This window comes from Mangifera indica, chromosome 18 (assembly GCF_011075055.1).
Source record: "Mangifera indica cultivar Alphonso chromosome 18, CATAS_Mindica_2.1, whole genome shotgun sequence".
Taxonomy (NCBI): domain Eukaryota; kingdom Viridiplantae; phylum Streptophyta; class Magnoliopsida; order Sapindales; family Anacardiaceae; genus Mangifera; species Mangifera indica.
Window position 1 is genome coordinate 10,918,524 of NC_058154.1, and position 69,594 is coordinate 10,988,117.

Below are 69,594 nucleotides of genomic sequence, written 5' to 3' on the forward strand. Positions count from 1 at the left end.
AGGACGAGGAATCCACTCAAGTTGCCTGCTTCCATTAGGGTCGTTCCACAATTGTTAAACTGGGTAATTCCTAGTCTTTGTTTGTTTTTCGGGAAAAGGAACTCACTCAAATTGATCTGTTTATATTAGGGGTCATTCCACAATCATTGAACAAGGTAATTCAGGAGTTTCATTTTGCTTTTGCGTTAGTAAATCTTAAACCTTCATCATCTTTTGAACCTAAATGAGAATTTTATAGGTTTTACCAGTCAAGCTATCCTTTGGAGAAATTTTTTTTTCCTGACGAAGAACCCACTCAAGTTATTCTACAGGTATTAGGGACTGTTCTATAATCATTAAATCAGATAATTTAAAAGTTTATTTTATTTTTGAGCTATTAAGTCTTAAACTTATGCTCTTTTTTGAACTTAAACGAGAATTCTATAACTCTTGTTAGTCAAACTATCTCTTAGAGCCCGTGGGTGACATTATTGAGGGTTACATATTTCGTTTTCAAGCACGTAGAAACGCTGGCCTTATAAAATGGGGGACGGTCAAGTTTAGCCAGCCAATTGTAATTTAATTTCATAGAATAATTGATGATCGATGAAAGTAAGTAGGCAAGTAATTTAGATTTATTCAGCTTTCACTTTCGTTAACTAATTTGGACATTGAATTTCAAAAGCACTATTTCCAGATTAAGATTATATAAATAGATCCAATATCAATCTGATCAAGACTATTAATTTGGATCAGACCATTGTCATTGATGTATATCATCATATGATTGAGTAATTTTGGATCAGACAAAGCACCCAGTGATGATTTGTCTCACACTACACCATTCCCACGTTTGATCCATAGATTAATTGCTCCTTCAAGTAGGGTTGGATATGATCCGAGCCAGCTCAGTCTTGAAAGTTATCTCTGTTTGGTTTAATTATATTCGAATTTGAATGAATCCATTGGCCAGATTCAACTTGTTTTTAAAATTAAGTCAAACTCAAGTTAAGAGGTATTTAATTCGGTTAGATTTGAATTTATATTTCAAATCCATGGCTTGATTCGGTTTGAATAAACTCAAATTAAATCGAATCATTTTTATTTGAATCAAATTTAAACCACCCTTCGTAAGCACTGATATTACTTTTAAACATAAAACAATGTTATGCGTACTAATTTTTTAGTATATACATGATGTGATATAATGTAATTAAGTGTTATTTGTCTTGATCAACTTAATAAAGCTTGTGTGAGTTTTGGTAATTCTAAGAATCAAGTGACAGTTGTCAAGTATTAACAAACAAAACTGTCTAGAGAGAGAAAATATAACAGTTTAGGGAGAGAAAACTTAGGCGTCTTGTAGGCCTATATAAGGCAAGCATTGACTGAAAATCTTTCTTTTAGTTTCTTTTCTTTGTTTTTCTCAGGAAACAAAATGGCTACGAAGATAGATTACGACCCTCTTAATCCTGTATCTGTTTCTGAAAGACAAAATGCTTTGGAGAGGTACTTAAATGTGGAAAACGAATTCATGGCGGCTGAGGGCTATGCGAAGAGTAAAGAAGCGACTCTCAGAAAGTTAGCTGTCAGAGTGATCGTTGAAGTAAGTGTGCTGATGAAGTTCTTCTCCTGGAAAATGTGTATGAGGAGAAAATAAGATAAAATTCAAAGACAAAGAAAGATATGCATGAGGTCTTGTTTGGTTGCTAAGAAAGAAAATATTAAAAGATTTCAATTCTTTGAAAATTTACAAACCCTTGTTGGACTGCTGAGAAAATGATAGAAAATAAGTCGAAGAAAATGAAAGGCCTGAACTACAGAACTATTTTTCATTTGTTTTGCTTTGCTGTGGATGTCATTTGCTTTACAAAACCAAATTTCCTGGGTTCTTAAACTTCTAAACACTTGTTTGCCTTCAGGGAAAATGATAGAATTGCGGAGAAAAAGAAAATAAATCAAAGAATTGTACAGTTGACTCCAATGTTCTATTCTCTGTTTTTGGGATTTCTTCCCTGTGAGTTAGGTTATTGATCCCATCGAGGTTTCTAGATTCTGTTAATCATTTTTTCCTGGATTCGTTAACATGTTAGCCCCGTTTGCTTTCAGAGAAAATGATAGAAACAAGGAGAGAAAATGAAAGAATTATATGCAGTTTGATCTTTTCTTTCATAGAATTATCTGTTTCTGATAAATTCCTGAGACCTTGAGATGATCTTCTCTTGTATGCAGAACTCTCGATGGGAAGATTATGATGCCTTCGTGCCATATCTTGCGTTGATTTACTTTGATCGCTTCATTTCACACAACCAACTTCCAGTAATATGATCTCAAAACCCTATAACTTTTAATTCAATGTCATAGGTACACACTTTTGAATACACAAATAAATATATAGCTGATGTGTTATCATGTGAATAGGTGTTACTTAGAAGTGTGTACTTTTGTTGTAACTTTTGACTTATATTTTCCATATACTTTCTTAATTAATGCCAATTTGTTCTATCAGAATATGATAAAAGACTTGCGAGCAGAGGTAGTTCTTATTGCAAACAGTTGCTTAAAGATTGCTTATGAAATGAGAGATAGCACCTTCAGCCCCCTCACTTTTCTGGTAAATCAGTATGCAATTTCAGTGTATTTCATTTTAATTAATATTCTTTGTTTCTTTAATCTGTTTTTGTCTTTGTTTGATCTTTTGAAAGAGACGAACAAGTATGATTGAGCATCAGAGTGTTATTCTCCCGATGGAATTCGCAATACTCAGAGGACTTGATTGGAAAACTCGTGCTGTAACAGCTGTTTGCTTTGTTAATATGTTTGTTCGAATGAGTCTGACCATTCGCCAGATCAGTCAGAAAACCTTGAATGAGATCGTAATCCAAGCACAAGGGGGTAAGTTTTGATTTTGATAGTTTTTTGTTAAGCTTCCGAACAATATCTTAACTTGTTATCGGATTTTTTATGACAGATATCGAGTTTACAAAGTTCAGGCCTTCGGTAATTGCAGCAGGAGCTATTCTCGCAGCTTGCAAAATTAAGAAAAAGGGGAAGGACATGTACAATAATTGCTACAAATTTCTTCTGGGATTAAGATTTGCTTATGAGGTAATTAAGTAGGCAAAACCAGGGCCAATTATATTGTTAATGTTTTTGATATGCTGTTTGAAAAACTAAATTGTTCAATGTTGTTTCAGGATGAACTAAAGGGCTGCATGATAAAGGCTACTAAAATGTGCATAAATAAGCGAATTTATGTTGAAGAAGATGAGCAGTGGGCTCATCCTGGCAGTTCTTCTCAAGCTGGAATTGATCAAGAAACTCAGCAGAGGCAGGATAAAGAGCCATTGATGGAAACTTCAGAGAGAACACAGACTGAAGTTGATGTAGAAACTCAACAGAAGCATGATGAAGAGCCATTGATGGAATCTTCAGAGAGAGCACATACTGAAGTTGATCCTGAAACTCAACAGAAGCGTGAAAAAGAGCCACTGATGGAAATTTCTGAGGCAACACATACTGAAGTTGATCCAGAAACTCAACAGAAGCTTGATAAAGAGTCATTGATGGGAACTTCAGAGAGAATACATACCGAAGTTGATCCTGAAACTCAACAGAAGCTTGATAAAGAGCCATTGATGGGAACTTCAGAGAGAATACATATTGAAGTTGATCCTGAAACTCAACAGAAGCTTGATAAAGAGCCAGTGCAAGTAACAGGGATTCAACACAAGCCAGGCCGGAAGCAACTCCCAGATATAGAGGATATTGAAGATGAAACTGAAATTCAACACAGACCAGGCAAAGAGCCAGTCTCGGAGGTGGGAAAGGCTGAAGCTGAAACATACATTCAACACAGACCAGGCAAAGAGCCAGTCCTGGAGATACAAAAAGCTAAAGCTGAAGCTGAAACAGAATTTCAACGCAGACCAGGCAAAGAGCCAGTCCAGGAGATGCAAAAATCTCAAGCTGAAACAGAAATTCCACACAGACAAGGCAAAGAGCCAGTCCCGGAGAAACCAAAGGCTGAAGCTGAAACAGAAATTCGACACAGACCAGGCAAAGAGTCAGTCCCAGAGATCTTGCCGGTTCGAAGATTTGAAGACTTAGATCGGATGAATTTTGAGCTTAAGTGGCTAATGTGGGAACCTGGTGCTGGAGAGGAGACAATTGATCCCTCTCTTTTCCATCCTAGGATTATAATAGGTGGACCAGAAGTTCATAGCCCTATCGGTACTGCTGGACCCGAAGATGATAATCCTCCCAGTCCTGCTAGTGCCACAAATGTTTTAGCTCGATGCTGTCCGTTTCTGTAGAATTACCAATCTTAGCATGAGAGAGGGAGACCCAAGTGCTACTGAGCCATGAAGTGCATGGCACATTTTACTTGTTTCAGACACTATACTGCACTGCTGCTGAGTTTACATTTTGTTGGCTAAAGTGCCCCTTGCAGTTCTAAACTGTGAAACTGAAATATATAAAACGATTGAATTTGCTTTAACTGTTTGCCCGCTTATTCGAAATTTTTAGCATATAGAGTTGCAGAATGAGATGTGTTTTGTTCGGCTACTATGCGATATATATTTGGTCTCAGTTTCTCATCTTTTCTTTTTCTCGAAATTATTATATCAAGATTCCAAGTTTTCTACTAATCTCTAACATATTCCTGAAACTTGCATATTTGTGCATAACTCTTAGTATCCTTGATGTGATAATTCTGATGTTTGTATACTGTATCGATATACAGTGCTCCCCTGCTCGCACAACAATACGACATCTTTTTGAGAAGCGACTAGTAATAGTTGAAGCGATTAAACATGTCTCTTATCTGTTAAGCATCTTACAACACGAATAAGCTTTCAACTCCAAAGCAGCAAGAAAGAATTTCACAAAGACAGAATGTTTACTCAACCTCTTACAATATGAATAAGATTTCTACTCCAAAGCAGCGAGAAAGACTTCCACAAGGACGGAATGTTTACTCAACCTTGACTAGATGGAGTTTTTTATTCTTTTCCAGGATTTCAAGAGAAAGCTATATTCTCCTCACCAAAAATTGAGATTATATTGTTAATGTTGATTTAGGAATATGATATGAACCTTGAGAGAACCACACTTTAAAAACTAGCTTTTGTATGATTGCGACTGAGAGACATGATGGTGGAGAGCCCAACATGCTTTCCAATGTTATGATTCCAAAGTGTAAGGTACCAATGTATGATTAAGGTTGAGAAACGTGATGGTGGTTTTAATACCAAATGATATGAACTTTGAAAGAACTACACCTCAAAAACTTGCTATTGAGGTTGAAGAGTCCAAAACTATATAAACCTCACATTAAAAACCTATATTTTCTAATGTGAGATCCAAATGTCATGTTTTGCATTTGAAATCCTAACAGAATACTCAAAGGAATAGGTAGAAAAAGAAGATGATAAAAAGATAATAGAAAAAGAATACAGAGCGAATGAAAGTTATCCTAAAGTAGAGTGGAGAGCCCACCTAGAAAATTAGCTACCTTAAAATAATCCTTATTCAAAGTCATGTCCTTCCTTAGATATACCTTATTATATTAATGACTATTAATAACATACTTTGGACAAATGTTTGAGATTATTGGGTAAAACCATATTAAAAATCCTTTGAATTCTATTTTCTTTTTCGTTATTATATCTCACACCATAATGAGTATTATAGTATATTATCGAATCCTTAACACGACTATCATAATCTATTTTAAGATATAGTTGATGACAATAAATCTCATCAACGCATTATCTTGCTATGAATTAACTTTACCGTATTAGTGAATGACTATCGTCAAGTGACTTCCAGTGAGACTCCTTTGAGGAAATAGTCATTCGAATCTATCCAATTCAATTTTTTCATAGATTTTGTATTAGATTTTATAAGTAACGAATTAGATTATGGGTTTTCAATCTCATAAAATTTTATATTTTTCCTAAGCCAATCATATGCAAAATTGCTTTTCCCGCCTAAAATTTAACTGTACAATTGGCAAGTCTTAACGAACAAAACTGTCAAGAGAGAGAAACTGATTGCTCTTGGACGCCTATATAAAGCAAGGATTTACTGAAACTCCCAGATTCAACTTTCTTGTATATTCTTTTCTTTAGATTTTCTCTGGAAACAAGATGGATTCGACATTAGATTTCAAACCAACTGATCCAATGGCTGGTTTTGAAGACAAGGCTTTTGAGAAGTACCTAATGGAGGAAAAAGAATTCATGCCTGCAGAGGGCTATACTCAGAGTAAAGAAGCGATTCTCAGAAAGCTAGCTGTAAGAGTGATCTATGAAGTAAGTGATCCTCAGTTTTGAACTTTGTGGTTTTGTTTGACTGATGAGAAAAAGAGGTAAAATAACAAGTAAAGAAAAGAAATGCAAGAGACCTTGTTTGGTTGCTAAGAAAAAAGATCAGTTAAAAGCTTTCGGTTCTTTGGAATTTCTTTCTGGTAAGTTAGGTTCTTTATTTCATCGAAGTTTCTAGATTCTGTTTTATTGTTTTTCTGTGAATTTTTACAAACCCTTCTTTTCCCACTGAGAAAATGATAGAAAGACCAAGAAAATATCAAAGAAAATGAACTTTCTGGCAACTTTTCTTTCCCTGAATTTTTACCTTTGTGACTTTTCCTTTTGCAGGACTCTCACTGTGATGATTTTGATGCATTCGTACCATATCTTGCTTTAATTTACTTTGATCGCTTCATTTCAAAGAACCCACTTCCGGTAATATAGACAAGATCAAATCAAAACCCCATAATATTCTGATTCAGATTTTTCACAAATTTTGTTCATTAATGTCAAAATGTTCAATCAGAATGTGCTAGAACATGTGCGAGATGAGGTAGTTCTTGTTGCCAACTGCTGCTTGATGATTGCTTGGAAAATGAGACACAGAAACTTCAAAGTCCTTGAATTTCTGGTAAAATTTCTCAGCATTTTACTGTTGGTTTCTTGAAAGATTGAACTTGTTCTTTTATAATTCTTTTTCTTCAATCAAATTGTTAAAAGGCAAAAGCAGGCATGATTGAGCATCAGAGGTTTATACTCCCAGTGGAACTTGCGATTCTCAAAGGACTTGGCTGGAAAACACGTGCTGTAACAGCTATCTGCTTTGTTAAAATGTTTGTTCAAAGGGTTCTAGTCGCTCGCCATATCAACAAGCGAATCTTGAACGAGATCGTAATCCAAAATCAAGGGAGTAAGTTCAGATTTTGATTGTGTGACACTCTCAAGCAAATCCCAATAAAATAAGAAAGAGATGTTGAACTTGCATATACATCTTTCATCTTTTAGGGATGATAAGATATGAGTGTCAACAAAACCATAATGGACCCTGTGTCCACTATTGGATAGTATCTTGTCCTCTTGGGCATTAATGCCACATTGCTATTTTTTTAAACAAAATATGATCTAAGTTTCCCAATTTTTGTTACTGGCATTATATTTACAAAGTTCAGGCCTTCAGTGATTGCATTATTTGCTACAATTTTATTTTGGCTTTTGATTTTGTGGAAGAGGTAAGAACAAAATATTGGTTTTGGGTTAGTCATGTTTAATATGTTGCTCAGATATAATTCAATGTTGTTTCGGGAGGAACTAGATGCTTGCACTGAAATAACTACAAAACTGTATACAGAAAATATAACTGCTGCTGAAAAAGATGAGCAGAAGCCTCATGCTGGAGAATCATCTCGAGCTGGTGGGTCATTTCAAACTGGAGAATTATCTCAAGTTGGAGAGTCATCTTAAACTAGAGGGTCGTCTCCAGCTGAAGAATCATCTCAAACCAGAAAATCATCTCGAACTGGAGGATCATCTCAAGTTGGAGTATCATTTCAAGCTGAAGGATTGACTCAAACTGGAGAATCATCTCAAACTGGAGGATCATCTCAAGCTGAAGGATTGTCTCAAACTGGAGGATCATTTCAAGCTAGTGAGTCATCTCAAACTGAAGGACCATCTCAAGTTGAAGGATCATTCCAAACTGGTGGGTCATCTCAAGCTGGAGGATCATCACGGTCCAAATCTGACATTGAGCCAAAGAATACTGAACTTGATCCAGAATCTATGCAGAGGCATGACATTGAGCCACAAAAGAAAACTTCAGAGACAAAAGATGTTAAAGTTGACTCAGAAAGTTGCCATAGTAATGGTGAAGAGCTGCTGCAAGAAACTTCAAAGACAAAGGATAACAAAGTTGATCCAGGCTCTCAACAGAGGCATGATGCTGAGCCATTACAAGAAACTTCAGATACAAATGATGCTGAAGTTGACCCAGAAACTCAACACAGGAATGACAAAATTACAGGGCAAGAAACTTCAGAGATAAAGGATACTGAAGTTGATCCAAAAACTCAACAGAGGCCAGAGACAAATGATGCCGAAGTTGGTCCTGGAACTCAATGGAAGTGCGATAAAAAGCCAATGCGAGAAAGAGGGATACAACACAGGCAAGGCAGGAAGCAGCTCCCGGAGATATTAGAGGAGTCGTCTGAGGATGAAACAGGATTTCAATACAGGCCAATTGAGGATTCAGTCTCAGAGATACAGTTTGCAGATGAAACAGAATTTCGACGCAGACCAGGCAAGGACACAGTCTCAGAGATTGAAGAGGTTTTGCCACTTGAAAGAATTGATGATTCAGATCCAATGTACTTTGAACTCAAGTGGCTATTGTTTGATCCTGATGCTACAGAGTTCACCATTTATTCTCCTCTTTTCCAACCAAGGGCCGAGAGAACTTCTGCTAGAAACAATAAACCTCGCAGGCTTATACCCAAAAAAATTTCATGCTCATGTTTATGCCCTCAACCACCAGATTGCAGTCGATGCTGCTGTCTGTAGAATTACCAATCTTACTTGTTTCAGATACTATATTGCATTGCCTTTAAGTTTTCATTTTGTTTGCTATGGGCCCCTTATTGTTCTAAACAATTTTCATTGAAGTTGAAACTGAAATAAATGATTGAATTTCATTAATTGTTTGCTTTCTTATTCAAAATTTTTTAAGCTTATAAGAGCTATTAATTTGGCAGATAAGTGACTTGTGATACTGCAAATTCCACAAGCTTTCTCTTCAGCTTTTTGGTGACAAAAATGACACAAAAGGTTAGTAAATCATTACTTATCATGTTTAATGTAGATATTAAGTATTGTAGATTTTAAACGTTTTAGGATTATGTATTGTAGTCCAAGATCATAATCCAAAATCAAGGGAGTAAGTTTTAATTTTGATTGTTTGACACATTTAGGCAAATCTCATATCAACAAAACACGGGAGAAATGTTACTTTTAAACAAGTCTGATCTAAGTTTCCCAATTTTTGTTACAGGCATTATATTTACAAAGTTCAGGCCTTCAGTGATTGCAGCAGCTGCTATTCTCTCAGCTTGCATGCTTCAGAATCATGGGGAGGAGATGTACTTTATTTGCAACAATTTAATTTTGGCTTTTGATTTGTTGAAGAGGTAAGAAGAAAATATTGGTGTTGGGTTAGTCATGTTTAATATGTTGCTCGGATATAATTCAATGTTGTTTCAGGAGGAACTAAATGCTTGCATTGAAATAACTTCAAAAATGTACACAGAAAATATAATTGCTAATGAAAAAGATGAGCAGAGGCCTCCTGCTGGTGAATCCTCCCAAGCGGAGGATCATTTCGAGCTGGTGGGTCATTTCAAACTGAAGAATTATCTCTAGCTGGAGAATCATCTCGACCTGGAGGTCATCCCAAACTGGAGAATCATCTCGACCTGGAGGATCATTTCAAGCTGATGGGTCATTTGAAGATGAAGAATCATCTCAAATGACCCACCAGCTTGAGATGATTCTCCAGTTTGAAATGACCCACCAGTCTGAGATGATTCTCCAGTTTGAAATGACTCACTAGCTTGAGATGATTCTCCAGTAGGAAGCCTCTGCTCATCTTTTTCATTAGCAATTATTTTTTCTGTGTACAGTTTTGTGGGTACACATAGTTTTATTGTTAAACATAACTCTTTGACAATCAAAGTTGTTCTAGCAGCTGCAGGACTTTGGTACTTCCATTGGTAAGTTACATTCTAAGATGGATGCACTAGAATGGAGAATATTGAGGCTTTCGGCTGAAAAAGAGTGTCCCATCAAAGGAAAAAGTGGCTGATTCCTTGGATGAATTGATGCATGACTTGTACTTGACCTTGAGTCAACATCCTCGGAGTCACCTTCCATTGTTCTTTTATTTTATTTTCTTCGCTTTTCCCTGGAAACAAACAAATCAGCCATGAAGATGGATTACAGCCCAGATGATCCAGTGGCTATTTGGCACTGCCCATCTGTTTTGGGAGGTTTATTTGTTTAAATCAACTCAATAAGCTTGTGTGAGTTTCGGCAATTCTAAGAATCATCTACTTTTATTTATTAATTTTCTTGGTATTTTAGAAAAAGATATTGAATTTATCCCTGAAAATCACGGCATTTGTCAAGTGTTAACAAACAAAACTGTCTAGAGAGAGAGAATATAACAGTTTAGAGAGATAAAACTGATGAGTCTTGTACGTCTATATAAAGCAAGCATTGACTGAAAATCTTTCATTCAATTTCTTTCCTTTGATTTTCCCTAGAAACGAAATGGCTACGAAGATTGGTTACGACCCACTTAATCCTGTGTCTGTTTCTGAAAAACAAAATGCTTTAGATAGGTACTTAAATGTGGAAAACGAATTCATGGCGGCTAAGGGCTATGCGAAGAGTAAAGAAGCGACTCTCAGAAAGACAGCTGTTAGAGTGATCGTTGAAGTAAGTGTGCCGATGAAGTTCTCACATTCTTGTTTCTATTTTTTCTCCTGGAAAATGGGGTAAAATATCCGAAGTCTGTGGTTTTGTTTGGTTGCTAAGAAGCAAAATGAAAGATTTTGTTTAATTGTTTTTCTTTGAAACTTTACAGACCCTTGTTGGACTGCTCAGTAAATGATAGAAATTAACTCCAAGAAAGTGAAAGGCCTGACCTATATAACTGTTTTTCATTTGTTTTGTTCTGCTGTGGATGTCAGTTGCTTTATAAAGTCAAATTTTCTGGATTCTTGATCTTCTAAACACTCATTTGCCTTCCCGGAAAATGATAGAATTGAGGAGAAAATAAACGAAAGAACTGTAAAATTAACTCCAATGCTCTGTTCTCGGGATTTCTTCCTTGTGAGTTAGGTTATTGATTCCATCAAGGTTTCTTGATTCTGTTTGATTGTTTTCCATGGTTTTCTTCATGGTTTTCTGGATTCTTGAGCTTATTACCCCTGTTTGCCTCTAGAGAAAACGATAGAAACAAGGAGAGAAAATGAAAGAATTATATACAGTTTGATCTTCTCTTCCATAGAAATATCTGTTTCTGATAAATTCCTGAGACTTAAGATGATCTTCTGTTGTATGCAGAACTCTTGATGGGAAGATTATGATGCGTTCGTGCCCTATCTCGCTTTGATTTACTTTGATCACTTCATTTCACACAACCAACTTCCAGTAATACAATCTCAAAACCCCATAACTTTTACATCAATGCTATGCACACACGCTTTTGAATACACAAGTAAATATATAGATGATATGTCATCATATGCTTGGATATTACTCAGAAGTGTGTACATTTATTGTAACTTTTCTGATTTGGATTTTCCATATACTTTCTTAATCAATGCCAATTTGTTCTATCAGAATGTGATCAGAGACTTGCGAGCAGAGGTAGTTCTTATTGCCAACAGTTGCTTAAAGATTGCCTATGAAATGATAGGTAGCACCTTCAGCCCTCTTACTTTTCTGGTAAATTAGTCTGCAATTTCAGGGTAGTTCATTTTAATTAGTACTCGTTGTTTCTCTAATCTGTTTTTGTCTACAATTGATCATTCCAAAGAGACGAACAGGTATGATTGAGCATCAAAGTGTTATACTATGTGTGGAACTTGCAATTCTCAGGGGATTTGATTGGAAAACTCGCGTTGTAACAATTGTTTGCTTTGTTAGTATGTTTGCTCGAATGAGTCCGGTCATACGCCATTTCAATCAAAAATCCTTGAACGAGATCGTAATCCAAGCACAAGGAGGTAAGTTTTGATTTTGATTGTTTTTTGTTAAGCTTACGAACAATATCTGAACTTGTTATCGAACTTTTTATGACAGATATAGAGTTTACAAAGTTCAGGCCTTCGGTAATTGCAGCAGGCGCTATTCTCGCAGCTTGCAAAATAAAGAATAAGGGGGAGGACATGTACGATAATTGCTACAATTTTCTTCTGGGGTTAAGATTTGCCCATGAGGTAATTAAGTAGGCAAAACCAGGGCCATTTATATTGTAATGTTTCTGATTTGTTGTTTGAAAAACAAAAACTGTTCAATGCTGTTTCAGGATGAACTAAAGGGCTGCATGATAATGGCGACTAAAATGTGCATAAATAAGCGAATTTATATTGAAGAAGATAAGCAGTGGGCTCATCCTGGAAGTTCATCTCAACCTGGAGGATCGTCAAGCTCCCGAGCTGGCGAAGAGCCACTGAAGGAAACTACTTTGGAAGATACTGAAATTGATCCAGAAACTCAACAGAGGCAAGATGAAGAGCCATTGAAGGAAGCTTCAGAGAGAACACATACTGAAGTTGATCCAGAAACTCAACAGAAGCATGAAAAGGAGCCATTGATGGAAACTTCAGAGAGACCACAGACTGTAGTTGATCCGGAAACTCAACTGAAGCATGATAAAGGGCCCATGGAGGAAACTTCTGAAAGAACACATACTGAAGTTGAACCAGAAACTCAACAGAAGCATGATAAGGACCCAGTGCAAGTAACCGGGATTCAACATAAGCCAGGCCAGAAGCAACCCCTAGATATAGAGGAGACTGAAGATGAAACAGAAATTCAACACAAACCAGGCAAAGAATCATTCCTAGAGAAACAAAAGGCTGAAGCTGAAACAGAAATTCGACACAGATCAGGCAAAAGGCCAGTCGTGGAGATAGGAAAGGCTGAAGCTGAAACAAAAATTCGACACAGACCAGGCAAAGAGCCAGTATTGGAGACAGGAAAAGCTGAAGCTGAAACAGAAATTCAACACAGACCAGGCAAGGAGCCAGTCCTGGAGATACGAAAAGCTGAAGCTGAAACTGTTAGAGCCAAAGTATTTGTGAGAAGGAGGGATAAAAGAAGGACACATGGCAGTGAATTAAGAAAGATACAGGTCAGCCAACAATTGAAGACATCTGGCAGCAAAGATTTCAACCAGCAAGGAAAAGGAAAAGACAAACTGGAGTGGGAAAATGTCAACTATCACAAGAAAGGAAAATCTCCCGACCACCTTAGCAGGTTCAGTAGGACTGTAGCAGAAGAACAGAAGCACCAGGCGACAAATGCAAAGACAGCCGACAGCCAATCAGAGGAGATAGAGGGAGAGAGATATAAACCTGGAGAGGAAACATTCCTGGAGTAGGGGAATTAAGTGGAAAAAGAAGGGAGGGCCAGCCCTTGAGTGCTGGATTAGTGGGGCTGGGATCTTAGTTATTTTGTATTTTGTATTCTGTTGATTTGTATCTGGATTCTCGTGGATTATCAACAGTGTTTGGGTAATAGCTACTCAGTGATTGTTTTGGCAGGATCAATATGTAATCAAACTCAATATTTATATCCACTAAAGTTTAATACAATTAGCGAGTTACAATTGTTCCAAATTATTCCTGTTTTATTTACAAATTGTATTGTTTGTGAGAGTGTGGCTGGAGACTTGGCTTGCACTGTCATTAGATTTCTTGGTCACTTGATTAGGCTAAGACACAGGGGAAGCACTGCAGTAGCATAATAGCTCCGACGAACCCAGGCCTGCATCAACTGGTATCAGAGCATGACACGGATGGATTCGAGGGTGGAAACGTTAGAAAAAGAGATGATATCCGTGAAAGAGGCGATGGGGGAGATGAAAACACATATGGGAGAGATGCATTCCAGAATGAATAACCTAGGTACTAACATGGAAGCCATTAAAGATTATTTAAGGGACCTGAGGGAAGCCACACTAGGCAGAGAGACAAATGACAAGGGTAAGGCTCCGGTTGAACCGGAACCTTCCCCCTCATATTCACCACCTATGGGAGAGCAGAACCCCCCTCCACCTGAGAGACCCAAAGAGATGGTAGACGAAAGAAGGGGCAATAACATGGGGCAGAGGGAGGAAGAGGTGAACGGAGAGAATCCGCATGACTACCAATATCGTCGTCTAGAACTACCTTTGTTTAATGGGGAGGAAACATTGGATTGGATGGCAAGAGTTGAGAGGTCAAGTGAACCGACTGACAGAACATGAACGGTTGATGGCGACAGGATTGTGTATAGAGGGAGACACCCTCCGCTGGCTACAATGACGGGAGAAAAGGCAAGCGTTTCACAGTTGGGACGAATTCAAGGAAGAGATATTGCAGAGATTCCCACCACTAGACGATCGAACCCCAGAGGAAGAGCTATTCTCCCTACGGTCGACCCATTCTGTTAAGGATTATCACTGCCATTTCGAGATGCTATCAGCAGCGGTCGACGGACTAACGGATGAGACCCTCAAAGTAGTTTTCTTGAATGGACTGTTGGAAGAAATTAGGACGGAAGTCAAGATGTTTCAGCCGCGCACCTTAGAAGAGACGATGAATCGCACACGACAGGTAGAGAAGAAGAACTCTATCATCAACGAGCGCTATGTAATACGCTCTAGACGGCTGAACCCAAGACCAGCACCTAACCCAACCCGTTATCCTTATCACCTCCAAACCAGCCCAGTCACCATAATGACCCAAACCAACTCATCTAGCCCAAACCACAGGCCCAATTATACCACACAAATCAGTACATTAAATAGCCCAGACACTAACACGGCCAGAAATCAATCCAGCCTAAGGAACTTTAGCTCACCTGGCATAAACCCAACACAACACCAATAGCTTATTAACACTTCTTCATCCCATAAAACTTAAACAATCCCTGTCCATATAAACACCAACCCAACAGCTAGGGCTCCAACGAGTTCTGGTGCATCGACTTCCGTGCAACGACGAGATGGAAATTTTCGACGAAGAGTTTCGTTCCAAGGTAGAAAAAGGTCTATGCTTCAGATGTGATGAAAGGTACGTTCCAAGACATTGGTGCCATTTCAGACAACTTCGTGTTATGATCGCTAGCGAAGACGACAAAGACGAAAGGGTGGAATCTGAAGAAAAAGAAGAAGTCATCGTCGAAGGCCAAGAAATGGAGGCAAGCTTGAATGTTAGCTCTGTAGTAGGTTTTAGTTTCCCAAAGACAATGAAGATGATGAGAGAGCTGGAAGGTCGAAAGGTGGTGGTTCTGATAGACAGCGGTGCCACACATAATTTTGTCTCAGATAGGTTAGTAAAAGAATTGAAGCTACCTGTGAAATCAGTCAAGTTTGCTATTGTGTTAGGAGATGATCGGAGGGTGTAAGGGCTAGGTAAGTGTGAAGGGTTGTCATTGGCCTTGCCAGGACTCACTATTAGGCAAGATTTTTTACCATTCAAACTAGGTGGGGTGGATGTAATATTAGGTGTGGATTGGTTGCATAGATTGGGTGACGTTAAGGTAAATTGGAAAAATCAGTCCATGAAGTTTTTGTGGGAAGGGGAGAAAAAGGAGTTGACAGGGGATTGGTCCTTGGCTAAATTAGAAACATCACTCAAATCTTTGATAAAAATAGTGGGAGATGGGGGTGAAGGATTTTTTGGTAGAAAGAGATATCCTTTCAGACAATGAAACCCCGGATGAGAGAGAGCAATATCCAGAAATTATAAAGTTATTAACAGAGTTCGAAGACATATTCGGAGAGCCTTTTGAGTTGCCACCTAAGAGGAATGACGACCATTCTATAAGACTTATACCTAGAGCCCAATCACCAAATATTAGGCTATATCGATACCCTTATTACCAGAAGAATGAAATCGAGAAGATAGTGCAAGAAATGCTTACTACTGGAGTGATTAGAACCAGTATCAATCCCTTTTCCAGCCCTGTTATTCTAGTTCGAAAAAAAGATAGAGGATGGAGGTTCTGCGTCGACTATCGTGTATTGAACCGTTTAACCATTCCAGACAAATTTCCTATGCCCACAATAGACGAATTACTTGATGAATTGGCTAGCTTCGAGATTTTTAGTAAGTTCGATCTAAAATCTGGATACCACCAAATACAAGTGAAGGAAGAAGATATTGAGAAGATGGCTTTTCGAACTCATGAAGGACACCACGAATTCTTAGTAATGCCCTTCGAATTGACGAACGCACCAACCACCTTCCAAGGGATCATGAACGAGATTTTCAGGCCTTATTTAAGACGATTTGTGCTCGTGTTTTTCGATGATATTCTAATATACAACAAGAGGTTTCAGGATCATTTATGGCATCTTCAAATTGTTCTAAATTTGCTCCGCGATCACAAGCTTAAGGTCAACAAAAAGAAGTGCAGTTTCGACAGAACTGAGATAGAATATTTGGGCCATGTGGTGTCCAAAAGTGGGGTTTAGGCAGACTCCAAGAAGATTAGAGACATGGAATTATGGCCGACACCAAAGATATCAGAGATCTTAGGGGCTTCCTAGGGCTCACAGGATATTATCGTCGATTTGTGAAGAACTATGGAAAAATAGCTGAACCACTAACCCGATTATTGAAGAAAAATGCCTTTAGTTGGGGCGAGGAAGCACAACAAGCCTTTGAAGCACTTAAAACAGCCATGACTACTGTGCCCGTTTTAGCCATGCCAGATTTCACACAAGAATTTGTGATTGAAACAGATGCTTCGGGGATTGGATTGGGTGTTGTTCTGATGCAAAACGGTCGGCCTATCGCTTTCCTTAGCAAGGCATTATCCCCTCGAAACCGCAGCAAATCAGTGTACGAGAGAGAACTCATGGCCATTGTCCTTGCCTTTCAGAAGTGGCAACATTATCTTTTAGGGAGACATTTCAAAGTGCGAACGGACCAACGGAGTTTAAAATTTCTCATGGAATAGTGAGTTATAGGCCATGAACAACAGCGTTGGTTGGTGAAGATGCTTGGCTATGACTTTGAGATTTTGTATAAGCCAAGATGTGAAAACAAGGCAGCAGATACACTCTTAAGAAATCTTATATTTTCAGGAGAATTACAAGCACTTTCAATAGCAAACTTAGTGGGTGGGGAAGAGCTACAAAAAGAGATTATTAAAGATGAGAAGCTTCAAAAATTGGTGCAAGAATTAAAGGAGAATCCAGCGGCACACAACCACTACGTGTTGAGAAGAGGTAAATTGTTTTATAAAAATAGACTAGTAATTCCAAAAGGATCTAAATCTCTTCCGCTTCTTCTGAAAGAATTTCACTCAAGTCCCAACAGAGGCCATTCAGGATACTTTAGAACCTATCGTAGGATGGCAGCAATTTTGTTTTGGCAAGGGATGAAGAACGACATCAAAAAATTTGTGGCGGCATGTGATATTTGTTAACGTATGAAATATGAAGCTCTTTCACTTGCAGGATTGCTACAACCATTACCTATTCTGGATTAAATATGGGAAGATCTCTCAATGGATTTCATTACCGGATTGCCGAAGGTTCGGGGCATTGACACTATTCTGGTGGTTATTGATAGGCTGTCCAAGTACGGTCACTTTTCAGCAAAAGACGTTGCTGAACTCTTCATTAAAGAAATCGTTCGATTACATGGCTTCCTGCATTCGATTATTACCGACCGTGATAGCGTTTTCATGAGCCATTTTTGGAAAGAACTATTCAGAGCTACTGAAACCTCTCTCAAATCAAGTTCAGCATACCACGCCCAAACAGATGGACAAATGGAGGTGGTTCACCGGAGCCTAGAAACCTATCTTCGTTGTTTCTGCAATGGAAAACAGAGGGAATGGATTAGGTGGGTTTCGTGGGCAGAATATTGGTATAATACTTCGTTTCATGGGTCGGCAGGCATGACACCCTTTAAGGCAGTCTACGGGAGAGATCCCCCACCTCTCATTCGCTAGGAAACAGAAGGCACCAAGGTTGTTGAAGTGAATGAATTGCTTAGGGAAAGAAATATTATGTTGGATGAGCTTAAGGATAACCTTCTTCGAGCCCAACAGAGAATGAAAAAGCTGGCTGATCAACATCGTCGAGATATAGAATTTGATGTGGGAGACTACGTTCTTCTTAAATTACAGCCATATCGATTTCGCTCGTTAGCAAAGATGTCTAATAAGAAACTAAGCCCTCGTTTTTACGGGCCTTATGAGGTGATCGAAAGGATAGGCCAAGTGGCCTATAAACTGAATCTGCCAGCTTTAGCCAAACTGCACCCTGTGTTTCATGTATCCCAACTAAAAAGATATCTGGGAACTACAACTAATGCACAACCTTTACCGACAGGATTAAGTGATGAAGGAGAGCTCGTGGTTTGTCCAGAGGAGGTCTTGCAACATAGATATTCTGCTCAAGGTGACTTAGAACTACTAATCAAATGGAAAGAGTTACCTGACTTGAGTGCTCCTGGGAACTTTATTCCAACATAAAACAACTATTTCCTTACCTGCACCTTAAGGACAAGGTGCCTCTGGATGGGCGGGGCAATGTTAGAACCAAAGTATTTGTGAGAAGGAGGGATAAAAGAAGGACATATGGCAGTGGATTAAGAAAGATACAGGTCAGCCAACAATTGAAGACATCTGGCAGCAAAGATTTCAACCAGCAAGGAAAAGGAAAAGACAAACTGGAGTGGGAAAATGTCAACAATCACAAGAAAGGAAAATCTCCCGACCACCTTAGCAGGTTCAGCAGGACTGTAGCAGAAGAACAGAAGCATCAGGCGACAAATGCAAAGACAACTGACAGCCAATCAGAGGAGATAGAGGGAGAGAGATATAAACCTGGAGAGGAAACATTCCTGGAGTAGGGGAATTAAGCGGAAAAAGAAGGGGGGGCCAGCCCTTGAGTGCTGGATTAGTGGGGCTGGGATCTTAGTTATTTTGTATTTTGTATTCTGTTGATTTGTATCTGGATTCTCGTGGATTATCAACAGTGTTTGGGTAATAGCTACTCAGTGATTGTTTTGGTAGGAACAATATGTAATCAAACTCAGTATTTATATCCACTAAAGTTTAATACAATCAGCGAGTTAAAATTGTTCCAAATCATTCCTGTTTTATTTACAAATTGTGTTGTTTGTGAGAGTGTGGCTGGAGACTTGGCTTGCACTGTCGTTAGATTTCTTGGTCACTTGACTAGGCTGAGACACAGGGGAAGCACTGCAGCAGCATAATAGCTCCGATGAACCCAGGCCTGCATCAGAAACAGAATTTCAACACAGAGCAGGCAAAGAGCCAGTCCTAGAGAAACGAAAGGCTGAAGCTGAAACAGAAATTCAACACAGACCAGGCAACGAGACAGTCCTAGAGATCTTGCCAGTTCGAAGATTCGAAAACTTAGATCCGATGAATTTTGAGCTTAAGTGGCTAATTTGGGAACCTTGTGCTGGAGAGGAGACAATTGATCCCTCTCTTTTCCATCCTAGGATTATAATAGGTGGACCTGAAGTGCATATTCCTATCATTACTGCTGGACCTGAAGATGATAATCCTCCCAGTCCTGCTAGTGCCACAAATGTTTTAGCTCGATGTTGTCCGCTTCTGTAGAATTACCAACCTTAGCATCAGAGAGGGAGACCCAAGTACTACTAAGCCATGAAGTGTAAAGCACAATTTTGCCTTTTTCAGATACTATACTGCATTGCTGTTAGGTTTTCAGTTTGTTGGCTAAGTGCCCCTTACAGTTCTAAACAGTTTTCATTGAAGTTGAAACTGAAATATATAAAACGATTGAATTTGCTTTAATTGTTTGCCTGCTTATTCTAAATTTTGGTTGAACGCATTCCTGGAATTAAAAAAGAGCTATGAAAATGGATTTGCAACCCAGATGATCCAGGGCTTGGTTTCGAAGAACCAGATTTTGAGAAGTGCAGAATTGATTTTCTGAAGTTTGAGAAAGCTTTTGATTATTATAGTTCTGTGATGGAAATTGCTACGAGATAAGTAAATTACAACATTGATATTAAGTTTGGCATAAAAGATTTCATGGTTGCGAATATGGTTTTATTATTAAGAGAAAAGAAACCTGAAGGAAGATTTTAGGCTACTATGCGATATACATTTGGTCTCAGTTTCCCATCTTTTCTTTTTCTTCAAATTATTATATCAAGATTCCATTTTTCCTACTAATCTTTAATATATTCCTGAAACTTTCATCATTTTTTGCACAACTCTCATAATCCTCAATGTGGTAGTTTTGATGCTTGCAACCCATATAGTATTATATGGTGCTCTGTTACCCGCAAAGCATCTCTTCAAGAAGCGACCGACAATAGTAATAGTAGCTAAACACATCTTCTAAATGTCAATCATCTTACAATACAAATAAGTTTTCTACTCCAAGACAGACAGAACGACTTTCACAAAGATGAATCGTTCACTCAACCTCAATTACATAATTTTTCTACTTTTCTTTATACCTACAAAAAAAAACTATCTTTCATCTTTCAAATCATTGTTCCATTGTGAAACCTTAACTTATCTAGTACAGTAACTGTGGATCCAATCATTGCACCAAGTAAATCCAGAAATTTAAACCTAGACTTTTACGTTAAAAATTCTAATACTCTACTAGTTTTATTAAATCTTGGGGTAAAAAAAAAAATTATGTAGTTAATGTGATAATTTTGTTTTAGTTTAATTAAAATAAATATAGATCATATAACTTCCCATCTTCGTATTTTTATTATAAATATGATTGACTAATACAGAGAAAGGAATCCTTAATTATATCATTATTTCATAATTTATTTATTAACTGAAAAATATAGAAATAGAATTCGTTAATGAAACCTTAACAATAACACTAGTTTATTAGATAAACTCTCTCTCTCTCTCTCTCTCTCTATATATATATATATATATGGGCGTGTGTGTATGTGTGTCGCAAGGAATCCTACTTGACGGAACTCGATCATCCTTTGGGGGCAAAACCCTACCCATCAAGCTGGTAAATTCAGAATAAACTAATCTAACAACTTACAATTAAGTTCTCTACTTCAATATAGACAATATCATAAATTTAAGATGTTTTTTAAATTCTTTCATATATATTATTTATAACTTTCCCAGAGCCAATCATATACATTCCAAAATGGTGAAGTCACTGGAGCAACAGTAAAGAAATAACCGCAGGAAAAACCACCGCTCTAAGCTAAACTGCTTTTCCCGCCAAAAAATTCACCATACAATTCTCAACTGTTAACGGACAAAACTGTCCAGGGAGAGAAACTGATTGCTCTTGGACGCCTATATAAAGCAAGGATTTACTGAAAATCCCAGATTCAACTTTCTTAAATTTTCTTTTCTTTAGATTTCTCTGGAAACAAAATGGATACGACATTAGATTACGAACCAACAGATCCAATGGCTGGTTTTGAAGACAAGGCTTTTGAGAAGTACTTAGTGGAGGAAAAAGAATTCATGCCTGCTGAGGGCTATGCTCAGAGTAAAGAAGCGATTCTCAGAAAGCTAGCTGTTAGAGTGATCTATGAAGTAAGCGTTTCTCAGTTTTGAACTTTGTGGTTTTGTTTGATTGATGAGAAAAGGGGGTAAAATAAAAAGAAAAGGCAAGAAATGTATGAGTTGTTGTTTGTTTGCTAAGAAAATTAAAAGATTAATTAAAGGCTTTCAGTTCTTTGGAATTTTTCCAGGTAAGTTATGTTCTTTATTTCAACAAAGTTTTTTGATTCTGTTTAATTGTTTTTTCTATGTTTTTCTGTGAATTTTTTCAAACCCTTGTTTTCCCATCGAGAAAATTATAGAAAGGCCAAGAAAATATCAAAGAAATGAACTTCTAAACCCTTGAGGGAAAAAAATGAAAGAATCGTACTAGTTACTTTGTTTTGTTTTCAATTCTTTGCAATTTCTTCTTTGTTAACGTTCTGACCTCAGCCCCGAGGGGTTACTTGACTGGTTAAGTGTGTAATTTCTAAATTATCTGAAGAGGGATTGGTGTCAAATTAAGATCAGACTTTTTGAATTATCCCATACCATAATTGTAGAGCCAATCATTGGTGTGATTGGTTTCACTCTGAAGGGGCAATCCAACTCCATAGGGTTTCCTTGTTTTAAAGAATAAAATAGAACCTTTCTGGCCTGTGATTAAAACGATAAAAAAGCACAAGAAAACGAAACAACTGATCAAACTCAACGCCTGTCAACTTTTCTTTCCCTGAATTTTTCAGTTTGTGACTTTTCCTTTTGCAGAACTCTCACTGTGACGATTTTGATGCATTCGTACCATATCTTGCTTTAATTTACTTTGATCGCTTCATTTCAAAGAACCCACTTCCGGTAATCAAAATCAAAACCCCATAATTTTCTGATTCAGATTTTTCATAAATTTTGTTCATTAATGTCAAATTGTTCATCAGAATGTGCTAGAGCATGTGCAAGACGAGGTAGTTCTTGTTGCCAACTGCTGCTTGATGATTGCCTGGAAAATGAGACACAGAAACTTCAGAGTCCTTGAGTTCCTGGTAAAATTAGTCAGCATTTTTCTATTTGTTTCTTGGAAGATTGAACTTGTTTTCTAATTCTACTTTTTCTGCATTGAAATTGTTAAAAGGCAAAAACAGGCATGGTTGAGCATCAGAGGTTTATACTCCCAGTGGAACTTGCCATTCTCAAAGGACTTGGCTGGAAAACACGCACTGTAACAGCTATATGCTTTGTTAAAACGTTTGTTCGAAGAATTCCAGTGGCTCACCATATCAACCAGAGAATCTTAAACGAGATCATAATTCAAAATCAAGGGAGTAAGTTCTAATTTTGATCGTGTGACACTTTCTAGACAAATATCACATCAGTAAAGTACATGGTTAATTTCTTAAACAAAATCTGATATTAGTTTCCCAATTTTTGTTACAGGCATTATATTTACTAAGTTCAGGCCTTCAGTGATTGCAGCAGCTGCTATTCTCTCAGCTTGCAAGCTTCAGAATCTTGGGGAGGAGATGTACTTTATTTGCTACAATTTTATTTTGGCTTTTGATTTTGTGGAAGAGGTAAGAACAAAATATTGGTTTTGGGTTAGTCATGTTTAATATGTTGCTCAGATATAATTCAATGTTGTTTCAGGAGGAACTAGATGCTTGCATTGAAATAACTACAAAGCTGTACACAGAAAATATAATTGCTAGTGAAAAAGATGAGCAGAGGCCTCATTCTGGAGAATCATCTCAAGCTGGAGGATCATTTCGAGCTAGTGGGTCATTTTTAACTGGAGAATCATCTCGAGCTGGAATGTCATCTCAAATTGAAGGATTATCTCAAACCGGAGGATCATCTCAAGTTGGAGTACCATTTCAAATTGGTGGGTCATCTCAAGCTGAAGGATCATCTCAAATTGGGGGATCATCTCAAGCTGAAGGATCATTTCAAGCTAATGGGTCATCTCAAACTGAAGGATCATCTCAAGTTGAAGGATCATTTCAAACCGGTGAATCATCTCAAGCCGGAGGATTATCACGGTCCAAATCTGACATTGAGCCAAAGAATACTGAAGTTGATCCAGAATCTCTTCAGAAGCATGACATTAAGCCACAGAAGAAAAGTTCAGAGGCAAAAGATGTTGAAGTTGATTCAGAAAGTTGCCATAGTGATGGTGAAGAGCCACTGCAAGAAACTTCAAAGACAAAGGATAGTATAGTTGATCCAGGCTCTCAACAGAGGCATGATACTGAGCCTTTACAAGAAACTTCAGATACAAATGATGCTGAAGTTGACCCAGAAACTCAACACAGGCGTGACAAAATTCCAGAGCAAGAAACTTCAGAGATAAAGGATACTGAAATTGATCCAAAAACTCAACAGAGGCCAGAGACAAATGATGCTGAAGTTGATCCCGTAACTCAACGGAAGTGCGATAAAGAGCCAATTCAAGAAAGAGGGATCCGACACAGGCGAGGCAGGAAACAGCTCCCAGAGATATTAGAGGAGGAGTCTGAGGATGAAACAGAATTTCGATACAGGCCAATCGAGGATTCAGTCTCAGAGATACAGTCTGAAGATGAAACAGAATTTCAACGAAGACGGGGCAAGGACATAGTCTCAGAGATAGAAGAGGTTTTGCCGGTTGAAAGAATTGATGATTCAGATCCAATGTACTTTGAACTTAAGTGGCTATTGTTAGATCCTGATGCTGCGGAGTACACCATTTATTCTCCTCTTTTCCGACCAAGGGCCGAGAGATATTCAGCTAGAAACAATAAACCTCACTGGCTTAAACCCGTAAAAATTTCATGCTCATGTTTATGTCCCCAACCACCAGACTGCAGTCAGTGCCGCTGTTTGTAAAGTCACCAACCTTACCTGTTTCAGATAGTATTCTGCATTGATTTTAGGTTTTCATTTTGTTGGCTAACGGCCCCTTACGGTTCTAAACAATTTTCACTGAAGTTGAAACTGAAATAAATCAATTTGAATTTGCATTAATTGTTAGGAGTTTTTGTTAGGGTTAGATATTCTGGTTTTGAAATTTTCAGAAAAATGTTTGAATAATCTACATTTTCGATGATCACATGTGATTCACTCTCGCCATGCAAATCACGCGTGGTCGGAAGAGTTGGAGACAGGGTGCTTTTGAGATTTTTCAAACAGTCTATGTCAAGTGGGTTTGTGTGGTGGGGAGCTAAGTGTGGGATTTTAATACATGGGGGTTTTTTACCTGAGCTGACATGCCGGTTGCGTGGTGGAGGTTTATGTAGTTTTCCACCACATGTGGTGGGGGTGTTCATAATTTAACGGTTTTTTCATATTTTTCATTTTAAGGAACAAATTAAAATTTTTTTATTAAAAATTTCTTTTTATACATAGTTTTCCAATTTTTTTGTTTATTTTTCTCCATTAAACATGCATTATCAAATTTGACCTATTTTAATTTATTTTCTTTCATAAAATAACTTTTAGATACAAGAAAAAAATATAAAATTCGGTCAAATTGAGTCACATATTATCAATATTATCGTATTTTTAAAAACATATTAATGATGGTATATTATATATACATGTTTTATGTCTTTTTTTAATCTGAATTTTATGAGTATTTTTCATAAATATATTTTTTTATTATTTATCATATTATATTTATATAATTCATATATTATTATCATTTTTTATATATATATATGCTAACTAAACTGATAATAATAAAAAAAGAAGATGAGAGGGAAAAAAAAAAAATGATGAAGTCAAAATTTAATTTTTGTATAAGTAGAGTATAAATGTATTAACTTTATTGCATATATTATATGATATGATTTAAACTAAATACCTTTTTCATCTTTAAAAATGGGTGAAAAAATGATTTTTGCAAATTTAGAGGTAAATAAAGCGTTGCGAGTTAGATTTCAACTGAATTAAATTCAAATCCGCAATAAAAGTATTTTAACTTAAATCTTTTAAAAAGAGTTAAATTTAATTCTTGAGTTTAAGTTCGAATCGAATTTTAAACTCAATTCGATAGTGTAATTAAATAAATGATCTAAAATAGTGTTATTTTGATCCATATTAATTAAAATAATATTATTTTAATCGATTTATATTAAAATTTTGTGAAGTTACAAGCGTGACAAACTATACACCCATAAAACTTGGGTACGGTTTGAATTTAAATTTAAAAATATTTAATTCTTCGATTGGAGTTCAAACTTGTTTGAATTAAATTTATTTTAAACTTATTTAATTTTAACCAAACTTAAATAAATTTGATTCAAATCTAAGCGTAAAAATGATGAGCCCAGATTCAGTGGAAAGTGGTATTAAGCTTCTTTTTGAAGTGAAAGTATAATTACAAAATTGGTGGAATTTATGCCTCGGTAGTCCAAACACCAAAGAAACGAAGAGCCGATTCAAAAGCACCAAAAAGCCAAAACAAAGTCCTGCTCTTTACAACTTCATCCTCATCTTCATCTTCTTCTTCTTCATCATCTTCATCTTTCGGCGCATATTGCTTTTGCGTTTAGTTCCAAATATTCTCTCTTTTGTTTTTATTATTATTATTTGAAATTCATTTTACTCTTCTATTTTAGCTGCTAATAGAGAGAAAGAAATGACAAACCCTATGGACCGGCTCCGATCCAATCTCTCTCGGGTTCGGATCCCCGAACCAACCAATCGCATCTTCAAGCGGGAGTGTTGCATATCCTTCGACACTCCGGTATTTTCCTCTCTTTTTCTTGCGATTTTCTCTTTGCTTCTCCAGATAGCTTAGGAAAAATTAAACAAGTAGTTACTGTTTGCTGTTAGGCATAAAGGAAGGGAAATATAGGAACTAGTTTAAGATAGTTTGCAACTAGGAAATGTTGTATATTAGCGTATTAGATATGTTTGTTTGGCGTCCGAGAAGGTTCTGGAAATGGAAGAGAGAGAGAGAGAACTCTAAGATTTTCTTAGGCATGATTGCTATGCTGAAATGAAATGTACTAGCTCTGCTGCGTTTAGACAATGCTACTATGTATCTGCTTGTTTAATTTGTGTTGGTTGTGGTGGTTTTGTTTGCATAGCTTGGAGTAATTGTGGAATAATCAGAAAATGTTGCATTTTTGTTAATTTTTAATTTTTTCTTAGCTGTGATGTAGAGGATGGAGTTCAACAAATGCTCCGGGGAATCAACAGGGGCCTAGAGTTATTTTTAACCCCAATCTGAGTCTTGCTTGAGAAGTTTCTTAAATCTGATATGTTTTGAAATACAAAAGGGAAATCAAATAATTGACTTGTGTGAGAAAGACCATTGCATGTAAATGAATTCACTCGCTTTTGCTTCATTTGACTTGCCAGTTGGGGAGGGAGTTAATAGTTTCTAAGTTCTAGCTCCCTCTCTGGTTCTTTATAGTTTTATGTTCTAATTGAGTTATTGTGATAAGGTTAACTGTTTGAGCTATAGGAAGTTTATAGTTTTGTCAAGGCTTGTTTATCTTCACTTTTTCTCTGTTTAATTGGCTATATTTTATATCATTGTGGTGCATCATGTTGACTCTGGGGATAAATTTCAGAGATCTGAAGGTGGGTTGTTCATCGACCTGAATACATTTCTTGCTTATGGGAAAGACTATGTTGGTTGGAACTTCGAGAAGAATGGAAACCCTGTTTATTTGCATATAAAGCAAACAAGAAAGTTGATTCCTGAAGATAGGCCTTTAAAAAAACCAACTCATTTGGCTATAGGTATTTAAACAAGATGCTCTGTTCTATAATTTGATAGCATTATTGGGTATGTGAATTATAATGTTTTCATGGTTGAGATATGTTCATTTATACTCTCTCTGTGTGTCTAATCCTGCACCTATTTTTGTAAAAGAAGGCCATGCTTGATGCTATTGATTGTATATCCAATTGTTATTGGCTGTTTGAGGAGAAATATAAAGTATCTTTGTGGTTTACTTTCAGGTGTTGAAGGGGGATTTGACAATAATGAAACTGAGTATGACGAAACTCATAATATAGTCATATTGCCTGATTATGTAATCCTTCCTTTTCCTTCCGTGGAGTTACCTGAGAAGGTAATTGTTGTTTTTATCATCTATTATTTAATGTACAAATGTTTCTATCATCTCAAGAAAAGATCTTATTTTGATTTTTCCATGTGAAACATTGCAGGTAAGGTTGGCGGTGGATGCCATCTTAATGGCTGAGGGTGCTGAGAGGAAAGAGCAAGTTGCAGCATGGACAGCTGATAAGAAGCAAACTAGTGCATATGCAATGAATTTGCGACAGATCAACAATGGAGTTATTGTTCCGCCATCTGGGTGGAAATGCGCTAAGTGCGATAAACGGGATAATCTATGGTTGAACCTTACTGATGGAATGATCCTTTGTGGGAGGAAAAATTGGGATGGAACCGGTGGAAATAACCATGCCTTTGAACACTATAAGGAGACAGGCTACCCTCTTGCTGTAAAGCTTGGGACAATTACTGCTGATCTAGAAGGATCAGGTGATGCTTCCTTATAGACTAGGAAACTTTTCTTCAGTTATTACTTACATCTAATTTTGTGCTTGTTCACACTCTAATTGCCTTTCATGACATACCAAAAATCTTATTGTGAAATTTATTTAGGGTTTCATTTGAAAGTAATTTTCTTCAAACTTTGAGTAAACTTGAAAACCGTTAGGTAATGAGTTCTGCTAGACAAATGAGTTTTACAAAGGCAACAAATAAGCTGTTGCAGATGCCATTTACATCTAGGTGATTATTTTGAATTAGAAAATGTTGCTTTGCATTGTAAAGCATTTTGGAGTCTGAAATAACCTGAAGACTGAATGATTTTTTCGTAGTTCAATTTATCTGATACAACTGATTTTCATTCTAATTTTGCATTAATATTTGTTCTGAGATGTATTGAAAACTGATCATGGGTAAATTATCGTGGCAGCTCAGATGTTTTCTCTTATCCCGAGGATGATAGTGTCTTGGATCCACTTTTAGCACAGCATCTGGCATTTTTTGGCATTGATTTTTCATCACTAAAGAAGGTAAATTATATATGTGGAACAGCACTTGAGACCTAGTACTTGTTTAAACATGGCATTTTCATTCTCATAGGAGCAATGTAAATTTCCCATGTAAAGCAACACTTTTGCTATTCATCTCTTACCGTATCTTGTTTCTTGATTGTTAGCCCGTATTTCTACATTGAATACATTTGGCATTTTGACACAAAGTATAGCTTTACTTTATTACATAAATTAATTAGATCTTATTACAAGTCAATCTCACTTATCTTCAGACTGAAATGACAACTGCTGAAAGGGAACTTGACCAAAATACCAACTTTGATTGGAATCGTATTCAAGAAAGTGGACAGGAAGTGGAACCCCTTTTTGGGCCAGGATATACAGGACTTGCCAATCTTGGAAACAGGTAATAAGCTCCCTGTGGGTTGTTGTTATGGGCAATGTATTGGTGAAGTAACTTGTTTGCTGGCTCTGTTTTCTTGCAGCTGCTACCTGGCAGCTACCATGCAAGTTGTGTTCTCAACACGTTCCTTCTGTTCACGGTCAGTTTGCATTTATTAATATATGCGTGTACCATTATCTTGTGGATAAATACTATCCACTTACTTCCCTTTGGAAATTGTTTATGCTAAATCACTTGATTTCATTTTGGTGTCCTAATTCTTTCAGGTACTATGTGAACCAAAATTTAAAATTGGCATTTGGGGCTGCTCCTGCAGATCCCACTGTGGACCTAAATATGCAGTTGTAAGTGATCAACACTATCTTTTTAAAATTTGTTCCAATTGGTTGTGTTAATTAGGTTGATAATTGTATTGCTAATTGGAACTTTGTTCCTTGTGTGACATATTGCAACCCATAGCACTCTAGAAATGTATCTTTACTCTCTTACTAGAACTGGTATGTCTTCTGTTTGGTATACATGTTAAGTGATTCAAAGTAAATTTTATGGTTTTTTCTGATGCTGCTTCTTTTGAGTTTTCCTTTAGTGAAAGACATCTAATATGATTAACAATGACTTAAATTTGGGTTGAAGTTGTTAAATGGCGGATTTGGATTAGTTATGATTGTTCTAATTCTTCCTCCTTTTGTGGCAGAACAAAGCTAGGACATGGTTTGCTCTCTGGAAAATACTCTATTCCAGCTCTGGAGGTAAATATACTATCTTAATTTGGAGTTCTGTGCATCTTTTGCCCGGCTGATTTACTTTTGTTTAACTTCTTTTTCAGAAAGATGATAGTGCCAATACTGCAACTACAACGGATACTGTAAAGTTTCTCCTGACCATTCTGTTCAAATTCCAAGTTTGCTTATACTCTTGAGATTCTTAAGTTGCATCATGAAATTGCCAATAATTAATCGACACGATTATATCTGAGACTCTGTTTTAATTCATTCATTGGTGTCTTAGAAATCAAACTCAACTTCTTTTAATGCAACTTACGTGTGTTTAATTGCTTCTACCTTCATCATTTATGATCTATTAGTTATGTAGTTTGATTCAAAGGATTGGTTGCTGCTTACCCATTTATTTGCAGATTAATTTTTCATGCGCGCACGCGCGCACACACACACACACACACACATATATATATTGACAATCATTGTTTACTATCTTTTAATTTTTGCTTCCTTTTTCCCACCTTAAAAATATTCAGAAACAGGAAGGGATACCTCCTCGTATGTTTAAAGCAGTTATTGCTGCCAGCCATCCAGAATTTTCTTCTATGAGACAGCAGGTATGTTAACAATAGCTCTATTACTTGGATCTTTTTTTATTTCGGATCCAATTTTTTGCCACACTCTCATAGTATTCCCACATACATCTCCTGTACATAAGGGATTTAAGTAAACGACATATGGTATATGAACCACCTTATTTGTTGAGATATGGATGCCATCTTTTGAATGGACAATAATTTTAGGGGGTAATCTGTCTGATGCTGTTGTTGTTCTGCAGTAAATGAGCATCAGTTCGGTGGGATGTCATAACCTATGCACATCAGGTTGTGTGTAACTAGCTTATGTAACTGCTTGACATCTTTTTGCTTGCAGGATGCTTTGGAATTTTTCTTACATTTTGTTGATCAAGTTGAACGTGTTCATTCTGGAAAACCTGATTTGGATCCCTCAAAAAGTTTCAAGTTTGGCATTGAAGATCGTATTGCATGTTCATCTGGCAAGGTTGCTTACAACAGAAGGCATGACTACATTCTTTCTTTGAATATTCCGCTGCATGAAGCTATTAATAAAGGTAATTTTGGTCTTTTTTCTTTGAGACATACTTTCTAGAGTTAGTATTCTAATGATTTTACTGTTCAATAATTCAGAAGAAGTACAAGCTTTCCACAAATTGAAAGCAGAAAAGATTTCTGAAGGAAAGGATGTGTAAGTTTAAATGGTTTAAAGGTCATACTTTTTTTATTATGTTAGAATTATTTCTAAGTATATCTGCTTCTAGCAGGTCCAGTGATGAGATTGTACGTCCAAGGGTTCCTCTAGAAGCATGTCTAGCAGCCTTTTCAGCCCCTGAGGAGATAAGCGATTTTTATACCACTGCGTTGAAAGCTAAGACAACAGCGATCAAGTAAGATTTTGATCTTTCACAAGCTTCCATGTTATTTTTACCAGGTTATGGTGACAGTAAATATAAGTTTGGACAAAACTTTATCATGTGCCCATCCAGATTAACATGAAAGGTTAGGTCCTATGTTAATCTGAATTCAAGTCAGAATTGACCATTTATTGCTCCTTAAATGAATTTTTTGTTGTTATGGGTTTGTCACAAAGTAAGGATGAATAAGGCTTGTTCATACGAACCATGAATTGATAATTGATTATAAGATGGCCGCCACCATTAAAATGTTCATAGTCACATTGACATGTATTTGGCAATGCAGGAATGCTGGTTTGACATCATTTCCTGACTATTTGGTGTTGCACATGCGTAAATTTGTAATGGAGGAGGGCTGGGTGCCCAAGAAGCTTGGTATCTTTCCTATAGCTTCATTACTTCTGTTGCCCATCATTGTTTCTCTTTAATTGGTACTGTACTTGACTGTTCCTATATTTATCATGTATGTCCTTCCAGATGTGTATATTGATGTTCCAGATATCATAGATATTAGTCATATGCGCAGCAAAGGCCTTCAGCCTGGGGAGGAGTTGTTACCAGAGGGTGGTATGTGATACTTTACAGAATTTCTGATGTCACTGTGTGCCTGTGCTCTTCATTTATTCTCTCGTGTGCATGATCATGTGACTAGAAACCTTGACCAATTAATTAATGCTTTTTCTGTCACTATGAATTTTGCAGAATGGCTTAGTTTAAGAAATTATCAGTTTTATCCATGCTACAGAAGAAGGATTCCCAGGTTTTATACTATGTATTTTTTATCTATGTTTTCAGGCCCTGAGGATGAGGCAGAATTGAATATGCCTGTTGCCAGTGAGGATATAGTCTGCCAGCTTGTGTCGATGGGATTTAATCATCTTCATTGCCAGAAAGCTGCTATAAAAACCTCTAACACTGGAGTGGAAGCGGCAATGAATTGGCTACTCTCACACATGGATGATCCAGGTATCTCAATATCAAAGCTTTCATGCCTGGGTAATCAATCACTTAGTGATCTACCTGCAACAACTAGTACATAGATTTTTGTAGCTCTTCGGTGAATCATATTAGTGAATGATACTGATGCAATTTCTTTTGTTTCAGATATAGATCTTCCTATTTCCCAACAGTCACAAGGTGCTACAATTGACCAATCAAAAGTTGATACCTTGATCTCATTTGGTTTCCAAGAAGAGATTGCACAGAAGGCTTTGAAAGCATCGGTAAAATCTTTATAGCTTCTCATTTATTTTCGGGAAAAGTACATTTGACAACATAGCTTCATGAAGTACTGGAAAGATTCTTACTGTTTCTTTATCTCTGTGATTTTCTACAGGGTGGTGACATTGAGAAAGCAACAGATTGGATATTTAACAATCCAGATGCTTCTGCTTCATCAGATATGGATGCTACCTCATCAGGCACGGCACAAACTCTCGTTGATGCTGGTCTAACGGATGGAGGAGGGAGTTAGTTCCTTTAACCTTTTTTATTTTTGTAACCATTAAAGTTCTTGTAGTCTGCATGATAACTGTGATTTTTTTGGACCGAATACATACTAGTCAGTTTCGCAATTCGTTTTTTCTAAGGTTATATTGTTTCAAGAATTCTATATTAATTTGCCTCTAAATTTTGTATGCTTAACACTAAAGGGATAGAAAGTTTCAACAGGGTGTTAAACTACTTGACTGAATTGAGTAACGGCCATTTTGTTGTTGATGACATTTGAAACACTGGTTGTTCCGGACAATGTTGCAGCCATTTTAAATACATATGATTAATCTGCTTAGTTTAAACTGCTGTTACCTCATCTTATTGCAGAATACCGGCTGTTCGGAATAGTGAGCCATATCGGAACCTCTACCCAATGTGGTCATTATGTTGCCCATATCCTTAAAGATGGTCGATGGGTAATTTTCAACGATGACAAGGTTGGAGCTTCTGTCAACCCCCCAAAGGATATGGGATATTTGTATTTCTTCGAGAGGCTCAACAGCTGAAATTTAGGAGGCAGAAAGATGAAAAGATAGGAAATATTCAACTGCAGAAGAGATGGAATAGGACGTGATTTTCAGAATCATTGCAATAGGCAAAGTGACTTTGAACTGCAGCTCTTGTTTGGTGTCATGAAACAACTTTCCTCCAGGCTGCGAATTTCTGAAAAAATTGCTTCTGCAGACCAGGTATACTTTTGGAGTGTACCATATACTTTGTTTTATTCATATGAAAACTAAAATTTCCATATTACTGAGGCTTTTGGAGTAAGATCAATGATAACCTGTAGGATACCCTTCAATGTCAAATTTGAGCCGTTGTTTTAGAGTGTCTTGTATGGTGCTGAGTTTAAAATCTTGTTTTTCAGATGGTTATATATATGTATAAATATAGAGGTGTGTCTTGGGTCGAATTCAGTCAGTGCACCATGCCAATGGGCCGACATGGCAAGGTAGGGGCACAACCCCAGCACTTCTAGCTATGCCTCCGTGGGCCTTTAGCAAATCAGCTTGTCATATTATATACATTTTTTATGGGCCGTGCCTTAAGACTCCCAACATGGGTCACAGGCATGGCACGTCCTACAAATTTGTAGGTTGGGTATAATTCGACCTCTTTGACAAGTCTAGGCTAAAGATGGCGATGAGCTGGATATAGTTGAATATTTTAATCGCCGTAGGAAAAACTTTTAGCTATATCTCCCATTTCTTACGCGGGGATTATGGGAAATCCTTGTCGTCTCCTTATAGAAAAAATCTCTCTTTCCTTTCGTCATCCCAACGGAAAAATTTTTCTGATTAGAAAAATAATATATTAATTATCAAATGTTATAGTATAATTATAATAATTTAAAATTTTTAAAAATAATTTAATATATAAAGTTCTATAAATATGTAAAGAGGAGGATAGGTTAAAGATATATTTATTTTTGTCTCGAACTGTAAAAATTTTAGTTATCTTTATTTTTATTCTCGATTGGGGAATCCTTTTCCCAAATGAGAAGGGCAGACTGAATACCCAATTTCATATGTTGAATTTTCATCTAGTATAGGTATGCAAGATAACTTTCTTCTTCCAACGATGGTATTGCATTGATAGAAGTGAAGATTTAGTAGTGGTTTAAACAGCCATTAATGAACAATTTTAATATTCCTCAACCCTAAGATTGAATCAATTAGACTACATGTATAATTTTTATGTATAATTTTATATATAAATAATTATATATTATTATATGAGTGAATATTGTTTTATTTTTAATATTTAATTATTTAATTATATGATGATATATCGTTATTTGTATATAAAAATTATGTGTATAATAGTATTCTTTTTTTTTATGACTGAGGATTCTATTTATATGTATTAGACAGGTAAATTCGAAACATAATAATCAAATTCATAATCATTACACTAAATAAGTTAAAGTTTTATAAACGTGATAGAAGTTTAAACTTAAATTTTTATTTTAAAAATTTTAATATTTTAAAAATTTTATTAATTTTATTAATTTTTAGGTCATATCATTACTCGAATTGAATGCATCTTTTGATCAAAGACGAAATTATCTTAAAGTTGAAGTACTGCCTCTGACTGCATTTAAAATTCAGTCTTTGTTATAAATATTATGAAAAATGAACTATGCCTTAAATGTATTCACACAAAGCTTTGAAATTTTCCTCTTCACGCGGTCAAAAATCCACCTTATATAACAGTCTTTAGTCATTTAAAATGTTTAAATCAACATTCAAACGAGTAGTTTTTCTCTCTCTTTTTTTTTCTTTTTGGTTTGGAATTCTCTGAGTCTAATCCGGGTTGACTGAAAAGTCAAAGTCTACTCAGAAAGTACACCCAGACTCGGTGAACAATATTTACACGGCAGGATAACGTGCGCTGAATATCTTAACGGCTTCCAATTGGAAACGTGAAAGTCACTCCCTGGTGCCGTCTTGCCAATTATTTTCTGTTTTTATTAATTTTATAATATTATTATAAAAGGAGAAGCAGTCCATCCTTTTAAAATTAAGTTGGTGATCAAATCAGTAATTTTATTAGTTATAATTTAATCAGTTTAATTAATTTAATTTATTATCAAATTGTAATATATTTTCTTGAATAATATCAATTATTTATTATATTTTTTAAACCTAAAATATATAAAACATATAAAATATAATTTCAAATATATTAATTAAACAATTGATATTTTATTTCATAAATAAAGAAAAAATCAATTATAAATTATTGATTTTAAGTAATTTTTTCAATTTAACGGGTTTTTTAAATTTGATCAAATTTTAAATAAGTCATTATTTATATATAAATTAGATTAAATTATAAAATTGAATTAAATTATAGACTTATTCATAATTTAACTGGTTAAATTAATTGATCTAATTCAATTTTAAAGAAACCGATAATAATAATAAACATGGTTCATACATTTGCCTAAATTTAGTAACAGATATAATTATAAATATTAATATATTATTTTATTATATGGTTTAGGTTATTTTATTTTTAATTTAAATTATTTATTCTCATGAAATAAGTCAAGACGGAAAATATGTAATAAGACAAATGAAATAATCAAATTCATAGTTGAAATGGCAAATTTCTATCTTTAAATTGGCCAAAGGACTATTTTTCACCCAAAGTATATTGATTTCTCAAGTTTTTTTCCTATTAACTTTGAAAATATCATTTACCTAACCATTGACGGTTAAACTTAACCGTTTTAAGAGTAAAACCAAAGTCTTTGTTTCTGACAAAGACAAATTGTCTTCATCTAGAAACGAAGATGATGTCTTCATCGATGATGATACCGAGGAGGAGGAGACGCCACATGCCCAGAAGAAGAAGATGTCAGAGAGAAAGAGACATCAGTTAGAGATCATTGGTCGTTACCAGAAAATTCAATCTAAAAGTTTCAAAACCCTAGGAAAAAAAAATATTGTTTTTGAAAATTTAGGTTGAAGATAAATTGTTAATTTTTAGAATTTAAATGGAAAATGATATAACTAACAAACTTAGTTAATTTTAATTGTTCATAAATAGGTAAATGAGATTTTCAGAGTTAACAAGAGGAAATTTAGGGGGGGGGGGGGGGGGGCGGCCTTTAAATTCTAATAAGTTAAATGCCCACCTCTAGTCTACTTTTATCTTTTATAAGTAAATCTATTTGTTATTTTCAAATAATTATTTTACTTTTTCATTAAAATTAACATTAGAATTTAATATAAATATTAAATTATAAATATATTTTTTATTTATATAAAAATTTATTATTTAAAATTTTAAAAAATATTAAAACTTGAATTAACATTATAATATTTTTTTCAATTTTTTGGGATATAACTATTATTTTTAGAATTATTGAAGGATATATTAAAATTTTAAAAACCCTCTAAACATTTTTCAAATATTCAAAACCCTTTAAAAATTTTAACATATCTATTAAAAATTATGGTGCACATTCTAAACTTTTAAAAAAAGAATAAAAAATTTTGTGTAAAATGATTTTTTTGTTCTTTCCCCTAGAGGAATTTCTCGATGGATGTGGATGAGGGATGAGAATTTAATTTTTTAAAACTTAAAGAATGAGAATGCTAGCTCAGCAAACGTTGGGAGGGATTTATGTATTGGCCGAATTTTAATTAGATGTAATCATAATTAGCTTCTTTAATTATCATCGTAATCAAATTTTCCGTCGTCAACAATCACGACAAGTACTCTAGTTTTGGACGGACCGTCCCAAGAAACGGAATCGCCGCCCTCTTGAACACCGTTCAATTTTCCCTCGTTTTCTCAGTCAATTCCTCCGAAATTTTCTTCCCCCACAAACACTCGTTAAATCCTCGCCCACCCCACCGAAAAAAAAAAATCCTCCCTCACATCAGTCTCACTTGAACTCTCACGTTATGAACTCGGAAACTGCTACCAAGTTGATCACAAGCGACAACAAAAATAACTATGAATCCAACAGGAAGTTCTTGTTGTGTTGTACCATGCCGCCGGGGACTCCGCTTGTTGCCATCAACATGAATAAACATGGTTCGGTCCGTTCCGTCCGGGGCTGCGCAGACGAGTTGAAAGAGCCGGTTTTTACGTACGTTGCTGCTGGGGAGAAGAGGAAGAAGAAGAAGGGCGGTGGCAAGAAGCTTCTGCGTTTGGTCAAGGCTATTTTGTTTGAAACTTCACTGGTTAGTTTTAGCCTTTGTTTTTTTTTTTTTTTTCTATGTAATTTTGTTGTTTTCCATTGTTGATATGTTGGTGTGTTATGTTTGTTTTAATAAACAGGCCAAGAAGATTAAAAAGAGGAAAGTGATAAGGAAGCAGAAGCAACCATCAAAAGGGACATTTTCAGAAAAACCTGAAAAATCGGAATTATTCAATGAAAGTTCAATCAGTCAAGAAAGTATGGACATTGGAAGTGGAAGAATATTTTCAAGTACTGCTTCCTCTTCTTTATGTTATTCTTCTAATTCCTCTGCAATCACATCATCTTCCGCACGTTCCTCATCAGTTTCCTCCCATTCAAAGTCTTTTTCCGATCGAATCAAGCCATTTACTGTTCGGAGCAAGTCCTTTTCCGAGAAAGGCAAATCGTTTTCCGATCAGAACAAGTCGTTTCGGAGAAGCACATTTGAGAGAGTGGTACGTATGAAGGATAGTAAGCAGGAGAATATGCAAATGAAAGGGTGTTATGGCCCCAACATGGGGTTGTGTTTTGTTCTAATTAGCCTCTTCGTTTTGGTCTTCTGGGGTAGATGTTGTGCCATTTTCTGCACTTCAACTTGGCTTCTTTTAGTCCCTCATTTGTCTATTGACAAAAATTCACCTCAAAATCTGGCTATCCATTCACCCCAGCTTGATTCAGACTTTAACAAGTAGATCATAATCGAAAGACTACTCGAAAGGCACAATTCACATGATCGATAACTCTTCGACAATCTGGTTTGGAAAATTATAATTATAAGCCTGCAGAAGTTGCAGGAGGTTCAACTGTATTTTTTTACTAGTGCAGGTTTGATTTACCTGTTTAGTTTTAGGTTTTTGGTTCAATGTAAAGTTGTGGAAGCCAAGAAATTAGGGGCATTCTACAGTTTTTCCTTAGGAGAAGATGATTTTTTTTTTTTTCAAGTGTATAATGAATGCAATCAAATGAAAAATGCAAAAACATTTTGTCTGATATTTTACTTACAAAGCAATCTGTCACTATAGTTTAACAAAAATTTCAGTTGTCACAGATTATATTACATCCTTCCAATGAAGTAAATAGAGATGGACTTCTTCAGGGATATTGTTCAATAATCTTGCTCTTTGAAGCTAGAGAAAAAGATTCACGAATCAGTACATCTTCCCACTAAATTTTAAAAACCCCCTTATCCATCAATCTCTTTCAGAGACCAAACCCTCTTTCTTCCTCAATCTTCTCTTCTTTATCCATTTATTTTCTCTTCAGTAAACCCAAGTTTGCCGCCACTTCCTCTCTCTTCTCCGCCACCGACCACCACCTCCCTTCTGGCTTCTCTCTTCTCTGAGGCAAACTCCCAGAAATCCCCAAACAACTACAAGATGAAGCTAATCCTGTCTTCGATGAATCCCATTTCACCAGAATTTTCTACATTGCTGGTCACCGTGGCCCTGACTCCCTGCCAAAGACTGTTTTCCCTGGAGTCCCGTCTCTGTGGCCACCTCCTCAACTGGCCACGTGTCCGCAACATTGCTCGCGTGGCTGGCGATGACGTGGATACACAATTCATCACTCTGTTACAGGATAATAGTAAAACTGAGAGTAATGAAGAAAGTTTAGATCTTCGAATTCTGTTTTGTATAGGGATAGGTTAGTTATGAGCTTTAACGTTCGCTGGTTTCTTAAGTTTAGGAATTTGGCAAACATTTCGCAGCCGAAAAGGAGGAATACAAAGAGGAAGAAGGGAGAAGAAGAAGACAAGCGAAATGGGAGAAAGGAGCAGTTTTGTGTGGTGGAGGTTGTTGAAGAGGAATGTGAAGAAATGAAGGGATTATTAGGGGAGAAATTTAGAGTTGGAGAGACATGGAAAGGAGCAACAAGATTGTCGCTTTTAACAAAGAGTGAGAGGATAAATATTTAGAGGAGTTTCCTGAAGCAATCAAGGTCTCTTGTGAGTTCATTTTAATAGTAAATTCGGCTTTAATGTTGCTTTATTTTATGCATAATGTCTTGATAACTCTAGAATAGAAGAGCTTTCGTATGTAGTTATTGTGATGGTGCTGTGTTTGGTTTGCCATGCAGTTGGTTGGTAAAGAACATATTAACTGTGAAAAGAATCAAGGTCTTTATGAGTTTTTAGTTACCAATTTGGTTTTTCTATTGGTTTGTTTTTGCATAACGTGTTCGATAATCATAGAATAGCATAGCAATCAGTATGTAATTATGCACACTGTGCTCTGTTTGATTTGCCACCCTTAGTTCAAGGGCCGTTTAACTTGTGTACATAATCATTTGTAGCAGGCTGTTTTCTGCTTTTTGGCGTCTCTTTGGTTAATTTGTTGTATGAAATCTAGAGAGTTTTATTGCTATTACTGCTTTTTTTCCCTTTTAGCTGATGATGTTATATCAAATATTATTAGCTATGCTTCAGATTGACTTTTGAGCTTGTGAGATGCAGGCTCACATTATGCTATGATTACTGGATGAGGTATTCCAATGTGAATTTTTTCTGTGTACATTTATATACTGGTTTTTTTTTTTTCTTGCTTTTATTGTTTGTGGTTCACATTGTTCTGTCATTTATGACAATGTTGTTAGTTTATTTAAGTGATTTAACAATTATTTCCAGACAGAATGGGTAACTTAGGTCCTGGTTTGATTTATAAATTTAAAGTTAAACAACATTCAAACTTGCATATGTATATTTCTTATATATGGTAAGGGCAAGATATGTATTAGCATGAAGTTGCCATTACATCTGCACACTAGATTTCAGTAGTTGATCATTTGGGGTTGGATAAAACTGGAACTTTATATTGTAGTCATTTTTCTGATGACTGATTGGTTTGGGTTAGTTTCGGTTATGATATTGATAGAACATTTAATTTTAATCTCTCTCAAGAACTGAACAATGCATGCATGTTTCTTTAAACGTTAAAATATCACAATGTTTCTTCATTGCGACCCTGTTGCTAGGAAGGTATGTATTTGTCACATTGAGAATTGCTGAAAGTTTGAAATGTTGATGAATTATTAACTCCTGTAGAGTTACATGCAGATTTTGGAGGCCTTATCAGCAGAGGGCATGATTGCCCCTTCATCTTTTAAAACAGTAGGGCATATCGCACACCTGAGCCTTAGAGATGAGCATTTACCTTTCAAAAATCTCATAGCAAAGATGCATAGTTCTAGTTACATGTTTACTATTTTGACCATATAAACTTGCGAACTGACTTCTAAAGAAGGTTTTGTTCTTCTTCGGCTAGTTTTGGATTAAACAAGCCACAATTGCAAACTGTTGTCAAATAAAACTGATGACATCCATAATGACTACAGAACCATGCAACTTGAGGTTCTAGCTGGAGTTCATTCCCTTGTGACCGTTGTAGTTGAGAATGGATTGCGATTTAATGTTGATTTAGCTATGGTATATGTTTTCCTTTCTTTTCAAGTTATGAAAAATTCATCTAAATGTTCTGATGTCTGCTCCTTCTGGTGAGCATAATGTCATATCTTTGCACAAAGACTGCAGAGCTCTCTTTAAGCAAAGCAAGCCCATGTAACGGCTAGGGTCGTGCATTGCTCCTATATCTGAGTCAGGCATCTGGTGCTGACTTTGAGTGACACATTTGTAGCTAAGTCTTAATTCAGCTTCTTTGAAGTCGCTGTGAGACACCTGGTAGACACCTGGATTGACCACATTTCCCCGTGTCATAGTAATATATCAGAGAAAATCACTTGTATTTTCATATACCTTAAATGTGATTTCGTATTGGTATCATCAAAGTCATCTACTATACCTCATGTTATCAACTAAAGATACGATTTCTGAGACTATTACTGGACAGTTAGCAGCATCCCTTTCAGTGAGTCAAAAATGTGTCTAATTATGAATATGTCAACCATGACCTGTGTAATAGATCCTCATTAGTGTCCAAAAAAAGGAAAACAACAAGCATCTGATGAATTCATCTCTCATGCAGATATCAGAATTCAAAGTTTGCAACTGAAAGGCAAAGGCTTCTGAATGGTTCGATCACAAAGATGTGGTTTTTATGTTTGTAACTTGACCATATTAACTATGGTAGCTTACAGATTATTATTGATACCTTCTAACATATGGGTCCTTTGTAAAACTACTATTACATTTCTCAGTTTCTGGGGCGGAGTTTAGCACAGCTGAGATGTTTACATGTGTACTTCTTTGTTTCCTTTTTTTTTTCCCCTTGATTTGACAGGTGATGTTTTTGCTGGTGTTAGTCCAGTTGCTGTATCTGCAGCAAAGATAGTGCAACGTGTATATGCTAACGATTTGAATCCTTTTGCAGTTGACTTCCTGGAAAGAAATGGTGTCCTCAACAAACTTGAGAGAAAATAGAGGTGTGGCTTGGAAACTTCTGTTTGAGCAGTATATTATGAGAATTACTTTTTGGCCATTTACTGGTTTGAATGAAGGATCTTGTATGTCTCTTTCTAGGTCTATATGGGAGGAGGTTCATTGATGCTATGTTTGCCAGTGACAAAGCTCAGTCCATAACACAAATGGTTATGAATTCACCAAATGATGCAGCAGACTTTGTAGGCGTGTTGCAAACCCCATCACAAACTCTCTTTTGTTCTATAATCATTAGTAAATTTGAGAGTAAGAGTCGCTCGTATAATTTGTTCTGTTCTGCTTGGTTACAATTTGCATTGACAAAATTCTTGCCATCACTTTACAATTTTACAGAACTTTGCAGATGTTTGTCTGTCACAGGTTACTGATAGAATCTGGATGATGGGCAGATATCACAGTATATATGTTACAAAAGAATTGCTTTTGTTAGAAAAGACCCATATGTTAATCAACAAAATGCCAAGTATGTTGATCATCTCTTTGTTCTCTGTCTGATGCTTCTGTTTCTCTTTTTTCATTTTTGTGTCTCACTGCTGCGTATGGGAATTGCTTTGTCAGACGTAACTGTCTTGTTGCCCCAGGAAAATGGATGTTATGGGCATCATTTGTTCTACCAGAGAGTGTAGCATTTGCAAAGAGTCATGAAATAAGTAGATCACATTAAAAGCTACAATTCATGTATCATAATATTCATTTCTCTTGTACCTCACAGTTCTATTTCCTGTCTTTCTAGCTACTTCCTCAATTGTATTTCAATCTTCAGTTGTTTGTTATAGTGCAATGTCCTGTAACCAAAACTGTAATTATTTACCCAAGATATGTTGTTTCAATCTTCATTTCTTGTCTTTTATACACACAAAGAGAAACAAACCAATGATCGACTTTAAAATCCCTGTACTAAGTAAGTTAAGAGTTTAATCTCATAATGCTGTGAAGGGAATTTGAATTTTGCTCTTATGATTAGAATCTTACTCTTTTGTTATTTAAACTATCTTTTGAGATAACACCTATATATATATTGAAAATAGAGACAAAAATATAGGATAGGATTGAGAAAGTGGGTAGCTTTGAAAGGTCAGGCCTGTCACAGACATAAAAGCAGGTTATATGCGTTGCCCTAAGTATTAGCAAAACTGATGAAATATTATAATTTTCAAAAAAAAAATTTGAATTTGAATCTCTATCATATTTGTGAACACCAAGGTGTCTGAGTTGTTTGTTTTGTACTGTGTTTCGTTTTTGTTTTTCTGCAGGACAAGCAACATTTGACAGTGACCTTTTCATGCATCAAATTAGATTACTACTGCAGACTGCAGTCTTCACATAAATGCCGACCTCCAGGCCCCAACTCTGAATATTTGCTGCTCAGGTTTTGCCCTTCCCTTCATTCAGCGACCCTGATTTCTCCTCGTTCATCGACCTGTCTGTCCCCTCCTGCAGTGTACTTTTTCCTGTAGGGCTCCTTGTTAAGTGGGAAACTCTCAGAAAATAATGAAAGAGAAAAAAAATTCCACTTGAGACTGAGAATGGATTCGAAAGCTTAGATTTAGAACCGAATCGGCTTGGCTCAACTCTGTTAGATTTGAATACAAATTGAATTTAAGATCAAAAGAGTTTGTTCATTTTTTAAACTGACATAAATTCGAGTCAAAAGTGTTCGATTCAAATTCATAATTTACGTATATAATTTAAGTTTGTGATTTAAATTTGATTCAAATTTATAATTCAATTTTGTGATTTAGATTAATGATTCAAACTTATAATTTATTTACAAAATAATGTTGTTTTATCTATTATTAGATAAAACGATATTGTTTTTTCAACGAGCTTTGAGTTTGAATCATAAATCTAAGTTACAAATCTGAATCACACGTTTGAATAATAAATTTGAATTAAACTTAAATTGAACTATTTTTTATTTGAGTAAAACTTAAAATACTTATAATTTTAGTTTGATAATTTGAACCAAATTCAAACTAAACTATTTTCATTCAAATCAAATTCAAATGAAAGAATATTCAAACTCGATCAAATTTGTATCGTCTTCAAAATAATTTGATTAGATCACACCATCTTAAGTGTAAATCGGGTGAATTATCAGGTTGGTACTAATAGAATAGGATTATCAATGGAAAAAATGAGATAGACATTGGGTGAGGGAATACAGCTCTATTTTTATTCAAGTCAAAGAAGAGATGATTGTCGGACCTACAATAACAAGTTATGTGTTCGACAGTATTATATCGTATATTAAAATTTTAATTTTTTATATTATATATTATATTTTATATCTTTTAAAAAATAAAATAATAATTTAAAAATATTATAAATACTCTTAAAATTTTTTATAAATACTTTTATTATATTATATTTTCTTCAAAAATATATATTATATTATAAAATATATATCATAATACATAATATATTTATTATATTATATTAATTTAATACATTTTATCATATATATTATTTTTTATTTATATTATATGGTATTATATATAAAATATATATTCATTCTGATGTTTATCTTGCAGCTAGGCACAAAGCAAAGGATCGGCTTCCCAACGACCATCTCTTCTTTGGCTCTCAGCAGCCCACTCATTCCACGTGCCCCTTTGGACTCCATCTATTTTAAGATACTATGAATTAATTATCATTATCAAATATTGTAAACGTGATTTTAATCATCCAATTAACGGGACAAGATGGAGCTACATTTCCTGGCTCACCCAATGTTTGTCACTTCTTTTCATAGATAATCCTATTCCATTAGTACCAATTTGCCGTATGTCAATTCAACTTTTTCACACTTAAGAAGGTGTGATCTTATCAGATTACTTTGAGCATGGTGTGACTTAATTAAATCACATTTAATATAATGTGATTTTGTTTGAATTGTTTATGAGATGATAAGATTTAAACCAATATACCATCTTAGGTGCAATCTTACTCAAATCTCACCTAGAAGTACTATTTCGATCATTTGAAATTGCACAAGTTAGGGTTTTAATTGATTTAATATATGGGTATAAAAGATAATTTCCAAATTGGTGAAAGAAATAAATTTTGTTTGTATTTGAGAGGTAAAGTGAAGTGATATCAACTTTGTAATATATATTCAAGCAAAGGACTATTTTTCACCTGAGTTTTAGCTCAATCTTAAATTAATACTCACGATAATTCAAAAATCTAAATATTTACTTATGTGCTAAATTTTGTTAAAATTTTTTATTATAGACAAAGATAAAATTATCATTTTATTACTAAATTTTAAAAAATTATATCATTTTACCCATATAGTTTCAAAATACTAATCATTTCCCTTTAGAATTAAATTTTAAAAAGTTACCATTTCTCCTTTGGGTTTGAAAATCTTTTCCAAACCTTAGGTAGAAAATGGTAACTTTTTAAGACTTAATTTTTTAGAGAAATTGTTAGTTTTTTAAATTATATTGATAAAGTAATATAGTTTTTTAGGGTGTAGTGATAAAATAATGATTTTATCTATATCTTTAATAGAAAATTTTAATATAAATTTTAGCCAATAGGTGGATATTTAGATTTTTAAATTATCACGGGTGTCATTTGGAGATTGAGCTAAAACTTGGGTGGGAAATAGTTGTTAGCCCTATATATTCGGCAAAACTATTTTAAACATGTGACTTAATTCACACAGACAAAAATAACATGCTATAAAATTATAAATGAATGTAGACAAGATTAATTTTGCTTTTGGAATTATTATTATTATTATTTTTTAGTTCAATAATTTAAAATATCAAATAGCCTCTTGATTCAATTTCTTTACCACGCGCCCCATAAATTGAACTTTTTCTTCATCTTCTTATGCAATATTTTATCAAGAAAAACACATAAATTTTCAACAGATAGGAAGATCATGGCCCTTCAAAGTGCATGATATAATGTGAAACAAATCCTTATTTCATTTTTCTCATGAATTGAAAATAATAATAAAAAGTAAAAAAAAAAAACCTATTTATTTTTATAAAATTTTTGTCATAATTATGAGTGTCTGTATTAGAGTTATAATTATCAGTATCTTATGATACATGATATGTATCAAACGATACGATAAGATATATATAAAAAACTATACGTATTATAAGATATATCAAATTAATATAATATAATTGACTTATCTTATTACACAATATACAGTTTATGATATGATATGTATTACTAATACAGATCGATATATTTTTTAAAGAAAATGATGATATAATAGGAGTGTATATGAGAGATCTTAAATTTTTAAAAGTGTTTGTGGTATTTTTAAAATAGTGATGTGTCAATTTATTTTTTTATTATTTTATTTTTTAAAAGATGTATTATATAATACGATACGATACTCGATACACAATACAAAAAATTAAATTTTTGATATATTATATAATACACTATTCAAAAACTATGATTAGAGCATATGGAAGAGTTATATAGAAAATCAAAGTGTGAAGTCCTTCATTATAATTGTATAAGGTTTTATTTTATTTGTAGGAAATAAAACATGTAAGGGTTAAGATGTTGTTTTTAAAATATTGTAACGGAAACGATTAAGTCATTATTAAAGTTAATAATTTCCTATAGTTTTTGTTGTATATAAAAGGACCAAAATATCATGTATTATTATTTCTAAAATTAAAATTCTCTCTCAATTTCTCTGGAAGCTCTCTCTCTCTCCTTTTCTCTTCCTTTTCAATTGGTAGATTTAAGGTTTTCTTTGACAATTTTCATCTTAGATCCAAAGGTTCCGATGTATTAGGTCGAGTTTTGGTACTCTATATTTAACTTATTTTATCTTTTTTAGATGTGTGTCCATATCTTATATGGCTTCTTGACGTATGTCCGCAAGTATTATTATATTATACGTAAATATTTTTTTATACTTTTTTTTAATTTTCAAATAATTAAATTTTATAGCTTTCCAAAATTAGTTACTTATTTTGTTTCAATTGTCATTTTTTTATATTAATTAATTTAATTATAAAAAATCAATTTTTTTTCACTTGCAGAAATTCGTAAAATTTTCTTACAATTTTCTGAAAATTTTAGGAAAGCTTAGGATAATTGAATAATATTATTCGTATAATAATTACAGAACTTTATTAAAAAATAATTATGCAGTCTTATGGTTGGAGCGTGCAATCACGCGCTGAAAAGGAGATTAAGGTAAGATATAGTAGCAATAAAAACGTCATGTATAAGCCATTATTTTCATTCAAATGGTGCGTTATTTCAAAACTAATTCTATTAAATAAAATAAATATTTTATAATTATTATATTAAATAAATTAAAATTTTATTTTTAAAATATTATTAAAAGAAATTTAAATATTTATTCTCTAACACAAAAAACTTTTTTATTGTTACATAAATAACTCTTTGGAGGCATCAAAAAAATACTATTGCTATTCGAATAATTTGGGTGGCAAAGGATTTAAAAGGCCCGGAATTTGGATTTAAGATTTATTTACGACATATTAAAATTAAACCTTAAACAAATTTGATATAGTAATTATAAAATTATTTATTAAACTCAAGATTTTAAGCATTTGATATAATTGATTCAATCTCGAATGAATGGCCCGATGCTGATAAGATTTTTCTTTAATTTAAAAAAATTAATTTTTGCAAAAAATCTAAGAAAGAAAGAGACACGTGAAAATTGGTTTTGAAAGTATGAAAAAGATGTCATGACAGCCAAAAAAATTGAACACTTTCCGAACTAAAACAAAGAACCCTAAATATACATGGTAATAATGTGAATGAGAAACAGTTTTTGGCACCTTTCCAGACAGAAAATCTATGCACTTGATTATATTCTTTCTTCTTCTTCTTCCTTTTCAATTCATGTATAGAGATCTCTCACTGTCAGCTTAAGTATTCTCTCAATCTTCCTCCTGTTCATTATTCAGCTTAAGTATTCATATATTGTGGTCATTTTTCTGATGACTGATTGGTTTGGGTTAGTTTCGGTTATGATATTGATAAAACATTTAATTTTAATCTCTCTCAAGAACTGAACAATGCACGCATGTTTCTTTAAACGTTAAAATATCACAATGTTTCTTATTTGTCACATTGAGAATTGCTGAAAGTTTGAAATGTTGATGAATTATTAACTCCTGTAGAGTTACATGCAGATTTTGGAGGCCTTATCAGCAGAGGGTAAGATTGCCCCTTTATCTTTTAAAACAGTAGGGCATATCGCACACCTGAGCCTTAGAGATTGAGCATTTACCTTTCAAAAATCTCATAGCAAAGATGCATAGTTCTAGTTACATGTTTACTATTATGACCATATAAGCTTGCGAACTGACTTCTAAAGAAGGTTTTTCTCTTCTTCGGGTAGTTTTGGATTAAACAAGCCACAAAGGCAAACTGTTGTCAAATAAAACTGATGACATCCATAATGACTACAGAACCATGCAACTTGAGGTTCTAGCTGGAGTTCATTTCCTTGTGACCGTTGTAGTTGAGAATGGATTGCGATTTATTTGATTTAGCTATGGTATATGTTTTCCTTTCTTTTCAAGTTATGAAAAATTCATCTAAATGTTCTGATGTCTGCTCCTTCTGGTGAGCATAATGTCGTATCTTTGCACAAAGACTGCAGAGCTCTCTTTAAGCAAAGCAAGCCCATGTGAAGGCTAGGGTCGTGCATTGCTCCTTTATCTGAGTCAGGCATCTGGTGCTGACTTTGAGTGACACATTTGTAGCTAAGTCTTAATTCATCTTCTTTGAAGTCGCTGTGAGACACCTGGATTGACCGCATTTCCCCATGTCATAGTAATATATCAGAGGAAATCACTTGTATTTTCATATACCTTAAATGTGATTTCATATTGGTATCATCAAAGTCATCTACTATACCTCATGTTATCAACTAAAGATACGATTTCTGAGACTATTACTAGACAGTTATCAGCATCCCTTTCAGTGAGTCAAAAATGTGTCCAATTATGAATATGTCAACCATGACCTGTGTAATAGATCCTCATTAGTGTCCAAAAAAAGGAAAATAACAAGCATCTGATGAATTCATCTTTCATGCGGATATCAGAATTCAAAGTTTGCAACTGAAAGGCAAAGGCTTCTGAACGGTTCAATAACAAAGATGTGGTTTGTATGTTTGTAACTTGACCATATTAACTATGGTAGCTCACAGATTATTATTGATACCTTCTAAAATATGGGACATTTCTCAGTTTCTGGGGTGGAGTTTAGCACAGCTGAGATGTTTACATGTGTACTTATTTGTTTCTTCCTTTCTTAAATTCCTGATTTGACAGATGATGTTTTTACTGGTGTTAGTCCAGTCGCTATATCTACAGCAAAGATAGTGCAACGTGTATATGCTAACGATTTGAATCCTTTTGCAGTTGACTTCCTGGAAAGAAATGGTGTCCTCAACAAACTTGAGAGAAAATAGAGGTGTGGCTTGGAAACTTCTGTTTGAGCGCTATATTATGAGAATTACTTTTTGGCCAGTTACTGGTTTGAATTAAGGATCTTGTATGTCTCTTTCTAGGTCTCTATGGGAGGAGGTTCATTGATGCTATATTTGCCAGTGACAAAGCTCAGTCCATAACACAAATGGTTATGAATTCACCAAATGATGCAGCAGACTTTGTAGGTGTGTTGCAAACCCCATCACAAACCCTCTTTTGTTCTATAATCGTTAGTAAATTTGAGAGTAAGAGTCGCTCGTATAATTTGGTCCATTCTGCTTAGTTACAATTTGCATTGACAAAATTCTTGCCATCACTTTACAATTTTACAGAACTTCACAGATGTTTGTCTGTCACAAGTTGCTGATAGAATCCGGATGATGGGCAGATACCACAGTATATATGTTACAAAAGAAATGCTTTTGTTAGAAAAGACGCATATGTTAATCAACAAAATGCCGAGTATGTTGATCATCTGTTTGCTCTCTCCCTGATGCTTCTGTTTCTCCTTTTCCATTTTTCTGTCTCGCTGCTGCGCATGAGAATTGCTTTTGTCAGACGTAACTGTCTTGTTGCCCCAGGAAAATGGATGTTATGGGCATCATTTGTTCTACCAGAGAGTGTAGCATTTGCAAAGAGTCATGAAATAAGTAGATCACATTAAAAGCTGCCATTCATGTATCATAATATTCATTTCTCTTGTACCTCACAGTTCTAGTTCCTGTCTTTCTAGCTACTTCCTCAATTGTATTTCAATCTTCAGTTGTTTGTTATTGTGCAATGTCCTGTAACCAAAACTGTAATTATTTACCCAAGAGCCGATGTTTCAATCTTCATTTCTTGTCTTTTATACACACAAAAAGGACAGGTTTAATGATTGACTTTAAAATTATTGTATTAAATAAGTTAAAAGTTTAATCCTGTAATACTGTGAAAAGAATTTGAATTTTGCTCTCATGATTAGAATCTTACTCTATTATTATTTAAACTACCCTTTGAGATAACACCTATATATGTATATATAATCAAAATAGAGACAAAAATATAGGATAGGATTGGGAAAGTGGGTAGCTTTGAAGGTTCAGGCCTGTCACAGACATAAAAACAAGTTATATGTGTTGCCCTAAATATTAGCAAAACTGATGAAGCATTATAATTTCAGAAATAAGATTTGAGTTTGAATCTCTATCACATTTGTGAACACCTAGATGTCTGAGTTGTTTGTTTTGTACTGTGTTTCGTTTTTGTTTTTCTGCAGGACAAGCGACATTTGACAGTGACCTTTTCATGCATCAAATTAGATTACTACTGCAGACTGCAGTCTTCACATAAATGCCGACCTCCAGGCCCCAACTCTGAATATTTGTTGCTCAGGTTTTGAGCTTCCCTTCTTTCAGCGACCATGATTTCTTCTCGTTCATCGACCTGTCTGTCCCCTCCTGCAGTGTACTTTTTCCTGTGGGGCTCCTTGTTAAGTGGGAAACTCTCAGAAAATAATGAAAGAGAAAAAAAATTCCACTTGAGACTCAGAATGGATTCGAAAGCTTAGATTTAGAACCGAATCGGCTTGGCTCAACTATGTTAGATTTGAATCCAAATTGAATTTAAGATCAAAAGAGTTTGTTCATTTTTTAAACTGACATAAATTCGAGTCAAAAGTGTTCGATTTAAATTCATAATTTACATGTATAATTTAAGTTTATGATTTAAATTTAATTCGAATTCATAATTCAATTTTATGATTTAGATTAATGATTCAAATTTATAATTTATTTACAAAATAATGTCGTTTTGTCTATTATTAGATAAAACGATGTTTTTTTTTCAACGAGTTTTGAGTTTAAATCATAAATATAAGTTACAAATCCGAATAATATATTTGAATAATAAATTTGAATTAAACTCAAATTTAACTATTTTTTATTTAAATAAAACTTAAAATACTTTTAATTTTAGTTTGATAACTTGAACCAACTTCAAACTAAACTATTTTCATTCGAATCAAATTCAAATGAAAGAATATTCAAACTCGATCAAATTTATATCATCCTCAAAATAATCTGATTAGATCACACCATCTTAAGTGTAAACCGGGTGAATTGACATATGACAAGTTGGTACTAATTGAATAGAATTATCAATGATAAAAATGAGATAAACATTGGGTGAGGGAATACAGTTCTATTTTTATTCAAGTCAAAGAAGAGATAATTGTTGGACCTAAAATAACAAGTTATGCGTTCGATAGTATTATATCGTATATTAAAATTTTAATTTTTTATATTATATATTATATTATATATTTTTTAAAAAATAAAATAATAATTTTAAAATATTATAAATACTCTTAAAATTTTTTATAAATACTTTTATTATATTATATTTTCTCTAAAAATAGATATTATATTATAAAATATATATCATAATACATAATATATTTATTATATTATATTAATTTAATATATCTTATAATATATATTATTTTTTATTTATATTATATGATGTATATATATAAATATATACATTCTGATGTTTATCTTGCAGCTAGGCACAAAGCAAAGGTTCGGCTTCCCAAAGACCATCTCTTCTTCGGCTCTCAGCAGCCCACTCATTCCACGTGCCGCTTTGGACTCCATCTATTTTAAGATACTATGAATTAATTATCATTATCAAATATTGTAAACGTGATTTTAATCATCCAATTAACAGGACAAGATGGAGCTACATTTCCTGGCTCACCCAATGTTTCTCTTCTTTTCATTGATAATCCTATTCCATTAGTACCAATTTGTCGTATGTTAATTCAACTTTTTCACACTTAAGAAGGTGTGATCTTATCAGATTACTTTGAGCATGGTGTGACTTAATTGAATCACATTTAATATAATGTGATTTTGTTTGAAATGTTTATGAGATGATAAGATTTAAACCAAATTTAGTTAGATTGTATCATCTTAAGTGCAATCTTATTCAAATCTCATCTAGAAGTATTATTTCGATCGTTTGGAATTGCACAAGTTAGGTTTAATTGATTTAATATATGGGTATAAAGAATAATTTCCAAATTGGTGAAAGAAATGAATTTTGTTTGTATTTGAGAGGTAAAATGAAGTGATATCAACTTTGTAATATATATTCAGGCAAAGAACTATTTTTCACCTGAGTTTTAGCTCAATTTTACCCGCGATAATTCAAAATTTTAAATATTCACATATGTGTTAAATTCTGTTACAATTTTTTATTACAGATAAAAGTAAAATTATTATTTTATTACTAAACTTTAAAAAATTATATCACTGTACCCATATAGTTTCAAAATACTAATCATTTCCCCTTAGAATTAAGTTTTAAAAAATTACCATTTCTCATTTGGGTTTGAAAATCTTTTCCAAACCTTAGGTGGAAAATGGTAACTCTTTAAAACTTAATGTTTTAGAGAAATTGATAGTTTTTCAAACTATATGAGTAAAATGATATAGTTTTTTAGGGTTTAGTGATAAAATAATAATTTTACTTATGTCTTAAACAAAAAATTTCAATATAAGTTAGCCAATAGGTGGATATTTGGATTTTTAAATTATCGCAGGTGTCATTTGGAGATTGAGGTAAAACTTGGGTGGGAAATAGTTCTTTGCCCTATATATTTAAACATGTGACTTAATTGAGCTATAAAATTCTAATTGAATGTAGACATGATTAATTTGCTTTTCTTAACTTTCTTGTTTTGGGAATTATTTTTATTATTTTTTTAGTTCAATAATTTAAAATATCAAATAACCTCTTGATTCAATTTCTTGACCACGCGCCCCATAAATTGAACTTTTTCTTCATCTTCTTATGCAATATTTTATGAAGAAAAACACATAAATTTTCAACAGATCAGAAGATCATGTCCCTTCAAAGTGCATGATATAATGTGAAACAAACCCTTATTTCATTTTTCTCATGAATTGAAAATAATAATAGAAAGTAAAAAAAAAAACCTATTTATTTTTATAAAATTTTTGTCATAATTATGACTATCTGTATTAGAGTTACAGTTACAGTATCTTACAATATATGATACATATCATACGATATGATAAGATATATATGAAAAACGATACGTATTATAAGATGCATCACATTAATACAATATAGTTGACGTATCTTATTACACAATACGTAGTTTATGATATGATACGTATTACTAATACAGATCGATACATTTTTTAAAGAAAATGATGATATAATAGGGGTATATATGAGAAATCTTAAATTTTTAAAGGTGTTTGTGATATTTTTTAAAATGATGATGTGTCAATTTAATTTTTTTATTATTTTATTTTTTAAAAGATGTATTATACAATATGATACAATATTCGATACACAATACAAAAAATTAAATTTTTGATATATGATATAATAGACTATTTGAAAACTATGATTAGAGCATATGGAAGAGTTATATAGAAAATCAAAGTGTGAAGTCCTTCATTATAATTGTATAAGGTTTTATTTGTAGGAAATAAAACATTTAAGGGTTAATATGTTGTTTTTAAAATATTGTAACTGAAACGATAAAGTCATTATTAAAGTTAATAATTTCCGTTAATTTTTATTGTATATAAAAGGACCAAAATATCATGTATTATCATTTCTAAAATAAAAATTATCTCAATTTCTCTAGAAGCTCTTTCTCTTCTTCTTCTCCTCCTTTTCAATAGGTAGATTTAAGGTTTTCTTTAACAATTTTCATCTTAGATCCAAAGGTTCCGATGTATTAGGTCGAGTCTTGGTATTTTATATTTAGCTTATTTTACTTTTCTTTGTTGTGTGTTCATGTCTCGTATGGGTTCTTGACGTATGTCCATAAGTATTATTATATTGAATCCTTTTCTTACGCCTTTGTTGAGAGTGTATTTATACGTAAATAATTTTTTATACTTTTTTTTTTAAATTTTCAAATAATTAAATTTTATAGCTTACCAAGATTAGTTACTTATTTTGTTTCAATTGTCCTATGTTTTTCACTTGCAGAAATTCGTAAAATTTTCTTACAATTTTCTGAAAAATTTAGGAAAGCTTAGGATAATTGAATAATCTTATTCGTATAATAATTACGAAACTTGATTAAAAAATAATTATGCAGTCTTATGGTTGGAGCGTGCAACCACGCGCTGAAAAGGAGATTGAGGTAAGATATAATAGCCATAAAAATGTCAATTTTCTACTATAAAATAATACCTTATTTTGAAATTAAATCGATGTATACAGTAGATCAAACCTTAAGTATGATAATCGATTTATAATTATTATATTAAATAAATTAAAATTTTAAATTTTAAAATATTTTTAAAAAAAATTTAAATATATACACTCTTATTATCTGGATGGTTTGGGTAACAAAAAATTTAAAAAACCCATAATTTAGATTTAAAATTTATTAATAATATATCAAAATTAAATTTGGTATAGTAATTATGAAATTGATAATGACTCCAATAAAATTTTTCCTTCATTTGAAAAAAATTAATTTTGGCAAAAAATCTAAGAAAGAAGGAGACACGTGAAAATTGGTTTTAAAAGAATGAAAAAGATGTCATGACAGCCAAAAAAATTGAACACTTTCCGAACTAAAACAAAGAACCCTAAATATACATGGTAATAATATGAATGAGAAACAGTTTTTGGCACGTTTCGAAAACAGAAAAATCTATGCACTTGATTATATTCTTTCTTCTTCTTCTTTCTTTTCAATTCATGTATAGAGATCTCTCACTGTTAGCTTAAGTATTCTCTCAATCTTCCTCCTGTTCATTATTCATGTCCACTTTCAGCAACGCTATGCAAGAGCGGGCATCGAAAGATGGAGCTAAGAAGAAGAAGAAGAAGCCTCAGAGGGGTATGGGGGTGGCTCAACTTGAGCGTTTGAGGATGGAAGAAGAAAGGTGGAAGAAAATGATTGAAATGTCCTCTCTGGATAATCACCACTTTCACCTTCAACACTGTTATTCTTCTCACTTGGCCCTAATGGAGCCGATTTTTAGGGTTCCTGTGTTGCACGGAGCAACAAATTATGGTGTGCCCGTCCTCGGTGGAGTTGGATATGGGATGATCCAAACTACTGGAAATATCTGTGGATCGGGTCATCATAACCCGTATTTCACAGCTAGCCTGAGCTTTGCTGAGACCTCCAATGAGCTCTCTTCAATACCAAAGATTCAGCCTCAGTGGGCTTTGGCCTCTGAACTCTTTGATATTTGCCCCATGGTATAATTTCCCGTTTGGTTCTTGTAAAAAAATTACATAAAAAGTTTTTTTTAACCTCAACTAGGTCTTTCGTGGAGTTTAGTCTTTTTTTGATTTTTTTTTCTTCGATTTAAATGATTTATATTGGATCTCACCTTAACTGGGCTTAAAACAAGTACATTTTTATGAATGCTTGTGTTAAGAAGAAGAGTTTGAGTTGAGATCTTCTGTACATAGTGCAGGATCTTCTATTCAAGAGGTGACTGAATGTAAAGTTTTTGCCCTATGTTTCTGTTTTTCTCTTTTCCAGCACTTTCTCTACTTGATTTATTCACTTTATCTAATCAACAATATCATGTATACACACTTTTAAATATATAAATAAATAAATTTACACAAATAATGTATCATGCATATATCCAATAATATGTATCATTTATTGTTATTTTATTTTTAATTCAAAATCATCCAACACATCATTTGCGTAGAAGTGAGATCTTTATTCTTGCACGATGTTAGTTTGAGATCTTTTGTGCTTCCATGTGTAGAACGAAGGATACAATGGGATTCATGGGTTCAATCAGCAAAACAACATAAACTTCAATGGAGGGTTAAGTGCTTTTGGCGCTCGAGCAGAAAGAAGTGATTTTTATGCAAGTCATCACGATCTTCCTCCTCAGGTTAATGAATGAATCCTTGAATATATATTATGTTTAAAAGCTAAAACAATTTGCCTCCACATATGATTGATCTTTAGATTAACTTGTGTTAAATGGGGTTTTGATTGACAGTGTGTGGATGTGAAGACAATCCACAGAAATGGTAACTCAAGGGACAGAAACGTGTCAATGGAGTATGAATTTTTTCCTGATGGGAAAAGCACTTCCTCCAAGGAGACGATGGAATTGGTGTCAACAGAAGCTTCAGCTTTAGAAGTGGGTGATGAAGCTTCTTATTTAACTTCTACTGTTTATGGTGTTAATGCTTCTTCTAATTCTGTTGATTTGTCCCTCAAGCTTTCATATTAGATCCAATTAAGGATTTCTGTTGTATCAGATTAGTGAGGCTAATTATATATCTCGAACCAGAACCCAAATCTCAGTCTTTTGGCTTCCTTTTTGTTATTAATTACTTAATATACTCACTATTCCATTGAAAATGCTTTGTCTTTGGAACCAAAAAAGAAAAGATTAAAAAAAGTTTTATCTGACAATATCATTTGGTTTTAGATAGCTACCTAGCTGCAGCAAAGCAAATGATCTGAAAAGCTAAGGAAATGCATAAGTTCATAATTTTTTTTTTACTACAGCCTTGAATTTATTAATGTAGTTGTTATAAATTCAATCACTATGCCGAGCTTATCTCTTTAGTGCAGTCATTACAAAAGAGTTCATAAATTTGATATTCTTCTGTGCCTTAATTGTGCATATACTTATATAATATTTAGCTGAATAGTTTAAATATGAAAAAAATGAAGGAGAATACATGAACTTCTTATTAATTTGCAGGCCGAGGGAGCTAGCTATAGTTTTTAGTACAGTATATCTCAAATCCCTAGCTAGTTACTGGAAAATATGAAGAGGGGGTTTCCTTTATAGAGTCAGTTAACATCTTTCATGGCTTGAAAACGACAAATGAGCATCTCAGTATTCAGTATATGGGAGTCAAGCAAAAGCATTTAAGAAGTGCTTTTAAACGTGTGAATTAGGGTAACAAAAAGCAAGGACTGTAAGGAAAACTAGTAAGAAAGCATATAAACTTCCCATAACGACACTATTTTTTTATTAAGGAGAAACCTCAATGAGCTGGATTGCCTTTTTGTGATCAAACTCGCTACACTAAATAGTTAAAATCCTGAATCTAATGATCTACGCTACAACACTGATAAGTCAAAAATTTAATCTTCAAAATGTTGCCATGGAGACTTGAAATGTCCCATATAAAATACCTTTCTCCACCTTGTGGCTAAGATCAATTGTGTAGACACTGCCTTATTTGATAAGTGAAAATGGCAGAAGGCTGCTTAATTTGCAGGCATAGCTAGAGGGCAGGCAGACAGCCATAGCCAAAACAACAGTGCAGTACAAATCTGTAATAAGTCTAAATATAGATTCAGGTAGAGATCAGTGGGAGTCTGTGTTAGTTTCAGTACAAGTAAAGGGCTATGTGGAAGCCTTTTTCTAACTCCCCTTTTGATTGATTGGATGCTCAGTCATCAGCTTGTCTTCTTTATTCTCAGCTTTTTCTTCTACTGAAATGAACAGACTCCCAGTGATCTCCGCATATATAAATAGTTTAGTGATATATATATATAGAGTTTAATTCTTCTAACCCCTTAAACACTCGTCTGATTATGAATCTTCTGTATCCCTTGAGAACAACACTCTTTGGAACTCTTAGTGCCTCCAGAAAAGGGTTTCTGCAAAGAAAGCCCCATGAAAGATGGCTCAAAAAAAATGATGCAAAAATAGACGTGAACGGCAGGATTCGAACCTGCGCGGGCAGAGCCCACATGATTTCTAGTCATGCCCGATAACCACTCCGGCACGTCCACAAGATCGTGGCAGACTCCAAAATTTTTATAATTTAAATATGTTATTATGTCTGCCCCTTTAAAAATAGTTTTTTCCATCAGACGTACACATAATTTTTGAAATTATATAAACCCCCTGGATGGTAGATTTTCATTTAAAAAATTCCCCTATTTAATATTTGTCAAGAATTACGGATACTTTGCATTTGAAACCGTTTTACTTAATTTTCACCATTCTAATAAAATAATTTAACCAGGCTATTCAATTTTATTTCTGAAACCATTTTCTTTCCATTTAAATACTACCTTTCGCTTCCCACAAATCTAATAACTAGAAAATGAAACTAGGGTTTGATTTGAACTAAACCGAGTTTGAATAGGGTAAAACTTGTTTTAAAGGGAGCTCAGCTTAGGCTCGGCTTAAGCTCATCAAGCCTGAAGCATAACTCGCTCATTTTCAATTCACTTTGTGAATCAAAAGTTTGTGTTCACCTCACATAAGACTTGGGTTCATGTAAAAGAGTCAACACTAACTCGAGCTCATCAAACTTATTCGCTTGAATTTGGTTTCCTTGTGACTTGTGTGGTATCATTTAAAATTTTTTTAATATATTTTAGCTTAGGTTCAAGTTGTAGTTATGTCAAGCTTGGGTTTAAGTTCATTCGAATAAAGCTCGTAATGAGACCTAACACACTCATTTCGAATTCAACCCTAAATGAAACTATTGTGAAATTTTATTTCCTCAATATAAAGTTTTATTAATCTTGTATTAGCATACTAGCAAAAATTAAACAAGTAACAACAAAACTATGTGCACTCAGTTTGAGTATTTAATTATACTCAGACAATGTGTTATGTAATTCAATAATTTTAAATTAAAGATAAACTAATATTCAATCATATAATGACAAATCATTTGAATAACTGATTGGGTATTCAAATATGAGGGATCTCATTTGTATATACATTGTTTCATATACATGACATATCAACCATAAGGGGTTTTCAAGAACTTATATCTAAAAGTTGTTTTGTCTTTCATAGTGTAGATAAGGTACGCTCCAAATCTCAAATGCAAGGTTGAACCTTGAAATTCACACAAAGTAAGAATGAAAGGAGGTCGTTTTACACACTCACTAACTATTACAATGTGATGTACAAATAAATATGTCTGATGCAAGTATACGTAATATGTTACGAGAAAAGTAGTGAAATCGTGAAATCACCTTTGCATGTGTAGATGTCTGTATGACACATCAACCATACATGCTTATACATTATCCTTATCCATATCTCGTAAAATCCATAATATATCCAAATTTTGGGACGAATAAGTATATAATGCACATACCATGCTCATAATATATTTGTTATTCTTTCTTCTGTTTTGTAATATTACAGTCTAAACCATACCATTCCACTACCCTGTCTTTTATTCTTGTAGTAAAATGATAAGAGCTGCCCTGATCTGCCACCACAACCACAATGTTAACAAATAACATGTGAAAATGGCCCATCTACTTTAATTTTATTATTACAAAGTATAATATTAAGAGTAATATTATACGTATATACTTTTAAATATATAAATAAGTATACATATAATGTATCATTATGTGATTGAATATTAATTTAATTTTTTTAATTATTTAATAATAAATGTCTAATATATGCGTATTTAGGTATTTAAAGCGGAGACATAATATTTTCATAAGATTTCATAATAGGAGTTTGTTTGGGCCCAATTCGGCCCAACACTGACCTCCACTCTCCTCCGCCTGAACCCCACGACTAGCACTCTTAATTATCAATTCGAAAAAAATATTCACCGTTTCCTTTCATTACAGATCGTTTTCCTGAAGCCAACACAAACACAACACAACACAATACACACAAACGCAAACGCTACCCAAAGAATATAATGAATCCTCTGCAAACCCCACCTGATTCTGATCACCCCCACCTCCCCACCATCAGGATCCATCACCCCGCCGCCACTACAGCCGCCTCCTCCGGCGTCGCCGCCACCCCTACACCCACCTCCCTCGCCCGCCGCAAGATCGGCGTGGCCGTCGACCTCTCCGACGAGTCCGCCTTCGCCGTCCGATGGGCTGTTGACAACTACCTCCGTCCCGGTGACGGAGTTGTTCTAGTCCACGTTTCTCCTACTTCCGTACTCTACGGTGCCGATTGGGGCCCACTCCCGCATCATCAGGAGAACACTGAGGAGAATGCTCATGGCAGTAATAACAGTAACAAAGAGCATAAACAGCAGGAGATGGAAGATGATTTCGACAACTTTACGGCGACGAAGGCTGCTGATCTGGCCAGGCCGCTGAAGGAGGCGGGGTTCCCGTACAAGATACACATAGTGAAGGATCATGACATGAGGGAGAGGCTGTGCTTGGAGATAGAGAGGTTGGGTTTGAGTGCAGTGGTAATGGGGAGTAGAGGGTTTGGAGCTGAGAGGAGAGGAGGTGATGGGAAGTTGGGGAGTGTGAGTGATTATTGTGTGCACCATTGTGTGTGTCCTGTGGTGGTTGTTAGATATCCTGAGGATAAGGACGGCGGCGAGCCAGTGGTCAATGTTAAGGTACCAGAGGAGATGGAGGAGGACCGAGAAGTCGAGGAGCTTAAAGGTTATATTTTTTCACAAAAAGAAGTAGCTTAATATATTTTTTTAATTGGTTTTTGTATGTATTGTTCGATTTCTGAATTGTTGAATGATGGGTTCTTTTGCTTGATGGAGATTATGTGAAGCTTGTTGGTGATTTTATTGTAAAGGGTGGAGTTCTTTTATGGAAATTAAATATTTTTGGTATCGATTTATGAATTAAGTATTGCCGGAAAAATAAGTAGTTGTTGGCCTTATGGTTGTCTTTAAGTGAAATATACCTCTACGACATCGGGTTGTGTTTGTATCTCTGAGAATTAATGATTTTATTAGGGTATTCGGCAAGAATAAAACTATGTGTATATATTTGAATATACAGATGATGTATCATCATGTGATTTGACAATTTTGAATTAAAGATATAGTAACGCTCAATTACATGATGACACATTATCTGTGTACCCAATTGTTTACTCAAAAGTGTGTGCACATAACATTATTATTTGGGCAAAGGTTTTGGTTGTTGCAGGAAATTTATTGACTACATGATAGGTAGATGGATTGTAAATGAGGTGGGTATTAATTAGTAAAGCAACATCAAATACTTTGATACAGTGAAGTTGATTTATTACGTAGAAACAATTTAATGGGACAACACTCCCTGTGGGTAGATAAACACGTTTTCATTGAATTGAAGAAGTTGGTCTTGTTTTTTGTGAAGTTATTAGTGTTAATATTGCAATTTTAGTTCTTTTTTGTGGCGTTTATAAATCTATATTACATCATTGGTTGGTTGTTTGGGAAGTTTTTGTTTCGATTTCTGATTGAGACATTCTTAGAATTACCACCCTTTAGCTGCTTTTAGACTTTTTCAATTTGTTTTGATGTGGGAAAACATAAGAATAAAAAGATTAGACTTCTTTTCTATAGCGCTTAATAAATAGATCTAGTTCATATGTTTATTTGTTTCTCAGATGTATATTTTGAAATCTTATTCTACACGGACCTTTTGAGATTTATGATTAATTAGATAATTTCTTTGCATAGCTTAAACATGTATTAGAGGATCATATTTCCCTTTTCATTGATAGATGGAAGTGTCTAAGAGCATTAAACTCTTTCCCCTGAAGTTCTCTGAAATTAAAATCGTTACCCTTTGGGTTTCTGTTAGTACCTGTGCATGCAGGTAGCCTGATAATTATGTAATCTTTTAAATGGCAGCATGTTTGTTATTTTTTGGGTTTTCTTTTTTTAAAAATAAAAAAGGGGATGCATGATACTACTGAATAGGGACTTTTGAGATGTATTCTGCACCCACAAACTGAAGTAGACTTGTGTAAAAGTTGTATATATGACTCATTCCTGTGAGGCTTTAGCTACAATACGTGGTGTTTGATATTCATCGTTGACTTACCTGATTGTTGTATATTTATAAAATAATATGCTGCGAGTTAGGGCAAGCTTCAACTTGGTGTATTATGAAAGCAAATTCTTGCAAATTGAAATTCTTTGATCAGCAGGTCTTTAATGTGACATTTGATGTTTATGTAGTTTGGCTTCAGGCTGGATTCAAACCAAGCAAGCTTGAGCTTGATTGTTAGCTCAGTTTGAAATGAGCTCCTCTTAGGTGAGCTCAAGCCTAGGAGTTATAGTACTGTGGAGCTCGAGCTTGAGCCTGGGGAAGCTTAATTTGAAACAGGCAAAATGACACTGTTTTAACCAATACACATCAAAATGGTGTCATTTTGACTGCCTTTTGTATTGAGCTTGAGTTCGGTTCCCCTCAAGTTGAGTCGAACTCGAGCTTGGTTTGTGGGGAGCTCGTGGACTCCCTCAAGCCGAGTCAGACTTGAGTTGACCCAAGCTTGAGCTCCGATCTACTTGAATCCAACCCTAGTTTGGCTACAATTTTTGGACTCGTTGGCAGGGTAGACCTTTCAGTGCTTACCTAATTGTTTTTTTCTTTTATGTGGGCTTTTGTAGCTAGGGCCACAGTGCTGTGTAGTCCTACCTAATGAAATGGCTAGAAAATCTATTAGGAGAGAGTAAGAAACCTTGGATGTGAAAAAGACTAATCCAAAGTTGGTGTGATAAGAATTGTTTATTTTGGCTGTTTAAATGTCTATTAATCAGGATAAAACCATTGAAGTAAAGAGTTCTAGGCGCTTTCTACTTCTCACCAAATCATTTTCTGGAACTCCTTTCAAAAGCATTTGTTTGATTACAAATAGTTAAAAGTAGGCAGGATTTGAGTGAAAATTTTAGCACTAAATGCATTATGTTAAAATGGTTAAATGTGATCTTCCTTGTTTGAATTGAGGAATAATTTGTATGAACCACCCTGGTTATCTTGCCTAAAGTACAGTTTTTCCCCAAAAAAGATGAATGTAAATTGGGTGATTTAAGTAGACAAAAAGATTTTCTGCAATGTCATGCAAATGAATTAAAGTTAGTATTTTCCTTCATTAATTAGGGATGTGGTGATTTTGTTGCCTTATCATTTTCGGTAATACACTTTATACATATTCAGTGCTCACTGGTTCCTCATTAAATCCACTTTGTTAAAAGAATGTTCAAAACATGTGGCTGATATGGAGTTTGAAAGTATGAGTTTATTTTATGAGTGAAATGAAAGTCTGAATGCTAGTTTATCATGTTAATCATCACCATATAAATTATCGTTTCTTCCGGGTGATAATCTTACTTAATCCTTTATTTCAATAAAATGTACTCTGGATGGTGGGCTCCTTTTTTTGGTTTTGTTATTTGATTCTAAATCTTACAATTTTTTGCTGGTTGTAACATTGTGGATCGCATTTGTTTCATCGCAGATGCTTAGTAGGTCCTTAGGGTCATGACTTGATCCTCTCCAGTAGGAGGTAAGGGTTACACTAGAAAATCTCCTTACTGGTTTTCTTCATTTCTCATTAAGTTTTGCAAGTCTCATCTCAATCGATGAAGATTTTCATATTTCTGCTACATGATTTTTTTGAACTTTTTATGTATCTGAAATGTCGTTTATGTTGTATATAATGTAGAATCAATCAAGTTGACAGGGAAGAGCTGACACGAAAAAGGATTCAATGTGATCTTGTTCTCAGGGGGTGTAATCTTGCTAATCTTAAAGCATGGTTATTCATGTGTGAACTATGGTATGCTATGATTGGTGGTGTTCATGTATGAATGATTGAAGAGGCTTTGATTTTCTTTAATGGCCATTTCTAAAACCTTGTTTCACTGCATTGTGCTATATCCATAATTTCTATGACTATGAAAGACCATTTCCCAAATCTTCCTTTGTTGTCCTATTATTTTTCCTTATCAAAAGATTTCTGCAATTAGGTTTTCTGCATTGATAAAGGCAATTTGAATGACTTGAAACAAGGAGTATACGAGATTATCAGTGATATTCTTTGTATGAGCAATTAAATGATTAATACAACAATCTCTTTTTACACTTTCCAACAATATCATCATCATCATCATCTCATTCCGGGTCATTTTTACGATGAATAATATTATATACATAATTTTTATATATAATTTAAACACAAACAATAATATTTTATTATGTAATTGAATAATTAAAAATTAAAGATAAAACGATATTCGATTATGTGATTATACATAATTATTTGTGAAAAAAATTATGTATATAATTTTATTATTTTATGGTTTTTGTGAACCATTATACATTTAAATTATTACAAATATCTTAGAAATGTTTTAAAAAAAAAATCTCATCATCAGATTGGAGAAATTAATACTTTTTGATAAATTTCACAATTTTACCCAACAAGAAAAAATTCAGATTATTATTGAGTATTTTTTTGGCATGAAATTTAATCTGGTTGATCCAATAGAATTTGAAGTTAAATTGGTTTTTCTTAATGATGATGCAAAAGTAACTTAAATTTAAAATGTTATCATAGTAGCATTTAATATCGGAAAATAACCATCAACAATAATTGAAATCTTTAAATATGGTACATAATTATAATTATTTATATTGTTCTTGATTTTTAATTAAAAATTTATATTATTTTTTTATTGTGAAAATGAGATTTGGGTATTAAATATTTTTTACATGATTTAACACAAAATGTTATGTGTTTTGTTAATAATAGGTTAAAATAATTCAATAAAGAAATTAAAACAATAAAAATATTTACAAAAGTGGAATAGTAGATCATTTCTAATCAATTCGGATTGTGTCAATCCAATCTGAACATAATTTCTGTTGGATTATGATTGAAGAAAAAAATTAATACAATTCTAATTCAAATAAGATTAAAATTGAGAGTTTTTAGTTTGAAATCTAAACTACTACGATAACAATATAATTCCATGACATGAACTACTAAGGCTAGTTTTCCACAAACATATTGGAGACACTATTGAAAAATAGCCCTCTAAGAAACATTTAGAATGTGAAATACAGGGAGGGCATGTTAAACCTAAAGTTTATTACATGCATGATACAAAGAACCTGTGAAATGGTCGGTCATGCTTTGGTGTGATTAAATATTAGTTTACCATTAATTTTTAATTATTTAATCATATAGTAATCCGTTATTATTTATACCAAAAAAAAAAAATTATGTACACAGTTTTAATGAAATGGAATTTAATTTGTAATGTCACCTAAAGTCTTCTTCAAATCAAAGCCTCTTTTACTAGTCAACCTTTGTACCCAGAAATAATAATGGTGAGAAAAACCATAAGTAAAACTAGAATTGACATCTACCAACAACTGTCATCTCTTTTAAATGCTCTAAGAGTCAAACTTAAGTTGACAGCCTCTCTCACCATTAGGGCTGGATTCGAGCCGAGCCGAGCTCGGCTCGCAGCCAGCTCGGGCTCGGCTCGGCTTTTTAAGGGCTGGCTCGAGTTCGGCTCGAGCTCGATTCGAGCCGAATTCGGCTCGGCTCGAGTTCGACTCGTTTTCAGCTCGGCTCGGTAACGGCTCGGCTCGACTCGTTTTTTATATCAAAACGACACCGTTTTGTATATATATATGGATTAAAACGACGCCGTTTTGTATAAAAAAATTTTTAAAAAAATATACCGAGCCAACCCGAGCCAGCTCGGGCTCGGCTCGAGCTCGATCGAGCCGGGCTGAGCCCGGCTCGTTTCGGGCTCGAACCGAGCCGAGCCGAGCTCGAGCTGGCTCGGCTCGAATCCAGCCCTACTCACCATCACTCACCTTACAATGTTTCTCAATAGAACCATACCCAGGCTTCCCCTCTAGAGATTTCCATTTCCATTAAATATTATTACTATTATTTTGATAATATTATTTCCATTAAATATTATTATTATTATTATTATTATTATTCTCTCTGGTTAGCAGCTTTTTTAATTATCAGTTAATTAAGTTTGAACTTAATGGTTTTATTTGAGTTGTTAGAGATGCCTTTATTTGATTCTGATGATACCCACTTCGTGGTGTAAAATCACTTCAAATTGGAACCACTACAACTAAATTATTGATTCCTCGGTCAACCTGATCAGGTCATTATTATTCTTTGCATATTTTTAAGTAAGAAAGATTTAAAACTTACAATAAAAATATATATGAGATAACATATATAATTTAATACCTAAATAATAATATGTTACTTTGTGATTACATATTATTTTATCTCTAATTTAAAACGATTCAATCACATAATAATATTTTATTATTTATCTATAAAGTTATATCTATTGTTTGTATACATATTTCTACTCTAAAACTTATCTATATGATAGGCCTAAGTAGTCATACATAACCCAAGATTTTCAAGCGTCCGATTAAACAATTACAAATAAAAATATCTTCTTTTAACTAATATTATTTACGAAGGAACCAAAACACTATGTCTTAATCACCAAATATCAACATCCCGATCACCCACCAACCAGAAAAGGAAACTGTCCCCTAACCTATTTAGAGTACCTCAAAAAAATTTTCTTTCACTCACTTTAGTTGTTAGCTGTCTGCTATCCTCCATTCCTTCGTTCTAATGCTACTTCAATGAAACTATATTTATATACAATCAATACAAACTTGTGTATAAATTATTATGTAATTAAATAATTTTAAATTAAAGATAAAACAACATTCAATCATATGATATCAACATTCAATCATATGATATCAACATTCAATTATCGTTTGCATACAAATTTATACTCATTATTTATATATATGGTAATACCTCTCCTACTTCTATCAAATCTATATTTTTTTTTCCCTTAGTGTTATTTCATTAGTTTTGTAATTTTTGTTAATCAAATCCCTCTTAGGGTGAATCTTTCATAAAAATCTAAGAGATCTAATCAAAAGAACTCGTTAGTTTGACAAAGTAGTAAATTTTAATTTATTTTTCTACAAGTTTTATTTAAAAAAAAAAAATCTATGGTTGACTACATCGATCATATTCAAATTAATTCCAAGACAGATGCACCAATCATCCTAGCCACAAATAGGAACAGAGGATGAGCCCACATTAGCAATAGGCAAGCTATGAATGGCCATAAATTTTGTAACGTGCAGTGAAAATGTCCTATTCCACCCCACGTTTTCTCATTTCCAAGCTATCGCTACACACTAGAACATTCTTTTCTCACAAAATGCAAATTCAATCAGCTTATTTTTCACAATCCCAATCTTCAGTTTCAGTAAAGTCAAAAATAGATGAACAAATGACAGAAAATACATAAACAATAAGAAAAGGAACCAATATGATAACCACAAATTTTTTTTTTTTTTGAAAAATAATAGACAAGGAAGATTAAATAAGCCCCTTTGATCAGAACAAAGTTAAGTAAGGCTGAACGAGTATTAACTTTGATTAGTGATAACTAAAAAGCATAACTACCTCGAAATGTAAGGTTAGTGAGATAGAAACCAACGGTTCTCGTCTTTGCTGGGTTGGATAGTGGAAGAGAAATCAACGGTTTTCATCTCTGCTGAGTTGATAGATCCCAAGAACTGTGGTGGCGGCGTCAGCATCGTTTGTAACCATCTGTTTTTGGAATCCGTGCACAGCACTAACAACAGCCGTCGATCTTGAGTCTGCTTGACCGCGATCTTCCTCCGCTGTTCTTCTTGCTTGTTTCGACGGTCTAAATGAGCTCAAAGAAGAGTTCGCTTCCTCGTTAGCGGCTGCTATAGAGCACTGTTGCGAATTTGAACAACCGATTTCATCCTGCATTTGGAAATCCCTCGGGGAAATCACATCCTGTTTAGTAGCGCAGAAGATTAAGAAAAACGAAAGAAATTGAAAAAATCGAGGTACATAGAGCAAAACCACTCATTTGCTCCGCTTCACTAAATTAACAATTATTTTGTCCAGCAAAACAGAAGAGATTTGTTTTCACTCATTTTATCAAAATCGAAACAGTAGAAACAAATTTCTGTTTTCAAAATCACATTCTGCCAGATCCAGTGAAACAGAGCATGCGTTTAAACAAAACAAAACAAAATAAAGTGAGATTGGAACAAGCCTTACGTCAGAGTAAAAATCGCTGAAATCAAGACCTCGTTTCAATGAACCCTGTTCTACACTGCTACTACAACATGAAGAACTCGCTACAAGAGTAGGAGGATACTCTGAATCACCAGACCACGGAACCACCTGATTTTCATCATCTTCCTCATCATAATCCACATCAGGATCATCATATTCATCATCATCGTCATCGTCATCGTCATCGTAATCATCATCATATTCATCATCGTCATCCTCATCGGTAGTTCTTTCACTCTGTTTATTCTCAGGTTTAACAAGTTCATTATCATGAGCTTCGCCGTGAGCAGATGTGACGCACGAGTCGCATACGGAGACCGTCGGGCTGAGCTTCGGGCCGGAGGCTTTCCACGCCGTAAGAGACTGACAGACGTGACACAAGAGACTCCTGGAGTGTTTGGCTACAAGAAAATTCGCACGGTGAACCTTCTCATCGCACCTCCAGCACAGGTTGGCTTGGTCCGATTCACAGTACATTCTCGCCACACTTTCACACAGCTCACACGTTCTCATTCTTTTTCCCTCTTTCTCTTCTTCTCCTTTTTTCGGCTCTCTCTTTTGCAGTCGAAATAGAAAACACACAGAAAGAAACTGATTTATTGAAGCTAAACAAGAAGTTAATTACAAGGGTAATTTAGTCATTCCACAATAGCTGAACGAATAAAAATCTACTCGAGTTTATGTACCGTGCAAACGAATACAAAAATACTTGGAAATACCTTTGTATTCAGTAGGATACATTGAAAGATACGTACATAAGAACGCCGTGGAAGTAGAAACAGTATCAGAATCACCGTACTCTAAGGAATCAACGGCTGGCAAGCACACACAGGTTCTACGTGGCGACAGATTATTCCGTGTTTTTCGTCAGAATGGAACCCCTACTTAGTCTGCAATTAATAAGAGGTCTGTTTGTTATGGAAGGAAAACGTTGCGCGTGTGTAGCAGTAATTAGTGAGCATCTCCAAGATATTTTCATGGGGATTGTGCGATGATGTGTCAACTAAACCGAAGGAGACTGGCAGATTCTCTAGTCCGTCCTACGTGGTCAATTTCAGGCCACAAAGGCTAGAGCCCATGTGATACGCACCTGAAGTTTCGATTAAGCCTCTTGCGTGTCCTGTGGATTCCCCTTCCCACGCTTATCCATGTTCTCCTTGGAGTAACTATCATTTTCCCACCCAAGGTTTGGTTTAATAAACTTTTTCACATCTATTTAGCATTTCTAACATTTTTTTTAATCCAAACTCAAATTGTATTTAAAAAAATAATATTGTAAAAGTTTACTATCTATTAATTTTAAAAATAAAAGAATGATCATTTTTAAACATAACAATTTAATTCTTATAAATTTTGTTTACATTTTGTTTAATTATGTAAAAATGTAATTATCATTTTTTAAATTATTAAATGATAAATTGATTGTTCAAAAAATTTCAAAAGACC

The 69,594-nt window shown here is 34.3% G+C and overlaps 3 protein-coding genes, 1 long non-coding RNA gene, 1 other non-coding gene and 1 pseudogene across 9 annotated transcripts; 4 read left to right on the forward strand and 2 right to left on the reverse strand.

Annotated features, from left to right (window-relative positions):
- Positions 1-25,920: 25,920 nt before the first annotated feature.
- LOC123202153 (ubiquitin carboxyl-terminal hydrolase 14-like) lies at positions 25,921-33,601 on the forward strand. 4 transcript variants are annotated; one of them, XM_044617937.1, is made up of 20 exons: positions 25,921-26,283; positions 27,119-27,290; positions 27,513-27,625; positions 27,723-28,059; positions 28,504-28,598; positions 28,853-28,986; positions 29,066-29,122; positions 29,250-29,327; positions 29,678-29,732; positions 29,810-29,848; positions 30,239-30,319; positions 30,636-30,834; positions 30,911-30,968; positions 31,042-31,167; positions 31,481-31,569; positions 31,672-31,761; positions 31,990-32,160; positions 32,299-32,417; positions 32,531-32,663; positions 33,016-33,601. In XM_044617937.1, the coding sequence occupies exons 1-20, from the start codon at positions 26,176-26,178 to the stop codon at positions 33,192-33,194; spliced, it is 2,433 nt and encodes an 810-aa protein (XP_044473872.1). In that variant the 5' UTR covers positions 25,921-26,175; the 3' UTR covers positions 33,195-33,601. The 4 variants fall into 4 exon arrangements, with proteins under 4 accessions (XP_044473872.1, XP_044473873.1, XP_044473874.1 ...); XM_044617938.1 differs by having other exon boundaries at positions 31,045-31,167; XM_044617939.1 differs by lacking the exon at positions 29,810-29,848.
- Positions 33,602-36,897: 3,296 nt separating this feature from the next.
- Positions 36,898-39,825, forward strand: LOC123201551 (annotated as a pseudogene).
- Positions 39,826-39,948: 123 nt separating this feature from the next.
- On the forward strand, positions 39,949-42,589 carry LOC123201552. The gene is made up of 3 exons (XR_006498843.1): positions 39,949-41,764; positions 41,862-42,026; positions 42,141-42,589. It is a non-coding gene; the product is annotated as an uncharacterized LOC123201552 (long non-coding RNA).
- A 15,366-nt stretch (positions 42,590-57,955) lies between these two features.
- On the reverse strand, positions 57,956-58,037 carry TRNAS-AGA. Its single transcript has one exon. It is a non-coding gene; the product is annotated as a tRNA-Ser (tRNA).
- Positions 58,038-59,754: 1,717 nt separating this feature from the next.
- Positions 59,755-63,921, forward strand: LOC123202323 (universal stress protein PHOS32-like). The gene is made up of 3 exons (XM_044618193.1): positions 59,755-60,656; positions 63,463-63,510; positions 63,670-63,921. Exons 1-2 carry the CDS (start codon positions 59,939-59,941, stop codon positions 63,468-63,470), a joined length of 726 nt encoding a protein of 241 aa, XP_044474128.1. The 5' UTR covers positions 59,755-59,938; the 3' UTR covers positions 63,471-63,510; positions 63,670-63,921.
- A 3,316-nt stretch (positions 63,922-67,237) lies between these two features.
- LOC123201445 (acidic repeat-containing protein-like) lies at positions 67,238-68,775 on the reverse strand. Of its 2 annotated transcripts, none has more exons than XM_044616956.1 (2): positions 68,131-68,775; positions 67,238-67,827 (listed from the first exon to the last, which is right to left on the reverse strand). In XM_044616956.1, the coding sequence occupies exons 1-2, from the start codon at positions 68,659-68,661 to the stop codon at positions 67,570-67,572; spliced, it is 789 nt and encodes a 262-aa protein (XP_044472891.1). In that variant the 5' UTR covers positions 68,662-68,775; the 3' UTR covers positions 67,238-67,569. The 2 variants fall into 2 exon arrangements, with proteins under 2 accessions (XP_044472891.1, XP_044472890.1); XM_044616955.1 differs by having other exon boundaries at positions 67,238-67,860; positions 68,131-68,741.
- Positions 68,776-69,594: the final 819 nt, after the last annotated feature.

Excerpts from the sequence above, each read along its gene's own strand:
- LOC123202153 (XM_044617937.1), top strand. The coding sequence starts at position 26,176 with ATGACAAACCCTATGGACCGGCTCCGATCCAATCTCTCTCGGGTTCGG. Across the intron at positions 29,123-29,249 it reads ACACGTTCCTTCTGTTCACG|GTACTATGTGAACCAAAATT; the intron begins GTCAGTTTGCAT and ends TAATTCTTTCAG. Across the intron at positions 30,969-31,041 it reads ATTTCTGAAGGAAAGGATGT|CAGGTCCAGTGATGAGATTG; the intron begins GTAAGTTTAAAT and ends ATCTGCTTCTAG.
- LOC123202323 (XM_044618193.1), top strand. The coding sequence starts at position 59,939 with ATGAATCCTCTGCAAACCCCACCTGATTCTGATCACCCCCACCTCCCC.
- LOC123201445 (XM_044616955.1), bottom strand. The coding sequence starts at position 68,661 with ATGAGAACGTGTGAGCTGTGTGAAAGTGTGGCGAGAATGTACTGTGAA. Across the intron at positions 67,861-68,130 it reads TCAGCGATTTTTACTCTGAC|GATGTGATTTCCCCGAGGGA; the intron begins GTAAGGCTTGTT and ends GCTACTAAACAG.